This window comes from Pelecanus crispus, chromosome 3 (genome assembly GCF_030463565.1).
Source record: "Pelecanus crispus isolate bPelCri1 chromosome 3, bPelCri1.pri, whole genome shotgun sequence".
NCBI lineage: Eukaryota > Metazoa > Chordata > Aves > Pelecaniformes > Pelecanidae > Pelecanus > Pelecanus crispus.
This window is the reverse complement of record NC_134645.1, coordinates 117,959,786-118,031,874: the sequence shown is the minus strand read 5'-3', so window position 1 is coordinate 118,031,874 and position 72,089 is coordinate 117,959,786.

Sequence of the window (72,089 nt, the reverse complement as noted above, 5' to 3'; positions counted from 1 at the left end):
ATCCAATTTTTAGGAATAAAATGGCAAGATGGATGTCGTCAGATCCCAATGGATGTGATCAACAAAATAACAGCTGTGTCCCCACCAACTAGCAAAAAGGAAACACAAGCTTTCTTAGGCGTTGTGGGTTTTTGGAGAACGCATATTCCAAATTACAGCCAGATCGTAAGCCCTCTCTATCAAGTGACCCGGAAGAAGAACGCATTCAAATGGGGCCCTGAGCAACAACAAGCCTTTGAACAAATTAAATGGGAGATAGTTCATGCAGTAGCCCTTGGGCCAGTCCGGGCAGGGCAGGATATTAAAAATGTGCTCTACACTGCAGCGGGGGAGAATGGCCCTACCTGGAGCCTCTGGCAGAAAGCACCAGGGGAGACTCGAGGTCGACCCCTAGGGTTTTGGAGTCGGGGATACAGAGGATCCGAAGCCCGCTATACTCCAACTGAGAAGGAGATACTGGCAGCATATGAAGGGGTTCGAGCTGCTTCAGAAGTGGTTGGTACTGAAGCACAGCTCCTGCTGGCACCCCGACTGCCGGTGTTGGGCTGGATGTTCAAAGGCAGGGTCCCCTCTACACATCATGCAACTGATGCTACGTGGAGTAAGTGGGTTGCACTAATCACACAATGAGCTCGAATAGGAAACCCCAGTCACCCAGGAATCTTGGAAGGCAAAAGTTTTGGAGTATCACCAGAGGAGACCATGACATGTGCTGAGGAGGCCCCACTTTATAATAAACTGCCAGAAGATGAAAAGCAATATTCCTTGTTCACTGATGGGTCCTGTTGCCTTGTGGGAAAGCATCAGAGGTGGAAAGCTGCTGTATGGAGTCCTATATGACAAGTCACAGAAACTGCTGAAGGAGAAGGTGAACTGATACTTTATCTCTATACTGGCTCATGGATGGTGGCAAATGCCCTGTGGGGATGGTTGCAGCAATGGAAGCAGAGCAGCTGTCAGCACAGAGGCAAAGCCATCTGGGCTGCCACACTGGGGCAAGATATTGCTGCTCAGGTAGAGAACCTGGTTGTAAAAGCATGTCACATAGATGCTCCTGTACCCAAGAGTCGGGCCACTGAAGAATGTCAAAACAACCAGCAGGTGGATCAGGCAACTAAGATTGAAGTGGCTCAGGTGGATCTGGACGGGAAATATAAGGGTGAATTATTTATAGCTTGGTGGGCCCATGACACCTCAGGCCATCAAGGAAGAGATGCAACATATAGATTGTCTCATGATCGAGGGGTGAACTTGACCATGGACACTATTGCACAGGTTATCTGTGAATCATGAAATATGCGCTGCAATCAAGCACGCCAAGCAGTTAAAGCCTCTCTGGTATGGAGGACGATGGCTGAAACATAAATGTGGAGAGGCCTGGCAGATTGATTATATCACAGTCCCACAAATTTTATTTTTTTTCCTGATTGTGTCCCCCATCCCACTGCAGGGAGGAGTAAGTGAACAGCTGTGTGGTGCTTAGGTGCCTGCCAGTTTAAACCACAACATGCATGAAACATAAAATAAGGTAAAAATAGCTCATCTTAACAATTCTAATAATGACAAATAATAGTAAACTAGTCTGTACTGAGCTTCATTCAGATCTGTGGGAGTAGTTCCATTTTCGTGGTCAGTTTTCTTGGTAAATTTTCCTATAGGAATTCATTAATGCTGAAACAGTCCACACATAGGTCTTACAGTAATCCTTATTTAGCAAACTACTGTTTTTCAAAGTAATTGTTACTATCCTGGTAAGGCTCTCCTTTTTAGAATCTGTTTTCCCTAAAGCTTTCTGTCTGTCTCTTGCTAGCCACAGAGTGTCTTCAACCTAAATTTACAGTACTTCTGCAATAACAGTACTCCTGCTTCTTAAAGCAGGGAATTGCCTGTCTTTGTATGCCCCAACACAATGAGCTTCTGCTCATATGTTTTCCTCTCATGACCTCTACTAAGATGCAACCAAGTCACAGATTAATGAACTGTGAACTCCATCAAAGGGATAGTTTAACATCTCCAGGGCCTTGCCCATCTGCAGGCAGATTCTCTGTGAGCTGTAAGAGTATAATGTCTTTTGTCAACCCCAAGCAATCTGCTTTTCCATCTGTGGTCTCTCTTTGTCTTCTTTCTGTTCATTAGCCTTGGGGAATAACTGATCACTCTCTAAGACTATGCCTTGCATAGGAGCAATACATCTCCAGCTGCTTGCTACCACTTTAGTTCTTTAACTGGAAGGCTAAACCTTGTGTGCCTACAGTTAGCTCATCCATGGGTTATCATGGCTTTCCATCTGGCCTGCTTTCACACTGTAAGTTTCTCCAGTAACTGTTGAAGAATACCTTTTCTTTTTCTTAATCAGTGTCCTTAGAGACAGTATTGATTAGTTGGCTGTTTAATAGTGTGACTTCTATGTCCTCCAAAGTTGATCAGCCTTAAAACGTGCACACAGGAGATAGTTATTATCACACTGTGTTTAAGCCACCTGTGTTCTTATTAAAAGGTATGGTGTTCATCACTGCTCTTCAGTATCTTCTACCTCAGCATGCAACTATTCTATTTCCTTAATGAGCCATCATCCTTCCAGTTATGTTTCATTCTCTTCTTTCACTTTTTGATAACATCTTCATTAGTTGTCTGATGTTCAAATATAACTTATTTCTTCATAATTTTATCCAATTTCCTTCCACAGATAGCATCAACATTGATCTTCCTTTCACTTTTACCTCAGAAAGGTCTGTTTTTTCTGCATACTCATTCTGACTAGCAAAACAGGTGCCCTGCTTCCTTTTGGATCACTTTCAGGTGGGAGAACCTTAGTATCTGCCTGTATGCTCTTTTTATCAGAGCATACATAGGTTGGAAGGCATCTCTGGTGGTCATCTGGTCTGACCTCCCTCCCATGCCCAGCTCTGCAGGTGTGTCTATATTCCTGGTTCTTGGCATTGAGCTGCTGCTTTGCAGTCCAGCATAGCAAGCCAAAGTGCATTTCCAGCATTAAGAATCTCCAGTGGCAAGAGATATTTCTTGTTCTCCTTCTCCTTTGATGGATTATCTCCTGTTGTTTCTTTACAGGTTGTGGTATAGTTCTGTGAGATGTCATGCAGCATGCAGTACTGAAGAGCTGGAGAACTGTTTTATCCCAGCTGTTGTTGGCTAGCATGGGATAGCTCTCCAAACTGCTCAAGCTGTTGTCCAGCTTTTTTTCTGGCACTCCTGAAGTGCTGTTTTTCCAGATGGGCTGTCCCTGTTCTCAGATCTACTAATCAGGATCCAGGAATTTGGACTCCATTGCTTGGCTGGCAAGTGTAAAAAGGAGGACAGGGAGCTGTGAGGCAAGAATTGATTCTGGACATCTTGACTGACCTCCAGTTTGTTTGTTCTGCCTTACCTCCCCTTTTACCTGTTTAGCTAACTTTCCCTTTCATTTTTCACCGTCTTCCAAAGTCAGCATGTTTTTTTCTCTCAAATCATAATTCTTAAGAAAGGGTAGTTCTTTACAACATGCTACATCTTTCTGTATTATATGCAAAAGTCCTCATGTATCTGGGTCACTACTCTCCAATGTAGCAGTTAGCTTTAACAATGCTCGTTTCTCGGCCCATTGCAGGTTGCCAGGTGCAGTCCCAGACCACTTCCAATATTACAGCTGCTACACTGCACTAATACTCACTGCAAACTGAACATGGAAAGCAGCTCACTAGCTCTGGCTGTGTACCAAACAATCGCAGAGGGACAAAATATTTTATTTTTCTAAGCTTGCCTTTGCACTTCCCACTTTTTCACACTGTTTCAGAACTATCCAACACAGAAAAAAAGGAGAAAGGGGTGGGTACTTATAAGTTACTTTTCTTCTGCCCTCCTAGAACTTGAGGATCTAATTACATTGGTTTATGCAATTGTATATTTGCAAAACATGAGAGGGCAATCCAAGGTGTCTGCTGCCACTGTGCAATGCTATGCTTCTCTTCAGTCTTCCCTTAGGCTAACAGTGCCCATAAGGGGGGAACAAAAGGTAGGAGGCAAGTATCATCTCCCTTCCATCACAAAATGGAGGAAAGATATTGATCATACATACTACAGTCAGAAATCATAGAATCATAGAATGCTTTGGGTTGGAAGGGACCTTGAGAGATCATCGAGCCCAACCCCCCTGCAGTGAGCAGGGATCGAACCTGTGACATTGGCGTTATTAGCACCACACTCTAACCAACTGAGCTAACCCTGCTGGTCAATCAATAGTTTTACATTCACCACCACCGTCCTGGTTTCTTCTTCTCTGGACTTCACTCTGTACACATTTCATCTTGAAAATCCCTCCTCATTTGGATGTCTGTTTTAACAATAGAGATAATTGAGTTGAAGGGTTTTGGAGTGACATCCTCTCTGCTTAATTTTCATATTTGCTGTAATACAAAGGTCTACAGTAATTTATTTCTCTCCTTTGACTATATGGAAGAGTTGAATTGGGAATGGTTTTACCAGTTCTTCACCAGTTGCAATTTAGGCACAAATGAATTACACAAGTTAGGTGGTCTATAGTTCCCTCTTGAAATTCTGAATATACATCTTCAGCCATCAGGAGCTAACTGATCTGATTCTGGAATAAGATTTCCCTTTCTGACTATACTTATTATATGTTACTTCTTTCTCCTCTGGGAGTCTTTGTTCCAAATTAAAAACAACAAGAAAAAATCTTTCCATTTGAGTGGAACACCTGTCTCTTGTGATATGTTTTGATTCAGTTTTGGAGAGTTTTGTGCATTATAAGACTATTAACTTATTTAGGTATATTTAGAAATGAGAAGTTTCCTACATGAATATATCAAACTCCAAAACTCAACAGAGAAAATGAAAAATTTCTTTCAATTTTATTCTTATCTGAAATATTCATATTCTTCTCTTATGAATTAAACAGTAATTCACAATTCTTTTCAGGTGTATATTCAGATATGTATTCTTTGACTACATCAATCCCAAACTGTCTCCAAAAACCCCTTTAAAGCATCAGCTAAGCCCTGTGCAATCTGTTCAGGTGTAACAGGCTTTCAAGATAAAGAAAAAAGGATAGCAGGAACTTTATTTGACACCTACTAAATTGTAGAATTGCTTATAGTTTTGCAAAATCATTGTAAATTATCCTACTTCATCAGACAAGTCAGTATTTTCCATCCATGTGCATGACCACACAAAGTCATACATAAGGCAACTAATTTGACAGAAAGTTACTAACTACAGCAAGGCAAATAAATTGTGGTATTAGCATGACATACGTGGGAGTAGAAGTGACTCTACTAAATAAAACTTTTTCTTTCTTCTCCTATTTTCCTTGTTTCCTTTGTGCCATTGTCACCTGCTGGGTAGCAGTAGTAAGTTATTAACTTCTGCTGTTTCATAAGAGCACATCTCATTTTTTGTGGGGAGCCCTGTGTTGCAGCAGTTACTGACAGTTGCTGACGTATATTGTTTGCACAGTCTAATGTTACAGCATTTCAATGTGAGGTACATCAGACCAACCTAATGTAGCAGGCAAAGCAAGCTGTTACCAGTTATTTTCTGTTTATTCTGACAAAGATAAATAAAATAAATGAAAAGTTTCTTAAAGCCTAGATGACTACAAGTGCTGTTTCAGTGGGACAGTTTTATTACCATAAGCTGATTTCAGTTAACTGAGATTGCCTCCCACTGTCAGCTTTGTCTCTAGACATCTTGAAATGAACAGACTATGTTGAGAAAAGGGAAGGTCAGCTGTCTGTGCTGGATAAAAACAGCACTTGCAGGCTGATGCCGAGTTAGAGACACATGTCAGCACTATGTCAACCAATGATGCCACCTTTGCTAGAAGAAACAAAGTCAAGAGAAACAACTGTTAAATCAAAGTAATTATTTCCAAGTTTGCAAAAAGAATACAAGAAGAGTGTACTATGTTGTTTTCCTGTAACTCATCACCCACTCAGAAGCACTTGATATAAAATCCTCATAATTGTGGATGTGTGACAGTTTAGCAGTACCCACCTAACTCTCAAATAATTCTAATTTTCAAATACAAGCTAACTCTCAATGTTTTGATTAGCTGTGATAATCTTCGGGCATGGTGGTACGTTTTTGTAGGACAATGCCTTCCCTATTTTAAAATTACCAGACAATGATAAGATTGTCAGCATCACGTACCAGGGGCTAGTGAAAGAGCTCGATGGATTTTAGTGTGCAGTGACTCCTAGAGGCTGCCCAGAAAAGTGAATGTTTTGAGGTCTTGATTCAACGTTTTTCCCTAAAAGGAAATAGATGCCTAATTTTGAAAAGGATATTTAAAATTTATATTAAAGCACTGAATCCCATCACCTGCTCAGCATACAAAGCTGGGGGAAGAAGAAGGAAGGGGGGAACCTTTGGAGTGATGGCGTTTGTCTTCCCAAGTCACCATTACAGATGCTGGAGCCCTGCTTTCCTGGAGGTGGCTGAACACCTGCCTGCCGATGGGAAGCAGTGAATGAATTCCTTGTTTTGCTTTGCTTACATGTGCAGCTTTTGCTTTACCTATTAAACTGTCTTTATGCCAACTCACGAGTTTTCTCACTTTTACTCTTCTGATTCTCTCCCTCATCCCACTGTGGCGGGGAGTGAGTGAAGGACTGTGTGGTGCTTAACCCCAGTCGCTGGCTGCGTTTAAACTGTGACAGACCTTTTTGGTACCCGATGTGGGGCTTGAAGGGTTCGAGATAACGACAGGTTTGATAGGAATGTGCTAGACTGAATTAATAGCTGTTATTGCTATTGCTAACAGCAGGAATTGCCTCATCCCTACAGTAATGAAATATAACTGTCAGCATGTAAATCCATCTACTTAGTCAGATTATTTTCGCTCTAATCCAGCTGAGCTAATTCTTTCAAATAAAGTCTGCAAAAGGGGGACTGATAGTGCATAGAGCTTTTGTGGTGTTTGTCATGTTCAAAACATTAAACAAACATTAATTAATTAACAAATATACAGAGCCACAAATCTGCAAATCAGTCATTAGGGCTGTGTATAATAATTTATTAATTAAGCTTTCAAAATTTGGATTTTATCACAAGTCATAGTCTAAATGAATTCTTCATTCATTTTTTGAAGTAGAATTCCAAATGTAATCTTAAAGAAAAAGGAAATTGTTTCAGAATTTTATAAAGTCAAGTGAAATAATATAATCTAAAAATGCTGAAAGGTTCCTAACCTATCTGGTTGTTCTGTTTTCCTAGCTGATGAGTCTTTCCATGCTCCTCCATGATACAATAATACAAGGAATAAATAATGTTGCATGTACTCACATCCTCACATCCGGTTTATTTATCTCTACAAGATCTTTTTGAACTGAAGAAATATCAGTTCTTCACCTGTAAAATGGCACTGAGGAATACTGAAACGAAAAATGCAGTGTCTCAGTTTTGTACGGTTTACTCTTCTAAGAAAAATATCCATCTCTAAAGAAATATGTCAGTATCTGCTCCAATAGGCTTTCACTGTATATCTCAATTACAGTTTATACTTCATGGCCATTCCTCACAGTATGTTGATGAGCATTCCTGCCTTGCAGAGACAGGATGCTGCCTTTTCCATGGGTGTAGATAGCCTAGACCTTTGAGGTGAATGAAGAGCACTCAATGCAAATACCTATCCTAGGAGAACAAATAATTCTCAAAATATGCAATAATGTTTTTGATGGAGACTTCTGGTAACTGAATGACATATTCTGCAAGAGTGATGTTAGGAATCTTTCTTCTCCCATTTTCCTCTCTTATTTTGGCCCATCAGGTGCAGGAGAACATTTCTGCTGACTCAGGCATGATTTTCTATCTTTTTTAATGACAGAATAAGAATTTAGAACTTTCCCTGTGGCCTTGAAAATCACAGTCATGATGTTTTCTACTGTTTGTAGTAGTGTAAAAAATCCTGTGTAATTTTAAGCTATTTTAGATGTAAACTTGGGAGAAGTGGTTTGCCAGGCAACATGTCCATGTTACAGGTCAATCTCAAAAGAGCAGAGTCATCCCTCAGTGACGTGAGTATATTTCCATTTATTTGAATTTCACTGCATTATCATGAAAGTTTAACAGTAGCATAGCCATTGTTAAGCAGTTCTTCCATTACCTTCCTACTCCCTGAGCTGTTGGTTGGCATTGTTTGTAGCTTTTATTTCCAAGACACATAAAATTACCTCCTTGGTCTGGAGAATGAATTGCTACTTATATTTCCTTTTCCTCCTATTCTAGAAACCTCAAAATCATTCTTGTTGCTTATTATTATTGTAATAAGAAGTAAGTACTGCAGCAGAAATGGCAAGTTGCTTTTCTCCCCTGTGAAATGTGACTCACATTTCTAAATATACTTTAATCTGTTGTTGTCCCCTTGTGAATAAGTACTAGCTATAAATCCTATTAAAATACTGCTCCATCTAATCATGTGATGGGTAACATGATCTTGTTAACTCTGTGTTCTTCCTCAGAAGTATCAGACACCTTCATCTCCCACTCAGTGTGACAGGATTTGCAAACATGCAGGATTTCCTCAAAAAGACCCATATTGGATCCTGTTAAAAAGCCGTCTCCAAACCAACTCCATGAAACCTTAGCAATGAGCCAATGCTAAATCGCTTCAAGATTTCATTCAAACCCTTATTGAGCTTACTAGTTTAACCTGGAGGACTACAAGACAAGCTTTTCGGGAGATTTCTAGAGTTGCTTGCTTTCAGTTGAATGAGAGGAAGAGTATTATTTTTTCTAGATATGACAAAATTTGTATTTGTTGTTCTTACCAGAATCTGAATTCTATTACCAGAAAGTAAACAAAAATAAAACTGAAATTTATTGAATTTCATACTTAATCCCTACAACTAATACATTTCACAACAATTTCTCATATAAAATGGGCATTTTCTTCTGTATTTGAGAAAACCAGCCAGATTATGTACTTTTGTCATCTCAAAATCACAAGAGGTGTAATTATAAACAAATCAGGATAAGAGGTGGGTAAGGTCATGACTCCCAGAATTTCACAAATGGAATTTAGTAAAACAGAAGACATAGAAATGGACTGTATTTCCTGAAGTATTTATGTTTCACATAGGCAGAAGATTCATAAGCTTAAATGCTTTTATATCCATGAGGCAGAGAACTAGAAACTGCGCCAGATGTCAACAAGGCACATCACCATGTATGATACAGATATTTTTGAAGATGATTGCCTGGAAGAATTATTTCAGGCCCTGGTTAATAAGCAGAGAAAAAACTAGAAAATTGCATGCAAAGTGTATTACTTGTTTATTTGCATTCCTCCACCCACTCCTCCTCTTCTCAAGCACATTGTTGAAGATTTAAAACAAAAAATATAAGTTCTAAAAACAAAAGAATGTGCAGCAAGTGATCTTCTCCAAATAAACTTCTCCCCTAACTTCACTAGTTCATGGAAATTGTATTTTGATGATATATGAACACAACGTGCTCACACAAACTTCACTTTTTTGGCTTTATACCTAATTCTGCTTTGTTTAAAAGACTTCTGCAGCTTGTTAAGGTAAATAATCTGTAAAATGTGTATCAGTCCTACCCAACATTGCACTAGCTAACCAGCCCTCTAGTGGGTTCCCTGGGGTAAACATCATACTGGAGTAGTCAGTGGTCTTGGGCAAGGCACACCTGCTTATTAGACCTTGTACTTCAAGAAGCCTTAAGTACTTTTAACATGAGTAGCTGCCATATAAGTAATCCGCCAGCATGCAACACTGTAAAGGAAGGTGCTGGGATGCCTCAGGCTGGTCAGTGCTGTGCTCTGGTGGACACCATGTAAGGAGAAGATATATGGTTTTGTTTTCTACACAAGATAAAAGACACCACAGTATATGAGGGAGGTTGAACCTCTCCGCAGGTGGGATCTGTGCAGCGAGCTGTGGGAATTCACCTGAGGTCCTTCTGATGCTGCATGAAAGTAGGGTTCCCAGCATCTGAAGGGAGGTAAGATTTACTTGCTAACTGTATTTATCTTCCTATTTCTATTGTACGGTTAAAGCTATTTTATTACCTTATTTGCTGTTGTGCCTTTCTGATTGAGATGCAGAAAGAACCCTGCACGGTCCATCCCCCGGTGCAAAGCACCCTCTGAGTCTTCCCTTTGCTTTCCACGATACAGATAACTACAGCATAGATGTCAAAGTGGCAAATGTGAATCACTGCAGCTCACAAAACAGTCAGTAATTTACATGTAGCCAGGCAAGCCGAAGACAGACAGGTATACATGCCCTATTGGTACAAACTGGCAGTTTCACTCAGTTTATCCTGTCTAGGGATTCTGATTATGAATATTTAAACCTTCAGGATATCTTCAAACCTGACCTCGTAAATCTTTCCTGCTTTTCATCCCATGTTCTCCATTATTCTACTTCTTTTTCTTAAAGCTGAAATTTTGCAGTGGCCCAGCATTGGTTTTATGGCAAAAATGTTTTATGCTCAAAAGCAGAAGAAATGATTTATTTCTACAAATTATACTTCTTTCATGTATTGATGCTATAAGGAAGTGTTGTGTTCTTAAACTCTTTTTAACTATACACATTAAAAGGTTGCTATTATTTGGAGCACTGTATGAATGAAAATTATTGACCTTAATTCATTTCAGACAAGTCAGTATTATAAAAGCCAGTATCATGGTTGACAGTAATTCATACTTACTTCTGCTGTTTCCCCAGAGAGTCGACAATGAATGACTGTAGCCTACCATTTGCTATTTTATAAATTGTACTTCACTTATCTCTAAGAAGAACAATATAAGATTGTGATCATATAAGATGTGTACTCTAAAAAAAAGTAGTAAGTACAAACAAGCTGAGGTTAGCATCCTAAAAATCTTAAAATCTGTTTAAATAAACAAGCAAACTGCAAAGCGCCCCAAGGTCCATATTTTGATAGTTTGACATAAAAAGAAGTGCTCCTTCCAAAAAGTGTTCCATTCTAGAATAAGATTAAAGTAGCCTTGCACTTCAATGAACCTTTGCCTCTACCGAGAATCTCAAGTCTCCAGACCAACCACTCCAGCATCTTTCATGAAAGTCACTGAAAGCCAAAAGCAAGGAGGGGCAGAGGGTTCCTATATATTTGCAAGCCTCAGAAATTCCGTAGCTAATTAAGTTGTTCAGTTCTTCCTGCCTGCTCTCTAAAATGCACCCTTCACAGAAGAACTAACTATGCTAGTCTAACATGAACATTTCACTTTAGTCCAATTATTTCCTGCACAAAGAACTGTGATTTCATAATAGCCAGATAGTGTAGGAGAATATATTGGAAAGCCCTTATTATATACCATGTATCAAGATTAATTATTGCACTTAGCCTAAAGCACATCAGGTTAGTCTCTGTTATCATTTAATTATCTTCCTAGTTATCTTTTAATTATCCTGTTTCCCTACTACTGTTAATATATGTAGCTACTATCCTGCATCTTTTTCCTTTACACAGGAGAACACATATTGCTTTTGAACTGCAGCACAGCTTGTGCCAATGTTTTGTAAATGTTACATACATTAGAAAATCTTTTCTTTAAAACCACAGATTTCATCATGGTAGAATACCATCAGCACAGTAACTAATCAGAGTAAACAGAGCATTTAATTATTTTATGAGAATTGTTATTTCCTGAAATGTTACATTGATAATTGCTTTCCCTTTCATATATATCTTTTCATGCATTAGGCAGAATATTGGTATGTGAAGCAGTGGGGATTGACCTTTCACTATCTACTCATTCCCTCCCCAGTCAATAAAAGATCTTGTGGGATAGATTCTATAAGAGAAACCCATACATTCTTTGGGTTGTTATTGAGGAGGATATTTTGCCTTGGCGCCTTTTCATTTTTTTCAACAAGAACATTAACAGGCAACAAAACAAAAAGTCTAATCTCATAGCAAACTGCAAGAGATGGTTGCTTGGACAGCACATGTTAAATTTCACTATTCTTTGCTACAGAAGGTGATAAATTAGTAGAAATAAGGGAAAGCTGGATGATGTTACAAATGTTTAAACAGTGGTGACTATTCAGTGTGAGTTATGCTAAAATACCAATTGCAAGGAAACTGAATGTCATGCTTCATTGGACAACCTGATAATGGACACAGTGTAGTGTATTGTCTGTTTATTGTTAATTTAGCAAGAATGGTATGCTTCACATAACAAAGGGAATAAAATTAAAAAAAAAAACAAACACAACCAACCAAACAAAGGAGGTACCTCTCCCAGAAAGCTTGCATAAGGCTCAGCTAGAGATAGGAGTTTTACTGAAGGTACATGTGCATAAAATGTGCTAACCTGATAAATGGTAACTGTCAACAACCTGTCAAATATCAGCAATCAAATATCAAATATCAACAATAACCTGATTACATCTTATAACAAACCTGAAGATATTTAAGGAGAGCCGAGGCTGAAGGGACTCAAGAAGGCATTGAAGAAGGGCTGCTGTATTTCTGTTTTCCCAGATATATACTATTTGTATGTTTGGCAAGCACATCAAATATAGCACATAAAAAAGAGATATTTGTTCATTTGTCCGGAGCTTCTGGATATTCGGTACCTTGCTGAGAACAGAAGTACTATTGCCAGCAAGGTAGCTACATACATTCCCAGATGGTCACCGTGATGCCTGTCACACACATAAACACAAGCCGCTTCATTGAGTATTCACACAGCATATAGAAGAGGCAGCATGATTTCCTCCTTTTCGTGACTTAGAAAAGTGATTTGAACTCAGGTCTTCTTACCAAAAAGTGCTGGCAGCGCTAAAGAATGCCTTATCATGGGGGGTCTCTTCAGTTTGCCAGTTAAAGCAATAATGGTCTGCTTGAAAAAATTAAATGCTCGTTTTGGCTACAGACAGCCCCATGCATAGCCCTTCTTCCTCTCCCTGCCTTTCGGTATTTAATTACTTGTTCAGCACAGAACACCTTCAGAGCAGCCCCTCATCCAGGAGCTCTCAAGCACCTCTGGAAGAGGACATCTTTCCCCACTACTTGCAGAGAGAGCCTGGAGTAACCAGCCTTAGGGCCCCACGTCCTCTATTGCTTGCTCTGTGATACTAACACAATGGAGTCTATATGCTGGCATGCTGAGCTAATTCCACACTCCTGCCTGAGAAACATTTTCACTCTTTTTTCTGCACAGCCCCCAGAGCTATGCAGGGAAAGGATCTCATTTAAGCTTCTGCTTTGAAAAGGGAAAGATGCTGCTAAAGGGTATACTGCACAGTACTAAAAAGAGAAAACTCTACTTACTGGATTTTGACATGAAAACATGAGGAGAAAATTGTAGTTCAGAATGTTTTCACTTGTCCCTCTAATAATAATTTCATGTGAAATTGTGTGCTGAAGTGGCACTGCTTTTTGTCAATTAGTATAATATGAAAAAGCTTGTTGAATCCAGTTCTGCATGGATCTATGCTAATTTCATGGTATGTTTCCAGATTATATCCTTCAGTTTGACAGATTTTTTGAAATGTTATATGGCAACATCTGATTTATTTAGTTAGAGATGCTGCCTAACGAGAAAAGTAATCAGTCCCACTAGCCTTTGCTTTCAAATATCAGTTCCCATTAGAGACATTTCTGCAAACCCTTGCTGCTCTTCAGTCTATTAAGTGGAGATTTTCTGACTGAGAAAACTTTCCAAATCCACACATCATAATTTAACTGAAATATAGTTACTTTCTCCAATGTATGTATTTCCATTTCTACATTTTGCTAATAGCTTCTTTTTGCTGTTAAGATTTAAGCTAAGTTTTTCTCTCCTGCCAGCCAATTATTCTCATTTGGTTGATGCACTAGTATTATGTTCCTTATCCTATAGACACATGCTATAGTATGTTTTCTACCACTATCATTCAGTCAGCTGGAGAACTGTGTAAAAAACTAGACTCCCACTCTTAAATTTATGTTAAAGACATTATTTTTTCTCATTCTTTCACTATTTGCACAATATTTATAAATGTAAACCAACTGGTAGCTTAGTCTAATATTATGAGAACAAATTACTGTGCTGTTTTTCAAAGAAAGGGGAAGATAAAGGACTACTTTTACTACTACTACTACTGTGATTTAAATACTTGATATTGTATTTTACCAAAGGTAAGAACTTAGCTACAAAAAAGAAAACACCAAAGCTCACAATGCTTAAATCTCAGAGCAGCAGCAAATTAACAAATTTGAACATGACTGCTTTTATATGAAGAGAAAATATAACAATGCTCTAGAACAAAATTTATGATCTTGCCCAGGTGCTTCACAAAGTCCAAATTACTAATTATTACATACCTACTGATAATTGCAATGTTCTCTTTACTGTATAGCAATAAACTTTTTAGTATGGACTATTTGCAGAAGTTATACTATTATACCAAGTGCTACATACTTCTAAGAAAGTTTCTTCTCAGTTCCTTAATGGAATTTGTAATATCTCCCCAAAATAGACTATTTATTTACCTGACATCTTTTAATAAACTTTTTGTAAATAATCTGAAGTGTTGTTTTCTTCTACACAAAGCTGTGTAGCAGCTCACAAATTTCATTACCATTGCTTCATAAAATTTCAAAAGGACCAAATGCACTGAACTTGTTATAATGTACATGACATACCTAGTATTATTAATGACAACTTCCTGTAATAAAATGAGACCATTTATCTTTGTTCAAATCAGATCCACATGCCCAGACTCAAGAGATAAACTGGCTTCTTGAGTGTACTCTTGTATACTTGTATTAAATTTCATGTTAAAGATGACATTCAGAAAACAATATTGCATAAAAAGGCTGTATTAAGAGAACAATAAAAAATGACTCAGAAGGCTTAAAAGAGCTTGAATCATCTTATACTCCAATATTAAGCAGATTAATAAAAGCTATAAATTCTAATCCAAGCAACCCAAACATTCAGCACTTTCAGAATCACAATTCTTTTTTTTTCCCCCTCCTTCCTGTACTTCCTTCTCCTTTTTAAATGAGCTTTTTTTCTGTGAGAAGCTGAACACACCAAACAGTTCTTCTAGAACCCCTCCAGCATGTGAACTCTGTGGACAGGTAAACCCAATACACAGGGGCTCTGCTCTGAGGAATTCAGCCTCTTATTCTGCAGGAGGTTTGCGCTCTCTTTGCCTTTAGAAATAAAGCACAGAGGAAATTGAATTTTCAGAACCACAGGCTCTTGGCTAGCCATGAGCACCATAGACCCTCTGGACTCCTACCACGATGATTATCTAATCATCCAAGGAAAGAGTTATCTATCCTGCTGTATTTTAAGCACTTACCTGAGGTGCCTGATTTAGGAATCTCATCATTAGAAGGTATCCTATCGTCACTGAAGTGCTCTTCATGAGTGGTCTAGACCAAATTATTTAAGACACAATGTCTGTCTGAAGAGGACTTTCTTCCATTATTATAGAAAAAGTGCAAACATCTAAGTTAAGTGCTCAGTATGAGTACTACGTGTATGCTCAAGGATACACTCAGGAATGAACCCTTCCTTTTTTTACTTATAAGGCTTACACTGTAAACAGATACCTCTTCTGCAGAACTTATCATATGAATACATAGAGGAAAGGGTGTCAGTGCATCCTTATAGTCTTATTATTCATATCCTCTCTCAATTACTGGGCTTGATAGACCATCGATTTAACATACAGAACTGTTTGTATCTTCTTATATACCTAGTGGCTAATTTCTCAGTATGATAATGCAGAGTTCAAATAGGGAAACACTGGATGTGAGACTTACATGAAAATTTCAGCAATCCTGAGCAATTTGAAGTTCGCATGTTAGTAAATGCATTCCTAGGAAGTGATAGTGTCACAGCACTAAAATTCAAGACATTATGATTTGGAAGTGAAGGAAAATTCTGAATAGAATGCAATCAGAAACAACACAATTTAGTACTAGGGAAAGGAAACTTAAAGCACCTTAACAAAGGCAACACTGAAAAAATTGTTTATAAGGGACAATGCATCTTCATAACCAAGACATATTCAAAGATCTTATGGGTGGAAGAGAAGCTCATATTAAAAACCTGGTAAACAATCAGATCACAATATGACATTAACTAAAGATTTCAAAAAAGAAAAAAAAAAAGACATATTACATCTTCAAATCTCAGTGGGAACATTTACTACCAGCACAGGATACCATGGGTAAAAAGACACCCAATTACAATACTGCTTCTTTCATAAATGGAAAACCTGCTAGAAGGGCAATTAAGCAAAGGACACCTGATTACCCGATGAGAAGGCTTGAGACAATGACACTTTCTACTAACTATGTCATTAAGCTGTATGGTGTAGAGCTTACCTCTCCATCAAACAAACAAACAAACAAAATGGCGCAGAAACTATTAATGAATAAATACCCCATCTGTCTAAAATTTCTTCCTTCTCTCCTTCAGAATCTTCCACAGAGTGTAATTTCCATTTAGGTAAAGCAGACTAAGAAACTGCAGAACATGCAGGAAAATTACCTACTATTTTGGAATAAGTATTTTGCAATGACTATTCCATAACCTGTCTCTCTATGGAGAATTTAATTCTCAAAAAAACTGAAAGGTGACATTCAAAAAGGCAAGTAACCACTATGAAATTGCACTGGAATAGAAGTATTTTGGATAAGTCAAATGCCAGCAGATAAACTATTGTAGAAAAGTGATCAGTTTTCTTCTTTTAGACCAACACATTCCTCTTGTAGAACTGGTCTTGCTGCAGGATCCCAAGTGAGAAGCCCAGGTAAATGGTTAACAGTGCTATAGATGAGGACTTGAGTATTACTATTTTACAAAAATAAACCAAAAAAATCCCCAAGGAAACAAAAAAAATGGAATAAAAATTGTCTACCTACTCCTGACTGCCATTACAGTTTCTGAGAACAGTGAAAGCAGCTTCAAAAGGACTTAACCCTGTGGACAAATGAGAACCAAGTTTCAAAATCACAGAAATGTCAGAGAGTAAGACACTGTTAAGTAGACGAGACAAGAAAGAGGGTAATGGCAAATACCAAGAACAGTAGAGAAATGAAAGAGATTAAATATACAAAGATATTCCACTATTGTTAGTGGAAAACTTCCTAACAGAAAATTTTGTTGCTTTGCAGAATACTAACACTGCAAAAGTAGATGAAAGTAAAAACTGCATTGAAAAATATTAAAAAAGAAAGAATTATCAGTAAGATTTTTACATCTGTTTCCATTTTCAGTATCATATTAAATCAACAGTCAGACTTAATTCAGCTCTTGGCAATTTTCTATTTCTTTTTGCTTGCATTCAGTATTTAAGTAAGCCATAAACATAACTTCAGGTACATTTCTGGTTAACCAACTATGTCAGCAGTTTGCTATTGGAGAGTGCCATGTAACAAATTCTTTAGTTAGTTTTCCTGTAGCAACATTTGTCTAATGAATTACTCTGCATCAGCTGCAGCGATCCAGTCCCAAGATACAAGGCAGTACTCACTTATAAAGAGCATTGTGGGGATGCAAACAGATAACTACACAGTCATTAGACTAAATATATCCTTAGGATACAGGGAAAAAAACATTTCAAACACAGAGACTGCTTTAGAAAACAAGGTTTTACAGAACTAATACACAGGCAGCGTATGCTGCTCCAACAGTTACCTTTATAGCCAAGCTTAGAAATAATTCAAAAGCTGAATTTTTTAGTTTGCTTCTGAAAGCACTGAAAAGGGCAGATTATGCCTTCAGGATTTATCAGGAGTAAAATTTCAACTCACAACAATTCCACTCAACCATACTGCAATTAAGTTACTCATAAAAAGTACTCAGACTCCTATGGTAGAGTGGTGAAACCAACTCCAGAGAAGTTCCTGTTCTGCTTTTGCTCCAACTCCTTGCCCAAGAGAGGGAGGAAGCACCTCGCTGAGTCTTACATCTATATTTGGGAGTATGATGGACAGCAGCCACGTAGGCAGTCAGCACGTGAACAATACCGAATTAACTAGGCAGAGTGAAGAAATTTCTCCTCTTCTGTCAGGCCAAGAAGAAAAAAAGGAAAAGTGTAATCCAGAGTCTGTTCAGTGCTGTGCTCTTGGAAGCTCAGAGTGAAGTTGAAATAGGCCCATATATGCTCATACCAGCAATTTTCAATTACCATTGAAAGCACTTTTCTGAATAGTGTAACAAGGTGGTTATACTACATACCAGGACTTTCATTTTACCATACAGACAACCAAGGAAGAAAACCAGCTGGTGATCTGCTGAAAGGAATGTAAGCTGCCAACCCAGTCCAGGGAGAGAGAACAGATCTCATACAAGACACCGAAAGTCATTAAAAGATTTCTTCTGCTCAAACACACTTAAAAAATGCAAAGTGCTTACAAATAGTTGCTGATGGCAGCATCCTTAAATATAAATTCTATTTCAGTTTTATCTCAGCAAGTGCTGCTGCTCAAGCCTAGTTTTTAAAGATGCTTGATTATATCTTAAAAGAAGAGCTACTGTGGGGTTTAACTGATAGTTCAACATCATCATCTAGGTCATGTTAAGTATGGATTTTCCAAAAAATCAAATTCTCACTTGTCAACTTATGAAGGGTGTTTTTGGATAGAAATCATAGTGCAAACTACCTAGACCTCTGGAGCAATTAAGTCCACTGAGTTGAATTCCAGATCTGACCTGGTGTGTCTTTCTACTTCAAATACAAATTAAACTTTATCAGCTAAAGCACGACTATTGATGAGGCAACATAATGGGCATTTTTAAGAGACAAATGGACACGTACATGTACTACAGGCTTGACAAGGGTATAAAATTAAAGAATATCCTGATATGTGAAGGCCCTTCTGCAAGGCTTCTGTGTTACCATGGGTAATATTGATACTGCTACTGGGTGTAATTTGTTGATGACTTTATCTTATTTATCTATGTGACAGAATGAAGCAATTTCATTCACTTGCATAAACATTAAGATGTTATCAAGAGCTGACAAACTCGGTAAAACATAAAAAAACCCAAAGAAGAAAGAGAAGATGGTGCTTTTTTTTTTAATTTGATTAAACTACAGGACCCTCAGAAGAAAGATCTGTAGAATAAGCTCTTAATTGCTTCCACCTTTATTTCTTCGGTTTTATTTGGGTATTTTTGTTTAACACTGCAATGAACTATCCAATTGTGCTGGCTTTGGATGGGGTAGAGTTAATTTTCTTCATAGAAGCAAGTACACGGCTACATTTATGGATTTGTGCTGAAAACAAGGTTCATAATACAGGGATGTTTTTGTTATTGCTGAGCCATGCTTACACAGAGTCAAGGCCTTTTCTTCTTCTCACTCCATCCCATCAGCGAGCAGGCTGGGGGTACACAAGAGGCTGGGAGGGGACACAGCTGGGACAGCTGACCCCAACTGACCAAAGGGATATTCCATGACTTATGACATCATGCTCATCATGTAAAGCTGGGGGAAGAAGAAGGAAGGGGGGGACATTTGGAGGGATGGCATTTGTCTTCTCAAGTCACCGTTACGCATGATGGAGCCCTGCTTTCCTGGAGGTGGCTGAACACCTGCCTGCCGATGGGAAGCAGCGAATGAATTCCTTGTTTTGCTTTGCTTGCATGTGCAGTTTTTGCTTTACCTATTAAACTGTCTTTATGCCAACCCACGAGTTTTCCCACTTTTACTCCTCTGATTCTCTCCCTCATCCCACTGCGGAGGGGAGTGAGCGAGCAGCTGTGTGGTGCATAGTTTCCAGCTGGGGTTAAACCACAACACCAATGAAAAACTACTCATGTTAGATATCAACTTTCACATTTTCACTTAAAGCAACAAATTAAGACAGTCAATATAAATCAATTTATTTTTTTTGTAGTGATTCCTAGATGTAAGCTCCAATATTTCATGCATCACTAAATCTATCAAGTAACGATTGTTTTCTTGGAGCTAATAGAGTTGGAACAACTCATTTTTTTAGTGTCTTTTTCCTATGCTGATGTTAAGTTTTGGTTTAGCTGTTTCAGACAGAAATGAATGACTCCCTCAAGGCAGAAAGAATCTGTAAATTTAGCTTTGCATTTCACCCCAAATCCAATTATTATAACAACCCTGCTTCTACTGTTATAGTTAAATGCCTGTCAGTGTTTCTATTATAACCCTTTCTGTGGGAGTTTATAATTCAACCATGAAAAAAAAAAATTTGCTCCAAGCTACACCTTGGCATATATAGTTTCAGCCCAGAATACATTAAAAGAACAAATCAAAACAATTATTCTGCAAAGCCACCTCCCCTGTCCCAACTTTCTAAAACATCTCTTTGGCTGTTTTTAATTTTTTACAAGGGGAAAACCAAAAAGTTTCAAAAAATCAAAAACTGAAAAAGAACATTCAAGCCTTCATTCATCTTATTTGAAAGTCAACAGCAAAAGTTGAGCAACATCTGGATCAAAAACGTGGGGGAATCCATCTCTGTGTGAAACTGTTGATTTCAGAATCTGCCTGGATGCTGCTACAGCTGCAGACTGCAGACTGCCTGATGTTTCAGTGTCTGTTGAAGTAGGCTGATACATGGGACAGTTAATACCTACCTGTTATAGTTACCTGATCTAAATATTGATACATGCTAAAGAGTGAAGGGACAATAGAAACATAATCAAGAGACTTATTCACACATTTCAAAAAGTCCTAATATGAAGCTACAGAGAGTAGATCTGTAGAGAGAACTACAGTGGTAACACTGCCAGGGACGCATCCAGTTAGCATCCTGACCCACTGATACCTGATATTTTTAAAAATCAATAGCACCAAAACACATCAAACTATGCCTGTGCTTATTAACTATAAATTGAAGTTCATGCATCTTCCTCTCCTAGTGTTATAACCTCTGAAAAACATCACTGATCAAACAACTCAGAAGAGCAATTTTGGACACGGAGAAGGCAATACCTAGGACGGGGATAGGAACGGTCACAGATGTGGTCTTAAAATATAGCCAGAAGCAACCTGTTCTTATATATATCACTTAGTGAAACAGTGTACTAGGGAACATTGGAATAAATTACACTGCCTTAGGATGCTGGAGAAGACATTTTCAGAGAGCTTTGATTTTCAGACATTTTTTTGTGGTTAGTTGATTGTACTTGTTTCTTTGCAAAGCATTATTCAACTTTTTTACTTTTTTTTTTTTTTAACTTTTTCTAAATTACTTTAGGAAATTATCAGAGGGCTTGGAGTTACAGAGGCTCCCCCAGGTTTGTTTGAGTAGCTCAATAGCTTCTGTCCAGTTTGCCTTACTTTGAAGTTATAAGACTTCCTGTGCCATTGTTTTGTGGCTTTAGAATTCCTCATAATCTCACTACAGACCAGATTCAACTAATTAAATGTGTCATCAGCAGGCTGTCACCCCAGAATGACCCTTTACAGATCCTTAATTAATACGCTAAAATCTACTAGCCTGAGTACAATACTTGCCCTCCCCCACTTAACTTTTTGGAATCTTGAAATAGATAATTTAAATCTCTCTCTGGTTTGGGGTTGTTGTTTGTTTGTTTGTTTTCTTCTATTGTGTTCAACTTTTAACTCCATTTTTACTTCCCTTGCCAGGGCTTGTTAATTTCCTTGAGAGTATTTTACTTTTTTCTCTTATCTTTCATGAGGTCCAAGTACTTAAGTTGTTTCCTTATAGTATGTGAAATTATTATTTTATACATGTAGATGAAGTTGACTGGACTGAGTTGGCATAGATCCTTTCAGTTCTAGGAATCACATCAATTTACAGAGTGAGGATTTGACTCCATGTGTTTTATACAACACATGTATGGCACTCTGAGATGGAGATAGACTTATGTCCATGCTTCAGATTTCTATCTTTTATTGGACTTTAGTATTCTGCTTGATTGTCAGAGCCTGTATTTTACGATTTAATGTAAGCACAGTTCAGTTCTATAATGTAATCTCTCCAGCCTACTCATTATTTCCTGGGATGCTACAGGGTATATAGAATGACCTTGCTGTGAGATTTAAATGTATTAATGTGCAATATTTCAGTGATTTAATTTACAATGCTAAGTTCTTGCTCTGTGTGAATACAATCTAAATGGCATGAGGAGCTCTTAGAAATGTATAGAAACACTGTCTTTTATTTACACTGCTTTGATAGGCTGTTACACTACAGAGCCTGAATATGCTTGTAATACCCCTGGTCCATATTTGTTTGCACTTCATTTTAGGAGGAACTCACACAAACAATGGGTGTTCCCTGATATCATACTGTTGTGGTTTAACCCCAGCTGGAAACTAAGCACCACACAGCTGCTCACTCACTCCCCTCCGCAGTGGGATGGGGGAGAGAATCAGAAGAGTAAAAGTGAGAAAACTCGTGGGTTGGCATAAAGACAGTTTAATAGGTAAAGCAAAAACTGCACATGCAAGCAAAGCAAAACAAGGAATTCATTCACTGCTTCCCATTGGCAGGCAGGTGTTCAGCCACCTCCAGGAAAGCAGGGCTCCATCATGCGTAACGGTGACTTGAGAAGACAAATGCCATCCCTCCAAATGTCCCCCCCTTCCTTCTTCTTCCCCCAGCTTTACATGATGAGCATGATGTCATAAGTCATGGAATATCCTTTTGGTCAGTTGGGGTCAGCTGTCCCAGCTGTGTCCCCTCCCAACCTCTTGTGTACCCCCAGCCTGCTCGCTGATGGGATGGAGTGAGAAGAAGAAAAGGCCTTGACTCTGTGTAAGCATGGCTCAGCAATAACAAAAACATCCCTGTATTATGAACCTTGTTTTCAGCACAAATCCATAAATGTAGCCATGTACTTGCTTCTATGAAGAAAATTAACTTGATCCCAGCCAAAATCAGCACACATGTTGGCTCATTTTGCCAACCATATGAACAGAAGGATTAAAATCTTATGAAGACATTCTAAAAAGTACATAGCAGTGACCCACAATTTTAACCATTTAAATAAGCATAAAAGGTTTTAGTATTGTCTTCCATGTGGATAGAGTTTGGTTAATGTGGACGCATTTTCAAAAGTCCTAGCTGACATTCAAATTTGTTAATCTGATGCAGTGAGGTCTGGAATGCTATCTGCAGCTCCCCCATGCTGAGGACTGCTCTTGTGCACTGGTCAGACAGGTCCAGCCTTTTTCCTACATAGCCAAAAGTATGCAAAATACAATTTAAAACATCCTTAAAAATGTGAACTAATTGAGCTGGGTGACTGAGAATAAGGCTGTGGTGTAGCAGTACAGGTGGAGGGAAAAGGATGATCTTCCTAATGAGGAAATTTTCTTTCTATAAGGAATGACTCAGAGCTGTCATCAAGTACCATAGACCCTCACCACCATGAGACGCAAAATGGTGATGCCATTGCAGATACCAAAGCACACAATATATGGAAGGCTTGATACTTAAACCTAAAGTTTTCAACATATAACAGCTTCTGAGACTAGATAAAATGAAAATCTACTTATAACCCAAGAAAGTAATGTGTCCTGAAATAGATAGCTAGACTTCCTGTATAATGTATGAAACATATTAAACTTTTCATAATGGATTTATGTTTTTAACAAGAAGCTCTGTGAGGCAGCCAATACTAGTCTATACTTTCCCAGGGAAGTGTCCAAACCATAATGGTTTTGCCCTATCCCTCTCCTGGGGAAAATGTTTCACTTGCATTAAATAATGAGAACTTCTATAGCCTAAAAAGGGAGAGTAAGCCCAGATTTACAGTCTTTCAGTACAATACTTAGTGTACTGAGCAGGAAATCTGGATTCCAACAGCCATTGGCATAAAATGTACAATGTTATGTCGTTATTATGAGTATTATGGCCTGGTGGCCCAGAGGTGTCTTTTTAGTATTCTCATGTACAGAACACTAAAGAAGAATTTGGGCATTGTTGTACTGCAATTGCCAATTTACAGACAGAAGCCTGTGAAATTTCTTGCACTGTCAAGTTTAACTTTTTGAAAGACTCCTACTGAAAAGCAAGGTCAAATTGCAATTTTAGGAGGAGAATAGGTTTTGTGAACTCTGTCATCAGTTCATTTTGCCTTTATGCAAAGAAAATTGTATCTTATGTTCCAAGTCACAGTACATTTGTTCTCAGATAGTTTTGCACTGCATTCATGACCAAATATTTTCTGTCAAAATGTTTATATCGACCATGGAACTTTTACAAAAGGTAACTATGCTTCTATGGCTTGGAAGGAACAGATTTCATCTGGGGTTGGCACATCTTTTGTCTCACAGCATAACTGAAATATATTGCCAAATGTTAAATACAGTGTAGTGATCAATAAAGCAGGAGCACAGCTATTCTTATGCTGTTTAAATAAAGGTTATAACACCCCCCCACCACCAGCATTCATGATATTACTTGACTCCTGAAAACACTGAAATCTAAACAGGTTCTTCTATGGATTTGAGCATCATGAAACTGAAGCTTTTCAGACGTACTAAAGAAAATATTTTAAAAACATCATAGTAAGCTGGATAAAAATTATTACTTCCAAATTATAAACTAGGAATTAATGACGTTTAAGATTATGGGCAAAATATAGTGTCCACCGGAAAGGTTCAGACTTATTTTTGCTTTTATATATTCAAAACCTCAGGGTTTGAATATAAAATCTATACAATAAAAACCCTGTGCATGAATTCTAAAGCATGGCACATGAAAAAGCCCAAGTGTACACTCACCATCACTGTGGTCTGGCTGGGTATATCGTACACTGTCGGGGCTGGCTAGAGAAGGTAGGCAAGCTTGTTTATGGAATGGCTCTACAGTAAACCATAGCCTGAGCGGTCACCTCTCTGTGACCTAAGGTTTGATTTTGTGCATTCTAGCTGTGTTACCTTTGTTCATTCTTACAGGAAAAAATGCTGTTGAGCCGTATAAGAGTATTTAACCTGAAGCCATACAAGATAAGAAAAGTTACAACATAGAAAGACAAACTGTTGAGATGGTAATAATGACTCAGGGATTCACGAAGAAAATACTGACCTTCCTGAAAAATTTATGCACCCCTAAAAAACCCTCACAAACAAACAGAAGACGACAACTCAGCATGACTGTTTAAAGCCCCTTTAAAATAATGGATGATGACTTTGAGTGTGTGAACAGGTAAGTTGGTAACATGCTAATCCTAGGTATCTATTGTGTACTAGCTAATGGATAACTGGTGTGTACTGTTGGCTGTGCACATCCTGCTTGCAAAATCTGTCTTCACACAGTAAAATAGCACCTGAACAAAGGTGTTCATAAGGGAGGTTACACTGCCACCCCATAAGACGACACAATTTAAACTCTATAAATCAGCTGGACCATGATATGTTGTCAGTAATGTGAAACACAAACCAGGGTCAGGAAGCACAACTTTTATCCCATCTCCTTCTCCCACAGACCATACAGATCCAGCCTAGGTCACAGTCCAGGGTAAGAAAGTTTGCAACACAGGTGGAATTAATCTGACACCCCTTGATTTCTTTGTAGTGTTGTAGTATCCAGCTTCCACCTTGGGAAGTCTTTGTGATTTTTGATGTAACCATGAAGCTTCTCACTGAAAATTGAAATCTATGCCTTTCTGCCTCCTCATTTATACCTTCACAGGGTAGAAATAATATCAGTTGATGGTGTCATTCATATATGATATTCCTCAGGAGACTGATCTAAATCTTCATGAGGCTTGAAGGGTCACTTGTATGTTCTTTGCTTTTCACCTGCAGAGGGTGATTTATAAAGGACAAGTTTATGATTGAACAGCTTTTGCTTGTCCTGGTTTAAATAAGTGTCAGTGAACAACTGCTGCACTTATAAACATGACTGGAAGTTATTTTTGATCAAATTTTTATGTCCTATTCAACCTTTCTGAAGGGAGCATAGGCTATATTAGGACTCAATTATTCAATCAAAAACCAAGAATTGAACACTTCCATTATTTAGCATGTATGCAATTTTTTGTATCTTTAACAGCCTTCATCAGCATCAGTCTCACTAGCTTTTAGCATGCAAATGTATACAGTTGCTGTTATGGAAATTGTGGAATTCAGATTCAACAACCTCAAAGCCGTAGAAGTGAAGTAGAAATGCCATTAAATTCTCACTGCCCCAATTCACTAAGAGGCAAGACTGACCTGGAAAAGGGCCAATCTATACTCACCTCAATTAATTGTTAATGTATAAATGAATGTTATTAATGTTGATCCACCACATATTGGATTCAGCTCCTGCTGTTAATTCTATGAATCCCATCACATCATTTTAAAGATGACTGGATTCATCCCCCTTCTGCCTCTCTCCCACCACATGCACACATTCTTAATAATATTTTAATTTCCATCTTGTAGTATTGTTGTAGAGATAGACAGGGGTGAGATGATTTTTGCGATAGAATCAATGATCAATGTAGAGCTTGAGTGTCTGCCCAAGTACATCTATGCTGCCCACAGAAAAGGTGGTTTGACTGTAGGTGCATTTATATGGGTTTTTTTTGTTGGTATAACCCATTTATTATAATTTTACAGATTAAATGAAGCTATTTGACTTAGACAGCAGGTGGTACCCAACCTCTCAACTCTCTGGCTCAGGCCTGTAGGCTTCCCTTCTGTTTGAGGCACACTTGAGCCTTTGTCTGAACAACCATTTGTCCTATAATTATAATGTCTCATCAATAATATGCAGGGCACCTTGTTTGTTTTTCTGTAGGAATGACAATCTGACAGGGAACCTGATGGAAGTTTTGAATTTAAAATATTGTAATATGCTTTTTTGGCTTTGCTTTTTTTTTTGTTTTTGTAAAATAGGGAGATCTGTACTTGGAGCATGTTTCTGGAATTGAGCAACACCTGTTTAAGCTCCAGCACTGATCATGAGCAACATGTGTCCTAAACCAGAGTATTATATTAAAAGAAAGTCAGATCTTAAAGATCAAAAGCATTTATTTGTTCCTTAGTTGCATGCACTTCATCTAAAAGTTATGTGTTCCATTTGAAATAATCATCTAAGCTCATTGACTCTTGTCAAAAGAAAAAAGGACACCATAAAAGGGAATTGCACCCGTTGTTCTTCTAAACACATTTCCACATAGGAAAGACTTTTCTTTCAGTTAAGGAACTGCTAAGCTTGAGAAAGGATAAAATGCTTATATATATGGATACTTTTTACAGATGCCCAGAGAAATAAGGGACAGCTGTGAAGACACTTAAAAGATAAAGTGAAAGAATACAAAAACCCGTTTAAAGTAAGAAAATATCCTTAAAAAAAAATAAAGTCATGTCCACATGAGGAAAATACAAAAGAATATTAACTTTGGAAAATTAAATGTCAAAAGCCTAATAAAGACACCCCTCCCCCCCCCAAAAAAAAAAAAAAGTGAGGAACACCTTTCTGAGGGAAAGCATCCAAGAAGTCTTTGATACAAGATGTTTGCCAGGGAGTCTGTAGGGTCAATAAACCATGAAAGAGTGAAGGAAGTGCCTAAAAATTTAAGAGTAGAAGGTAAAGTAGTTTGTTCTTTCACATCTGTGTCTATTGCCGGAGATCTTAGGCATTGCTATACCAGAACCTTTCCTCACAAGGGTCATCAGAAAATGTATCTAAAATTAAAGTGTGAACAGAAGAGGTTTCAGCACAACTCAACAAAATGAACAGTAACAAATTGATACAACCAGCTGGTATTCCCCCAAGAGTTGTAAAAGAACTTGAGTATGAAATAGCTAAACTGTCAAAATTGAATGTAGTAATAACTTCTCATTTATACCTGCCCTAGTACTGTAGAATGAAAGGTAGCATATGTGTTTTTTCTGGTTTCTTTGGAGAGCAAGAGGAGGGTGATTTTCTATTTTCTTTTTCAAAACACTTTAAGGAGGATCTGCTGAAATGTTAACCAGAAAGACAAATCAAAGTAATACAAAATGAAAGAATGAGGTTTGGGGTCCTAAGGATTAATAATAATGTTATGGAAAAGTCAACATGGTTCTTATAAAAGAAAGTCTGAACATAAAACATTTTTAAAGGAGTCAAAAAGTGTGTGGACAAGAGAGACAGAGTCAAAAAGGTCTAATTATCTTTCTTAAGAGTACTTGACAACGTTCTTCAATGAAAGGTTTTTAGAGAAACAAAAGTATAAAGGGGAGAATCCATTAAACTTGTAAGTTAATTAGTGGTTAGAATATAGCAAATCAAGGATAGGAATAATTAGGCAGCTTTCATAATGTAGGGAGGTCACCAGTGGAGATCTACAGGGACCTGTTCTAAGGCTTTTGCTCTTGAAAATACTAACAAAGTCATAACAAGCGGAAAGTCATGACAAAATTTGCCAAAATAACTATCCAATTCACATTTGCAAAGATAAAATCACATTAAATTCAGTGTCAACAAATGCCAGTAACCTACATGAATAAAATACTTTGTCTCTGAATACAAAGTGAAAGTCCCAAAGTAGATATAACAAAAAAGATCTTAGCCCTCTAAGCAGTTCCATCAAAACACTGTTGCAGTGCTTGAAAGTGGTCAAATAAACATAACTGAGTATCAGCAATTACTAGGAGCTAAGTAGAGAACAAACATACATACAAAGCTTTACCACCGCAGAAATCCTCTGACACAAGAATACTGCACAGAGGTCTGGTCCCCTACTTCAGAAGATTTGCATTAGTAAGTGAAAAGAGATGAAGAAGGGCAGCAAGCATAATCAGCAGTAGCGAACGAAGAAGAGCAAAGACAACAGATTCAGATTTTGAAATGATCAAATAAGTGGAAACCTGAGCAGAAACCTAGGCCAGCTGCTAAATGACTATATGATTGGGTTGCAGATTTACAGCTGGAATCTTTTAAATGTGAGATAATAATAGTATCCTAGAATCATTTAGGTTGGAAAATATGTTTAAGGTTAAGTCCAAACATTAACCCAGCACTGCCAAGTCTACCACTAAACCATGTCCCTAAGCATCGCATCTACACATCTTTTAAATACCTCCAGGGGGATGGGGACTCAACCACTTCCCTGGGCAGCCTGTTCCAATGCTTGACAACCCTTTCCATGAAGAAATTTTTCCTAATATTCAATCTAAACCTCCCCTGGTGCAACTTGAGCCCATTTCTCTCATCCTATTTCTAACTACATGGGAGAAGAGACCAACACCCACCTCACTACAACCTCCTTTCAGGTAGTTGTAGAGAGTGATAAGGTCTCCCCTCAGCCTCCTCTTCTCTAAGCTAAACAACCCCAGTTCCCTCAGCTGCTACTCATAAGACTTGCACTCCAGACCCTTCACCAGCTTCGTTGCCCCTCTTTGGACATGCTCCAGCAACTCAATGTCTTTCTTGTAGTGAGGGGTTCAAAACTGAACACAGTATTTGTGGTGCAGCCTCACCAGTGCCAAGTACAGGGGGGACAATCACCTCCCTGCTCCTGCTGGCCACACTATTCCTGACACAAGCCAGGATGCTGTTGGCCTTCTTGGCCACCTGGGCACACTGCTGGCTCATGTTCAGCCTGCTGTCGACCATCACCCCCAAGGTCCTTTTCTGCCGGGCAGCTTCCTAGTAACTCTTCCCCAAGCCTGTAGCATTGCATGGGGTTGTTGTGACCCAAGTGCAGAACCTGGAACTTAGCCTTTGTTGAACTTCATACAGTTGGCCTTGGCCCGTCGATCCAGCCTCTCCAGATCCCTCTGTAGAGCCTTCCAACCCTCGAGCAGATCAACACTCCCACCCAACTTGGTGTCATCTGCAAACTGCAATCGATCCCCTTGTCCAGATCATTAAGAAAGATACTAAACATAACTGGCCCCAAAGCTTAGCCCTGGGGAACACCACTTGTGACTGGCTGCCACCTGGACTTAACTCCACTCACCACAACTCTTTGGGCCCAACCAACCAGCCAGTTTTCTACCCAGTAAAGAGTATGCCCATACAAGCCATGAGCAGCCAGTTTCTCCAGGAAAATGCTGTGGGAAATGGTGTCAAAGACCGTATTAAAATCTAGGTAAACCACATCCACAGTCTTTCCCTCATCCGCTAAGCGTGTCACCAGGTCATAGAAGGAGATCAGGTTAGTTCAAGCAGGACCTGCTTTTCATAAACCCATGCTGACTGGGCCTGATCACCTGGTTGTCCTGTATGTGTCGTGTGATGGCATTCAGTATGATCTGCTCCATAACCTTTCCTGGTACTGAGGTCAGGCTGACAGGCCTGTAGTTCCGCAGATCCTCCTTCTGGTCCTTCCTGTAGATGGGCATCACATTTGTTAACCTCCAGTCAACTGGGACCTCCCCAGTTAACTAGGACTGCTCATAAAGGATTGAAAGTGATTTGGTGAGCACTTCCACCAGCTTCCTCAGTACCCTTGGGTGGATCCCATTCAGACCCATAGACTTGTGCATGTCTAAGTGGTGTAGCAGTTGCTAACCATTTCCCCTTGGATTATGGGGGCTTCATTCTCCTCGTTATCCCTGTCTTCCAGCTCAGAGGGCTGGGTACCCCAAGAACAATTAGTCTGACTATTAAAGACTGAGGCAAAGAAGGCATTAAGTACCTCAGCCTTTTCCTCATTCTTTGTCACTATGTTTCCTGCCGCACGCAATAAAGGGTGGAGATTCTTCTTCGCCTTCCTTTTGTTGCTAACGTATTTATAGAAACATTTTTTTATTGTCTTTTATGGTAATAACCAGATTAAGTTCTAGTTGGGCTTTGGCCCTTCATTTTCTCCTTACTTAACCTCACAACATCCTTGTAGTCCTCCTGAGTTGCCTGCCCCTTCTTCCAAAGTTCATAAACTCTCTTTTTTTTCCTGAGTTCCAGCCAAAGGTCTCTATTCAGACAGGCTGGTCTTCTTCCCTACTGGCTTGTCTTTTGGCACATGGGGATGGCCTGCTCCTGCACATTTAAGATTTCCTTCTTGAAGAACATCCAGCCTTCCTGGACTCCTTTGACCTTCAGGCCTGCCTCCCAAGGGACCTTGTCAACTAGTCTCCTAAACAGGCCAAAGTCTGCCCTCCGGAAGTCCAAGGCAACCGTTCCACTGACCCCCCTCCTTACTTCTCCAAGAATCAGAAAATCTGTAATTTTGTGATTTCTGTGCCCAAGACAGCCTCCAGCCGCCACACCACTGCCAAGTCCTCTGTTTGCAAGCAACAGTTCCAGTGGGGTGCCTTCCCTAGTTGGCTCCCTCACCAGCTGTGTCAGGAAGTTATCTTCCACACACTCCAGGAACCTCCTAGACTGTTTCCTCTCTGTTGTGTTATATCTCCAGCAGACATCTGGTAAGTTGAAGTCCCCCACAAGAGCAAGGGCTAGTGATGGTGAGACTTCTCCCAGCTGCTTACAGAATATTTTGTCTGCCTCTTCATCCTGGTTGGGTGGTCTATAACAGACTCCCACTGTGATATCTGCCTTGTTGGCCTTCCCCCTGATTCTTACCCATAAACACTCAACCCTATCATCACCATCATCAAGCTCTAGACAATCAAAACCCTCCCTAACATACAGGGCTACCCTACCGCCTCTCCTTCCTTTCCTATCCCTTCTGAAGTGTTTATAGCCATTCATTGCAGCACTCCAGTTGTGCAAGACATCCCAACATATTTCTGTGATGGCAACTGTATCATAGTTTTCCTGCTGCACAATGGCTTCCAGCTCCTCCCGTTTGTTGCCCATGCCACGTGCATTGGTGTAGATGCACTTCAGTTGTGCTATTGATCCCCCTACGTTTTTGGGGGAGAAGTCCTAATTCCTATGTGACTATTCTCAGGTGCTTGCAAGGTTTCTAACACATCCATACCCCTTGAGTCTTTGCTGCCGCATGGATTTCCATTCCCTACCTCCACTGAGATGGCAGACCAAAGGACCTCACTTGCATACCGTCCCTCAATTATTGGCATGTTGCCCCCAGGCTTATCTCTAGTGAGCTTGGTTTTATCTCTTTCCCCCTTCAAATCTAGTTTAAAACTCTTTCAATGAGCCCTGCTAACTCCTGTGCAAAGATCTTTTTCCCAGTTTGAGACAGGTGTACCCCATCTGTTGCCAGCAGGGGTCTGGCAACTCCCAGAAGAAGATATTAAAAGATTAAGATGGACATTATATTTAAATACTATTAGTTCCAAAACTAGTAGTGGGACTGAATGTCTCAATGTCTCTCCTTTTATGTTGAAAATCAAATCCTCATTTTAAATCCATATAGAGATTGCCCACCTATGAAATTATTATGAAATCAAACTGTTTGTTAGCAGTTAGTAGTCCACTGTTGTTTACTTGAAAAAAATGTACCGAGTTTTTCAAAGGAAAGCTTTGAAAAATCTCCATTATTCTTACCCTTATGTGGTAAAACAGGTTTTTCTATATTGAAGTAGTTTATTTTCTGGAAATGTATGCAATTCATGTAATACTGATGTTTTCCAATATTATTTTAAACTTCTTTTTTCTCAGATTGGTAGCAAAATAAAGCTGATGAATGTGTCATTTTTCATTTATTATGTCTTCAGAAGTTTTGCTTTGTGATTCTTTTTAAAGAGCATTAAAAACCCCAACAAAATCCCTGAATGGATTTTGAGTCAAAAATATAGTGTTACAGTGAAAATATTAACTTGAAAAGAAAAACATGTCCGTTGTAAGAGTGTCTTGCTTTTAAGGTACCTTTGTAAAATCCATGCCTTGACAGGATTTAGGATGTAGTAAAAATTTCACCAGCTTTAATACACTATCTTGTCTTAGCAATTCTTCACAATGGTAAGACGTTTAGGTTAGAATTTCATTTAGTTTGGGTCACTTCTATTTTTCTCCCTAAAATGGAAAGTTTCAGTTGAAAAAAATTAAAGAAATGAAATATCTGTACTCTTGATTTGAGGAAACAAATGAATTATGATCATCAGTGGAAATGACCATCTAAATAATATGTGAGCAAATCTTTACTAACTGTAGCAATGAAATCTCCAGTCCAGAGGCCAGGAAGTATAGAGAGACCACATCAACTCTACATAATGCTGACCTCTGAGCACAATTTTGTGCTTCTGTGGCCCTAAACCCTAAAATTGCATCATGAATATTTTTCAGTTCAGAGTGCCTGAGACAATGTGTGGCTATACCATAAAAACCAATGTTTTATCTGCATCAGTCCAACAGTACATGCTGCCTACCCTGGATGTGACCTGAGAGTGCATAGGAGTGTCACAAGTTTTCTGAAGTAGCATTAGAGGAGTCTGGTGGTAAGGGGTGCACAAGTTATGTCTACGCTATACTTCAGTCAGAGTATGTTCAGACATCTTCGCTATTTCACTTGCCATTGAGACTGAATATTACAGACCCTTCTAATAGGCCTTCTGCCCCTAGCTAATATGCTTTGTACAAACCATAAGGCAGTCCCCAAAACACAGCTGAATTGAAAGTCATGAGATATACATACATATTTTTTTTTTTTTTTCTTCAATGGACTCAATACATATCTATCCTACAGGAGCTCATGAACCCTCAGGTGAACCACAGGCATCATCTTATTGCAGAGTGCATGAGATAGGATGAGACCAAAGCTCACTAAATGATTTTGTCATGGGTCTGTAAAACAGTTTTTGCTGTTGCAGATTGCTGGGTCCACTGAAGCTTCAAAAAGCATCATATCTCTAAATGCAAGCTGACTTTTTTGTAAGAATGTCTTTGATTCTCTTCAAGCCTCCAAAATCCATGGTACAATGAAAAACAATAGGGTAAGAAAAATAATTAGAGAAATTGTAAGCAGGAAAATATCCTAAAATTTTAATAATGTACTTGGGTTAGAGCTATTGGGGTTAGAAACTTCAGTGACTCTGGGTGAATTGAATCAATAGCACTAAAAGAAGGCAACTGACAATGTACTTACAATTCTAAGAAAATTGTGAAAATTTTGAATGCAGCTAAACAAAGTTGCATTACAAACAGTAGATTTGTTTCAGAGTTTTATGTAATTGATATATTTTGTCTGGTGAACCTTGTTCTACCCCACTTAAAATGAAATAAATAACAACTGTATTTCCTAAAATGGATTCCAAGACAAAAATGTTAGCTGAGCTGCACAAAGACAGAAAATTACTCTTTGCTGAAGTGCTTGTAGAGAATTTCTAAGTTCCCTTAAGGCACTCATCTTTAAGGCAGATAATATAAAAATGAATAAATAAACACTGGCATTAAGTGGAAGGAGGATGGGAAAGAAGTATTTGTAGTAAAAAGATTTGTATAGCCAAGGGACAAGATGGGTCAAACCAAAACTATCAGCACTACAATGAAAGAACCCTGATATATTCTCCTAATACAGCATTAACACCTTCCCATAGTGGTGATCTTTGTGACCTTAGCAAGATCTACTGCAATTTCTCATGAGAACTCTGTGTTAACTTATAACCTTGCTGATATACACAGGAACATATAGATGACACAGAAGTGCTATCAGTTAGAAACAAGCTTCTTTTGGATATTTTCAAATCCCACGGTTCATTGCTAAGGAACAGGAATAAAATAAATACATTTTGTATGACACAGAAATGACTGAGTTATATGAAGGAAAACATCAGAAAATGTCATGAGTTGAATGTAAGGGGACACTGTGGAGATGTGGACATTATTACATAAAACTTATCATGTGTATCATCAGCTGCACTTTTGAGCATTACATCTCCAAAGTCATGAAGTACTTTTTTAGAATGAAGTTGTCATAAGCCATTGCACAGACATTGGCCTTTGAATACTCAACTGCTTGGGAAAAGTTCATCTGACTTTTCAGTATAACCTGAATCATTCAGGAACCAGGCAGATTTCATTTAAAGACCCTTTACCTTTTCTGTGGTCTGTAACTGTATTTATGTTTTAGGGGTAGACAGTGTCATCCCTGCTATGAAGATAATAGTATACATATGTACACGAATTGTGTATGAGAAGGTGCATAGGAGTGTCTTATTTAGAGGGTTTAATAGATAAGCGTTAAAAAAATGCCTAGTATGTCTTAAAGCATAATGACGCCCCTAGAGTGTGACTAAAAGCTTAAGATATTAAAATTGGCTGATTAAGAAATCATTTGTGTTCCCCTCCTGTTGGCAAGATATATATAATGATTATCATTAAGCAGAGGCATGACAATCAAACATGACATGTAACTTGCTAGTAAGACACCAAGTTAAGGCAAGGAAAAAGAAAGAACAGTCAAGGTGATGAAAGTGAAAGACAAGTTCCTGCTGCTGCTTTACCAGCCAACTTTATACTACCAACTTTATTCTTTTCTTAAAGCAAGATCTCATAAGTAGAGGGCTTTTAAAAAAAAAAAAAAAAAAAATTTGTATGTAAATACAATCCATATTGTAGAACTGCAATACATATATATACATATATATAAAAATACATTTTCAAAGGCCCTTGAAGACTTTAGCTTCTAGCAATTTAAAATGGCTATTCTCCAAACTATTAACCAGCTTCTAAATTGATTGTATAATTCACATTTTTAAAGAGAAAAAAAAGGCCATAGAACTTTAGTACATATGACAGCAGTAAAAATAAGTATAAACTATATACGTTTTTATATGTAAAACCTATTCATTACAGAGTGACAATAAGATGCTTCAGGATTCTGAACTTGTGATTAATGTACTTCTTGTTTGCATCAGCTTCACTTCATGCTTCTCTACACACCCAGGGTGTCCATTAATCAGCACTGCTGCATAGTCTGTCATACCTTGGCGCTTAAATAACACAATCGTTCATGGTGGGAGGTATCTAGAACTATACTGTTTGTTTCCACTTTGATCTTTAGAACGTCTTATGTAGCTTTTGCAAGACATTTTGTCATCATTCTAGCAGTTTCACAGACACGTGAACATCTCATGTAGCAGTAGAGCAGATGAAATCTTTTTAATGTGTAGATAACCTTGTTCTCCATTTGAAGAGTTTTACTCAGCATACTATGCAGTGAGTTACAGTGGCTTCATCTGAGGCTTTCAGATGCAGTAGGATGGTACTGGAATTATATGGCTGTTGTAATTTAAAATAAAGTGTGATCTCTTTGTCACAACAAATCCTCCAAAGATGACAGTAACATCATCATGGATTTAATGAAAAGTAGAAGATATCGGAATTTTGAAGAAAAAATATAAAACATCTGAAAAGAGAAACTGAATTCTCAAATACATTTTGTCAAATATTATTTGGGGAAAAAAAATTTCATTTTTAATGACAGTCACAATTTTGTGAAAAAAAAAAAAAAATCATAGGAGCCCCAAGTTTCTTATTCCATTGATTTCTGCTTTCCCAAAGGGACCGTCTCACATGTTGGAATGTCAAAAAACCTGAAGTTTCCCCCTCCAAAAGGATTTAAAATAAAAATAACACTTTTTTTTTTACATAAGGAAAGCTGTATTTTTATCAAAACACAAAAATATATGTAAATGCAGGGGAAAAAAAAAATATTAGTTCCAGTTGGAATAAAATAGAATAGAATATCTTAGTTGGAAGGGACCTACAACAATCATCTAGTCCAAGTACCTGACCACTTCAAGGCTGACCAAGTAAAAGCGTGTTATTAAGAGCATTGTCCAAGCACCTCTTAAACACTGACAGGTTTGGGGCATTGTATTGGGTTTCCATAGCAAGGTTTTGGTAGTAGAGGGGCTAGAGTGGTGGTTTCTGTGAGAAGCTGCTAGAAGCTTCCTATGTGTCTGGTAAAGCCAATGCCAGCTGGCTCTAAGAGGGACCCACCGCTGGCCAAGGCCAAGCCAATTAGCAACAGGTGTAGTGCCTCTGTGATAACATATTTAAGAAGTCGGGGGGCGGAGGGGGGGAACAATGGGACACAAACTGCAGCTGGAGTGAGAATATGTGAGAGGAACAACTCTGCAGACACCAAGGTCAATGAAGGGCAGGGTGGAGGTGCTCCAGGTGCTGGAGCAGAGATTTTTCTGCAGCCCATGGTTAAGACCATGGTGAGGCAGGCTGCCCCCCTACAACCCATGGAGGTCACGGTGGAGCAGATATCCGCCTGCAGCCCATGGATGACCCCACACCAGAGCAAGTAGATGTGTCCAAAGGAAGCTGCAACTCTATGGGAAGCCCATGCTGAAGCAGGCTCCTGGTAGTACCTGTGGACCCATGGAGACAGGAGCCCACCCTGGAGCCGGTTTGCTGGAAGGACTTGTGACCCTGTGGGGGACCCACACTGGAGCAGGTGATTCCTGAAGGACTGCACCTTGTGGAAGGGACCCATGCTGGAGCAGCTTGTGAAGAACAGCAGCCCATGGGAAGGACCCACGTTGGAGAATTTCATGGAGGACTGTCTCCCATGGGAGGGACCCCATGCTGGAGCAGGGGAAGAGTGTGAGGAGTCCTCCTTCTGAGGAGGAAGGAGCAGCAGAGTCAACATGTGATGAACTGACTGCAACCCTTACTCCCCATTCCCTTGCACTGCTTGGGGGGAGGAGGTAGAGAAAATCAGGAGTGAATTTGAGCCCAGGAAGAAGGGAGGGGTAGGGGGAAGGTGTTTTAAGATTTAGTTTTATTTGTCTTTAACCTACACATGTTTCTCACTCCTCTCTCTTACTCAGTTTTGATTGGTAATAAATCAAACTAATTTTCCCCAAGTCGAGTCTGTTTTGCCCATGACAGTAATTGCTGAGTGATTTCCCTGTCCTTATCTTGACCCATGAGCTTTTTCATTATATTTTCTCTCCCCTGTGTAGTTGAGAAGGGGAGTGATAGAGCAGCTTTGGTGGGCACTTGGCACACAGCCAGGGTCAAACCACCACAGGCATTGACCACCTCTCTAGGAAGCCTGTTCCAGTGTTTGATCACCCTCTTGGTAAGGAAATGCTTCCTAATGTCCAGTCTAAATGTCCCCTGGTGCAGCTTTGAACCATTCCCATGTTACTGGATAGGAGGAAGAAGAGATCATCACCTCCCTCTCCACTTCCCCTCCTCAGGAAGCTGTAGAGAGCAATAAGGCCACCCTTCAGCCTCCTTTCCTCCAGGCTAGACAAGCCCAAAGTCCTCAGTCGCTCCTCATAAGACATTTCCTCTAGCCCTTGCACCAGCTTTGATGCCCTCCTCTGAATGCATTCAAGGACATTTACACCCTTCTTAAATTGTGGGGCCCAGAACTGCACACAATATTCAAGGTGAGGCTGCACCATAGCTAAACACAGCAGGAAAATCACCTCTTTTGACTGGCTAAATCTAGAATTTAATGCTTATTCTAAGTTCAAAATATGAACAGTGTTTTCTCTTTGTGAATGCTAACAGAGAGAAATACTAGTATCTTGATTTATGCTACTGGTTTAGGAAAATGACTGTTTATCTTAAGCATATAAAAGCTGAGAAAAGATGGTGCACAACTTTTAAGATGACAATTTATGTAATGATTTCTGTTTCTAGACTTTTAAAAAATATGTAACGGTGTGTCTGTGGAAATTGCAAACCTCAGTTTGAGGGGCATCATAAGATAGGAACTGTTGTTGTAATGCAAGTTTAAACATTCCCACCAAACCCTACATAAGAACAACAAAACTCTGTATTTAACACTAAATTTCACACTCTTTTCCCTCTCTCTCTTTTTTTTTTTTTTTTCCATTGCAGATTCCAGACACAAGAATTCTTAATTCTCTTGGAGTGGATCTCAAGAAGGTTTTTGTTTATAGAAAATGGGAAAGTAAGCAGAAGTCAACGTTCTTCAGAATGACCACTTCAACAAAAATCAGAACAATTAAGCAAAAGAGAAAGGAGAATAGCAATTTCCCAACCATAAACCAAAGCAGTGAAAACCAAGAGATTTTTCAAGTGGAGATTGATTAACTGCAGTTGTGCTCTACTTGGATTCAGAAGTAGCACTCCACATTCTTTACTTATTTCCCAATACTGAACTGAGATTAATAAATTGGATGTATGCCTCACACCAAGGAAGTGTAATAAATTCCTAGAGCCTGCATGTTTTTGTCCTGGGAGGTAACTTAGAAGAGAGAAATTTGCATATTGAAAGGTGGTTTACTACAGTTTTAATACAAAAACAATGTCTTTGCTATTTTGTATACCAAAACACAAAACCGCACACTTGTCAACTTCAGACAGTTGAATTCCAGATGGGCCATTACCACTTTATACTCAAAAGATCTTTCCACAAAAACAGTCTCATGGTAATGTGTTCTGTTGCTTGGCTATGTTTTATAGCTGAGGAACTGAAGCAGAAAAAAAGATATGAGCCCAAATTCTGCCTGTATTACGCTCTGTACCATCAGTTTCTTCTGACCTTGGCAAAGTAAGTAAATCAGAAAACAATTATAATGCATGATTTGCTCAAGATCCCTTGAAAATCTGGTGAGATTTGAAACAGACCTTATTACCAGCCTTCTAAATGAATTCTAAACATAAAGCAGCCAAGCAGGATTTTAGTATCTTGTTTTTTCCCAAGTTGATATAAATTCCATTGTTTAACGGTTTTAATGAAATTAATCCTATAAAAATCTGTTTCTTGAGATCAAGTTATTAAAATAAATAAAAGTTTTATGTATTAACAGATATGTTAACATGCCCAAACTTTAGATGGATATTTCTCCAGGCTTTTGTACAAGATTTATCTGACCATGAATAGATTTAAATAACTGGGAAACCTACATAAAATAAAGAACCCTGAAAAATTCTATTCTCAATTAAAATTTATTTGTTTAGTATTCAGACTCCAGAAAGCATTTGTATACCATTGTGATAGGATGAGGTTTGTGTGCACAGCATGCATATAATTTTAACACATGGACAGATAACTAGCATGTAATTTCTATAAAGATTCTTCAGAAAAAGAAAAAGAAAATACATGGGTGTAGTTTACATTATAAAGAACACAAAACAGAGTACATTTTGAGTAACTAAAAGCAACTGCTTTGTGAACGGTCAACAGCCTATTCAAAGAAATTTGTTGAATATTTATGATTAAAAAATACATTTGCAAGATGAACAATTTAAGCATAAAGTGTTCACAGATTATTCAACCAGTTTGAATAGTAAGTACCCTCTTTAAGGAACCTCCTTATCTTTAGGATATGTTTTTTTCCTCAATTAGTGGGAACTGTGAGTCATGGAGTGTTTATAGCACCTGTACTCCCATCAAATATGAAATTCTTTAGTTGGGTTGCTAAGGCAGAGAAAATAAAAGGCATGACAGTTCAGACCTGTCTTTATTGTGGGTGGATATAAACACAGCAAAATGACAAAAAAGTAGGCTATACAGTAGAGAATAACATAGGTTTATGACTAACAGAATACATTTTTACAGGATTGCTTAACAAAAGCTTTATTCCATATTCTTGGCTTGGGGTTTTTTTTCAGAGCAAAAATAAAAAGAAATTACAGATATATTTGCAGAAACAGATACAAGTCACCAGAGGGAGTGTAAAAGAGAGATTTTCTGTGGTCCACGGGTGAGGTCATCTATCTGAGATACAAACACCCAAAGTAGCAAAGGGAAGAAACACTCGTTTAAAAACCAACCAAACAAGCAAGCAAGCAAACAAACAAACAAACAAAAAAGCTTAGTTAAGGTGTGCAGGATTATAGCAAAGCTGTACAAACCAGTTTGTGTCTACCTCTTTCCTCTCAGCTCACTATAACAAGCAAAATTAATGTTTGACGTCTTTAATTACAAAAATCTATGTAGACTATAATGGCTGAAAGTAGGGAAATGCCAACATTTGATACAGCTCCCTTGCACATAAGCATTATAATACATGATGTTTATGCTCTTTTTAAACCAAAGCACTCATGACTTATTCAGCATGCTGGAAGAATGGGCTCAGGGTAAAGAAGTAAAGATGCATCATAAATGGTGTTAGTGGAAGGAAGAATACTTCATTTTCTCTAGATATTGGGAGTTACATAGAGAATAAAGCAGAACTGCAGAAGCAAAAGTTTAAACCTCCTGGTTTAAGTGAGTACCACCAAAAATAAAATAAAAAATAAAATTCAATCCAATTCCTGCCTCAGCAACAGGTTTTCTATTATATTCTTATGAGGTTACGTGACAAGCCTCTTGTCACCAGTTTTTGGCAATGATTTAATTGTCATTTTTGGTGTCTTACACAAGCCCAAAGTTTAATATACATAGTGGTAAGCACCCACACCTATAACTGATGTAAATGAAACAGTGGGTATCTAGTGAATGTAACAGCCCATATTATCATATGGCTGGATGCCAGCAGGTCTAAGATGTTCTGCATAATCAGGACCACAGAAGAAACTGTGGTTCAGACTTGTCTTTATTTGTGAAATATTGTCCTGCATCAGAGAAGGCAACCATAACTGACAAGGGAGGGCTACCACAGTTTGGAATTCCAGGAAGCAAAATAACTACCTATATTGTACAGTATTTCAAAGAATATAAGTACATACAGTGAGATACCTTGAAAAGATGTAGGAAAAGGATGCACTAGCCTCAGTTCTGGATTGCTACCTATTCATTACATTGAAGTTATCATGGGTCCTATGGGGTCCAGGAAATGATAAGCTATCATAAAACACTTTCAGAAGTCTGAGTGATGTTGCCTGAGTAACTTAAATTCTAGCATCCCCTAATTAAACTGCTTAACTTACTTTCTTAAGAGATTCTTTTTTAAGAATCTTGTTGGCATAATCATCTATCTCATTAAACTGGTTCCATGCCAGTGTGACTGAACTCTTGTCAACAGAATGAGACCAAAGCAAAACTGGTGCAGTGAGGTGAAGAATCAGGAGTAACATGAATAGAACAGTCAAGTTGAACTTTCACCTTGTCAGACTTTTTTTTTTTTTGTTAATATTTGTATAATTATGCTTAGCTAGATACACAAGTGGGAATTAAGATTTGAAAGGAATGGCCTGAGACTGCTAGGGTTTTCTTTGGAATTTTTTTTTGGGGGGGGGGCACTGGGGGGGTTTCTTTAGGGTTTTTTTCACTCTTTAAAATAACTTGCCAACTTTTGGAACTCATTATATTCAAGTAATGCATCTAAGCACCACAGTGACCAGTGAGTACTTCAAAATGGGATTTACTCCTAATAATATGATGATTAGGAAGTTGCATGAGGTATTTCCTATGCAGTGCCAGGAAAAGGCTGAGATTTTTCTCTCCTCAGGATCTCACAGCTGAATAAACTTAAGAGGGTGTCTACTACTGAGTAGTATTTATCTTCTTGAACAAATTAACTTCTGAAGTTAGGAGTGCCTATTATCCCTTTAAAAAATCAGGGAGTCAGTACTTGAAAACATAACGTATTTCCCTTTGTTTCTCCAAATAGATCAGTTAACACATTGAAAACTAAAGGACCAAACTCTGTGTTTTCACAGCTCTGTTCAAATTCACATTACCAATTTCCGCCTGCCTAAGCATCAGACCTGCAGTGCTCTGAAGCAGGCTGTCCAGTTCCCCATGTTAGAGCTCTTCTTTTTTCCTGGAAATATTTCAGTATGCTTTGGGTCAGAAAAGGAGTGAGTGTAGCTATAGATGTACTAAATGTGCTCAGGCTGTTGCTTGCACTGAGGTCAAATGGCATAGAAAAGCTTGCATATATAACCTACATCTCTCATCCTCCAAAGGGGAGCAGCTGCATGAAGACAGTCCTCTGGAAATGGTTCCTTCTCCATGGTAACTCTCATATTGTGCTCAGGAATTGTTTAGGAAAGTACTTGTTGGCCTGGACCAGGACAGCACCTGGCACATTTTGAGCAATTTAATATTATAAATAATCAGATTCCAGTACTTATCAAGTTCTTTTGATGACTTTTATTGACAAGTATAACCATAACCTCTGTATTCGTATGATACTACAGTTTATAGGTTTGGGCATATACAAGAAGGTGAAGATCCTAACACCAGTAAATATTTAAAACACCTATATTATAATATATATTATAGATACATAATCTTACATTATGACTTCCAACAGATCAGACATCTGAACACTTTATTGTAAGGAGAAAAGTCACAGTAGGAGGAAGAGAGATGCCATCTGGACATATGACCACATGCAGTATTTGTTAAGCACAACCCATAAAATGTTACTGTCTGGAGTACAGTCCTTTTTGTTGTTTTCCTCTTTTGTCTTTTGCAGAGTGATGAAATTGCCTAAGCCTCTTAGAGACTGTAATAAGGCAGCCAGGTAAATGTAGTTTTCTTATCCTCAAAGAGACTTCTCAAGGGCATTGTAGGACACAATAGTGTATATTGAATGGATGATCATCAGGATTTCAACAGTTATACACAGGCACAGAAGCAGACAGAAGTGATGCAGAGAGGTCAGGATTCCTGGGCAGGGCAAGATCATCTTTTTGTGAAACTAGCTTAGGATGACAAACCCACACGTGGACATTTATCCACAATACAGCAAAGCACCTGAATGTATGCTTGGACTTGTTTATGGCTTCCATTTGTCAAAACACTTCAAAACTAGAAAGGCAGACAGGATCCTTGCTTTGAAGAGTTTTCAGCTTATTTTGTGTACATTAAATGTATCTTAATTTAGTATAGTCCCCACATGACTAGCACAAATTCTTACTTTAGATTTTGTAATCTCAGTTGGAAAGATACCCCAGAGCTATTACGATAACCATGTCTTTTAACCTTTCTACAATTTTGCAGGTGATTCAAAGATGACAACTCTATGACACCTAAAAACACTTACTGGATTTATACAATACTTCAAACTCCTTTGCATAACAGGAGAAAATTTGGAAAATGGAAAATCCTGTAATTTTAGTGTACAAAATTTCAACCATGAAGATCTACTAAAAAGAAACAAAAGAGTGACAGACTGTCATCAGTGTGTGAAAGATTCTGGGAAGGCAAAATGCAAAGAGGGAATTAATCAGAATGTACAAAAGAAAAAGGGTACTTAAACCTTATTGTCATTCTTTTGGTAAAGTTAAAATATGTAAGATGAAACTAAACATAGAGGAAAAGAAGAAAAGAAATATACAGACTAATTGGGCTACATCAGATAACCTGAATCAGTGCAAAGTGCATTTGCATCAGTAAAAGACATGCATAATACAAATGCTATAAAAATGAAAGCTAATTTTATGATCATTTTATTCCCTTGTCCTTCAGCTGGTTCGTGTTCAAACACAAAAGAAAGAAAATTAATGCAGGCATATACAGAAGTGCTTTCATGATTCTAGCTATTATCATACCTGTATTCCTGTCAGAAGTTATTGGTAAGCAAGCTAATCCTTACATATTTTTATTGCTTTCCTTCACTGTTTTACTGTATTGCTCCCATACTGCATTACTCCCACAGTTTTTTCCTCACGCTTTCTGAAGTTCTTATGAAATAGTCATTATTAGTACCTTTCTTTTCATTGGACGGGTGGGTAGATGTTATAGTATTCCTGAGCTATTGTGTTCAACATGGTCTATTTAATTTGGACCTGTACTAGACAGAATGTCTGTAAAAGCATAGCATAGCTTTCATCAAAGCTGTCTGCAAAACTAAATCAAAAGACTGTGTTTCAAAAAACACCTGGGAGGAGGAAGGGGGGAGTGAGAGAGACACAGACCATGAAAATAAAGAGTTGTCTTAACACCCAGTTTAAGAACTTATTTCACCTGCTGAGTGTTCCAAAAAGCCTAGTCGTTGTGGGTAGTTTTTCCTTTCCCAATGACTGATATAATGCTGACAAGGTCATAAGAGATGGAAATGCAAGTGCTGTGTGCTCCCCAGCTAAAGCTTACTACAACAAGGAGTCCTTGGTATTTTGCAATCACAAGCTGCCAAGAAAACATAAAACATTCTGAGTCTCTGACTAGAGCTCACTGGTTATTACCTACATTTTAGGGAACTATCTTCATGCTATCAGCTGAACTGGGGTGTGGCAACAAGATGAGAATTCCTTTCCTCCCAACCCTGCCCCAGATGTGCTAACACATCTATTAGAGCACCAAAACCAGCACGTGATTAATTCTAGGCTGGACCAGACCAGAGTCTTATCTTGATTAAGCCACTATAAATCTAGAATAACCCTACAAAAATTACACTTCACTGCAACTAAGATGAGAATCTGGCTTCCCATATGTAATCCTTGATTCTCAGCTCATGACACCACACATTAGGAAAGTTTTTTTTTTTTTTTAATCACTGCAACATGATAGAATCACCCAGAATGTGGAGTTTGACACAGTCACTTTTTTTGTTTTAGCCTCCTGAACCACTTGACCTAGGACTTCTGGAAAATGTATTCCAGGAGATTATGAAAATTTCAAATCAATAAATTGTTGTGTGAACAACAGACTTAACAACTTGCTTTCCTATAAATTTATTTTCTAGACCTTCCTCTGAAATAAACCAAGCTTTGTTCCTTTTTCTTTCTTTCTTTTCCTTGATCGTTCTCTGGTTTGCACTAAATATCATAATTTCACCATGAAAGCCAGCTCTCTGTAATGTACTCTGAGTACTGGCAGAGTGAGAGTCAGCACATGCTCTATCAGTCTCCAAGCTCTATGTGTGTTGTTGGACAGCCAGCAGGTCAAACAGAAAATATCACTGTCAAGTCCACTTTGCAGCCTTCTCACCATGAGAGAGAATTTTTTCTCTAACTGGTGATTTTTATTAAGATGTTGGAAGTTTAGACTTTTGAAACCACTACCCTTCAGCTACACTTGTTGAAACTCAAGGCTGTTATACATTATTTGAGGTAACTGGCAGAGAACAGTCATTTCTGTCTTCCTTTAGTTTGTTTGTGGCTTAGGAAGCAGAGTTGAGGAGGTTCTTTCTGTGTGAGAATGCATACTAATTCATTAGTAATATTTTCTATTCCTGGACCTATAGGACATCTCACCAATTCATTAAAAGTGTGAGATAGTACTTCTAGGAGCCCACGTCTTCATGCTACAGCCCACATCATTTATCAGCTTCTTCCCATATCTTAAAAGTGGAAAAAGTGTATATAGTCAAATCTCCATGCTTTTCCCTGGACTTATTAACAGCTCACAAAGAATATGAAAATACATTCAACCAAAAATACAGATCTGTCCAGCAATTATAGAATCACAGAATAGTTTGGGTTGGAAGGGACATTTAGAGGTCATCTAGCCCAACCCCCCTGCAGTGAGCAGGGACAGCTTTAACCAGATCAGGGTGCTCAGAGCCCCAGCCAACCTGACCTTGAATGTTGCCAGGGATGGGGCTTCCACTACCTCTCTGGGCAACCTGTTCCAGAGCTTCACCACCCTCATTGTAAAAAATTTCTTTCTTATGTCTAGTCTAAATCTATTCTTCTTTAGTTTTAATCCATTATTCCTTGTCCTGTCACAACAGGCCTTGCTAAAAAGATTGTCCCTGTCTTTCCTGTAGGCCCCCTTTAAGTACTGAAAGGCTGCAAGAAGGTCTCCTCACAGACTTCTCTTCTCCAGGCTGAACAACCCCAAGTCTCTCAGCCTTTTCACAAAGGAGAGGTGTTCCAGCCCTCAGATCATTTTTGTGGCCCTCCTCTGGACTGACTCCAACAGGTCCATGTCCTTCTTGTGCTGAGGGCCCCAGAGCTGGATGCAGTACTCCAGGTGAGGTCTCACTAGAGTAGAGCAGAGGGGCAGAATCCCCTCCCTCAACCTGCTGGCCATGTTTCTTTTGATGCAGCCCAGGATTCGGTTGGCTTTCTGGGGTGCAAGTGCACATTGCCGGCTCCTGTCCAGCTTTTCATCCACCAGTACCCCCAAGTCCTTCTCCGCAGGGCTGCTCTCAATCCCTTCATCCCCCAGCCTGTATTGATACTGGGGGTTGCCCCATCCCAGGTGCAGGACCTTGCCCTTGGCCTTGTTGAACCTCAGGAGGTTCACACAGGCCCAACTCTCCAGCTTGCCCAGGTCCCTTCAGATGACATCTCGTCCTCCTGCCATGTCAACCACACCACTCAGCTTGGTGTCGTCTGCAAACTTGCTGAGGGTGCGCTCAATCCCACTGTCTGTGTCATTGATGAAGATATTAAAGAGTACTGGTCCCAGTACGGAGCCTTGAGGGACACCATTCGTCACCGGACTCCATTTGGACATCGAGACATTGACCACTATCCGCTGGATGTGATGATCCAGCCAATTCCTTATCCACCGAACAGTCCACCCATCAAATCTGTATCTCCCCAATTTAGAGAGAAGGATGTTGTGGGGAAATGTGTCGAACACTTTACAGAAGTCCAAATAGATGACATCCATTGCTTTTCCCTTGTCCACTGATGCAGTCACTCCTTCATAGAAAGCCACTAGCTTGGTCAAGCAGGACTTGCCCTTGGTGAAGCCATGCTGGATTTCTTGAATCACCTCCCTGTCCTCCATGTGCTTGAGCATAGCTTCTAGGAGGATATGTTCCATGATCTTCCCAGGCACAGAAGTGAGGCTGACAGGGCGGTAGTTCCCAGGGTCCTCCTTTCTTCCCTTTTTAAAAATGGGCACAATGTTTCCCTTTTGTCAGTCAGCAGGGACTTCACCTGACTGCCATGACTTTTCAAATATCATGGAGAGCAGCTTGCTAACTACATCAGCCAATTCCCTCAGGACTCTGGGATGCATCTTATCAGGTCCCATAGACTTGTGTACATTGAAGTTCCTCAGATGGTCATGAACCTGATCTTCCCTTACAGTGGGAGGGGCTTTACCCCCCTGGTCCCCATCTTGCGGTCCATCAACTCAGGAAGGGTGAGGAGAGAGGCTGCTGGTGAAGACTGAGGTAAAGAAGTTGTTGAGTACCTCAGTCTTCTCCTCATCTCTTGATACTAGCTTGCCGTTCTTGGTACTATGTTGTCGTGCCTCAAAATGAAATCAGGATAAAGGATAAAGCCAGTATATAGCACTGAATCAGTAAAGTGCTGAAGTTTTCCCCTAGCAGGCAAATTTTCAGACATTCATTTCCTCATTACTTTCTATTTCTCTCAGTTTTAGATACCTAAACTTTTTGTCCATAAAAAGGAAGGAGCCTATGAAAAATTCCTGTCATGCTCCCCCACTCCCATGCAAAGCTGTAAAACTTTCCACTTTCCTCTCTGCTTTGGAAATTTGAGGTATTTATTCTTCAGTGGCCTCCTTTCAATTTGCTGAACCACTTCTTTAAGACAACATCACATGTGCTGTGAACCGCATCCTCTTATTTACAGTTGTGGCTAGTCACTCAGCCTGGCCCAGTCAAAGGAGATTGGAGGTCTACCACTTAGTTGTTGACTACCAGAGGTTAAGGTTATAAAAAAAGTCTTCACAAGGGAGACATAAGCCCCCTTCAAAATAAAATAGTGAGCTAGGTTACTGTCTTATTTATGATCATCTCACAAATCTGAAAACTGACTGACTTCGGAAGGCATTACTCTAATTCTCACTTATTCATTTACGTAAAAGTCTAAGTGAGAATTAAGCCCTTTATGTCAGTGGACATAGGTGATTTCATTCTCTTAGGTTTTCTAAGCATTCAAGTCTGGACAGTTTAAAAATACTGAAGAAAAAAATCCTAACAAACATATACAGACATATACAGACATATACAGACAGTGAGTGCAAGGAAGCAAGCAAAATTTTTAAAATGGATTACAGATGCTTAAAGGAATGTCAGTGGATTTCTCTTTCTTCATCTCTTCACTATTCAGAAGTAATCAGCTTCCCTGAGAGAGATGCATATTTTTATATAAGAAACATAGTTACAATAGGGATCTTGTCTCATCTCATGCACAAATGTAACTTAAGGTTATCATGTTTTATATATTTCAATTCTGAACTGTGTTGTGTTTGTAAGGCTGTCAGCTGCTTTATCATAAAGAGCAAATACAATTTTTCTCATCCAAGTACCAGCATTTATGAGAACTGAAGCCTCCATCTTGCTCACTCACAACTGATCTTTCATAAAAAGTTCTCTATCCATCATTCTTAAATACAGCCAAACTTTTATTCTGTTTAAGAATACATTACTCTGCATTTACTCCTATGAATCCACACAAAACAAGACTTTTGCTGACACTTTGGTCTATACCATATATGCCCAAAATATATCCTGTGTTTTGTAGAACAGGCTGTGTACTTGTCCCCAGGAAAATGGAAGCTTGTTTATTGCTCTCTTGTTTATTTTTCATTTTTTAAATTAGTCATACAAGTCTATATACAGGATAAAAAACAAAGAATGACTTACTGTGTTCCAATGTAGTGCAAGAAAAATTATTAAAGAAGAAAAAGCAAAAGCATTTTAAAATTCCATTTAGTCAATTCCCAAATTTTCCCCCTCAGCAGTTTTAATTTGCTTATAATTGCTGTGTGTCCTGGTTTCAGCTGAGATAGAGTTAATTTTCTTCCTAGTAGCTGGAATAGTGCAATGTTTTGGATTTAGTAGGACAATAATGTTGATAACACACTGATGTTTTAGTTGTTGCTAAATAGTGTTCATAGTAGTCGAGGACTTTTTAGCTTCCTGCCTTGGTCTCAGCTGGGATAGAGTTAATTTTCTTCCTAGTAGCTGGCATGGTGCTGTGGTTTGGATTTAGAATGAGAAGAATGTTGATAACACACTGATGTTTCAGTTGTTGTTAAGTACTGCTTATGCCAGTCAAGGACTTTTCAGCTTCCCATGCTCTGCCAGGTGCACAAGAAACGGGGAGGGGGCACAGCCAGAATAGTTGATCCAAACTGACCCAAGGGCTATTCCATACCATATGATGTCATGCTCAGTATAGAAACTGTGGGGAGTTGGTTGGGGAGCAGCGATCGCTGCTCGGAGATGGGCTGGGCATTGGTTGATGGGTGGTGAGCAGTTATATCACTTGTTTTTCCTGGGTTTTGTTCCTCTTGTTGCTTTCCTTTTCACCATTTTTTCCATTTTGGTATTATTATTGTAGTTGCTGTTGTTATTTTTATTTTATTTTATTTCAATTATTACACTGTTCTTATCTCAACCCACAAGTTTTCTTGCTTTTACCCTTCTGATTCTCTCCCCCATCCCAGCAGGGGTGAGCATGAGCAAGCAGCTGTGTGGTGCTTAGTTGCCGGCTGGGGCTAAACCATGATACTGTGGAAAGTATTATTCAGTCTCTTTTATTCATTAGTGTCGTGGTTTAGCCCCAGCCAGCAACTAAGCACCACGCAGCCGCTCGCTCACTCCCCCTACCCCGATGGGATGGGGGAGAGAATCGGAGGAGTAAGAGTGAGAAACACTCCTGGGTTGAGATAAGAACAGTTTAATAATTGAAAGAAAGTAAAATAGTAATGCTAATAGTAACAGTATAATAATGATAATAATAATAATGATACACGAAGCAAGTGATGCACAATGCAATTGCTCACCACCCGCCGACCGATACCCAGACAGTTCCCGAGCAGCGATCGCTGCTCCCTGGCCACCCCCCCCCCCCCCCCCCAGTTTATATACTGAGCATGACGTCATATGGTATGGAATAGCCCTTTGGTCAGTTTGGATCAACTATTCTGGCTGTGCCCCCTCCCAGTTTCTTGTGCGCCTGGCAGAGCATGGGAAGCTGAAAAGTCCTTGACTAGCATAAGCAGTACTCAGCAATAACTAAAAACATCAGCATGTTATCAACATTCTTCTACTAAATCCAAAACACAGCACTATGCCTGCTGCTAGGAAGAAAATTAACTCTATCCCAGCCGAAACCAGGACAGTATCCACCCCTTATTCTATACCATCTACATCATGCACCCGCCCTCCCCTTTCCAATGTGTTCCAATTAATCACCACCCCTTTCCCTATCTTGATATACACACAGATATCATTCCCTTCGTCTATGGCCCATCCCTCTAAAATGTCCATTGAGTTCATTTAGCCCATGACTTTGGGTTCCATCTGTCATCACAGTCTTTCAGAGCAGGAGAGGTGGCGTGCAGTGTTGGACTGTTGCATGCTGAAGTCAGTTCTCATTCCAACATGGTTTCATCAAAGTTCATTTTCATTAAGCTGGGCAATTCTTACTGCAATACCATTGATGTGGCATATAGCAATCATAATATACAGTATTATATACTTAATATTAACCTACTATATTATTATATTAACATGCAGTTAAGAGATAACATACCGTATTATAAAGCAATTAATATCATACAATTCAGTTCATTGGCTATTTTCACCCAAAATCAAATTCCCTTGAGGTACACATTGGGCTTCCCCATCCTTTCGCATCACCCACCAAGTGCACCCAGGTCCTTGAGCAAAAGCAATCCCACGAATGGGTTTGCCTTTGCCAGAGGGGGAAGTAACCCAGACTGTCTTCCCCAGCATATTTTTCATGTGCACTACAGGAACTTTATCTCCTTCTACAGTACGTAAAAGTTTTGATTGGGCAGGGCCAGCTCGATTGGCAGATCCCCTGGTGTTGACTAACCAGGTGGCTTTTGCTAAATGCGTATCCCAATGTTTAAACGTCCCACCACCCATTGCTCTCAGGGTAGTCTTTAACAATCCATTGTATCGCTCAATTTTCCCGGAGGCTGGTGCATGGTAAGGGATGTGATATACCCACTCAATGCCGTGCTCTTTGGCCCAGGTGTCTATGAGGTTGTTTCGGAAATGAGTCCCATTGTCTGACTCAATTCTGTCTGGGGTGTCGTGTCGCCACAGGACTTGCTTTTCGAGGCCCAGGATGGTGTTCCAGGTGGTGGCATGGGGCACGGGATATGTTTCCAACCATCCAGTGGTTGCTTCCACCATGGTGAGCACATAGCGCTTGCCTTGGCGGGTCTGTGGGAGCGTGATGTAATCAATCTGCCAGGCCTCCCCATATTTATATTTCAGCCATCGTTCACTATACCCGAGGGGCTTGAACTGCTTGGCTTGCTTGATTGCAGCGCATGTTTCACACTCATGAATAACCTGTGCAATACTGTCCATAGTTAAGTCCACCCCTCGATCACGAGCCCATTTATACGTTGCATCCCTTCCTTGATGGCCTGAGGCGTCATGGGCCCACCGAGCTATAAATAATTCACCCTTATGTTGCCAGTCCAAATCCACCTGAGCCACTTCAATCTTAGCAGCCTGATCTACTTGCTGGTTGTTTTGATGTTCTTCAGTGGCCCGACTCTTAGGTACATGAGCATCTACATGACGAACTTTTACAACCAGGTTCTCTACCCGGGCAGCAATGTCTTGCCACAATGCAGCAGCCCAGATTGGTTTGCCTCTGCGCTGCCAGTTGCTCTGCTTCCATTGCTGCAGCCACCCCCACAGGGCATTTGCCACCATCCATGAGGCAGTATAGAGATAAAGGACTGGCCACTTTTCTCTTTCAGCAATATCTAAAGCCAGCTGGATGGCTTTCACCTCTGCAAACTGACTCGACTCCCCTTCTCCTTCAGCAGTTTCTGCGACTTGTCGTATAGGACTCCATACAGCAGCTTTCCACCTCCGATGCTTTCCCACAAGACGACAGGACCCATCAGTGAACAGGGCATATTGCTTTTCATTTTCTGGCAATTTATTATACAGTGGGGCCTCTTCAGCACGTGTCACCTCCTCCTCTGGTGATATTCTAAGGTTTTTCCCTTCTGGCCAGTCCATGATCACTTCCAAGATTCCTGGGCGACTGGGGTTTCCTATTTGAGCCCGTTGTGTGATCAATGCAACCCACTTACTCCATGTAGCATCAGTTGCATGATGTGTAGAGGGGACCCTGCCTTTGAACATCCAGCCCAACACCGGCAGTCGGGGTGCCAGCAGGAGCTGTGCTTCAGTACCAACCACTTCTGAAGCAGCTCGAACCCCTTCATATGCTGCCAGTATCTCCTTCTCAGTTGGAGTATAGCGGGCTTCGGATCCTCTGTATCCCCGACTCCAAAACCCTAGGGGTCGACCTCGAGTCTCCCCTGGTGCTTTCTGCCAGAGGCTCCAGGTAGGGCCATTCTCCCCCGCTGCAGTGTAGAGCACATTTTTAATATCCTGCCCTGCCCGGACTGGCCCAAGGGCTACTGCATGAACTATCTCACGTTTAATTTGTTCAAAGGCTTGTTGTTGCTCAGGGCCCCATTTGAATTCGTTCTTCTTCCGGGTCACTTGATAGAGAGGGCTTACGATCTGGCTGTAATTTGGAATATGCATTCTCCAAAAACCCACAACGCCTAAGAAAGCTTGTGTTTCCTTTTTGCTAGTTGGTGGGGACATAGCTGTTATTTTGTTGATCACATCCATTGGGATCTGACGACGTCCATCTTGCCATTTTATTCCTAAAAATTGGATCTCCTGTGCAGGCCCCTTGACCTTACTCTGTTTTATGGCAAAACCAGCCTTCAGAAGGATTTGGACTATTTTCTTTCCCTTCTCAAAAACTTCTTCTGCTGTGTTGCCCCACACAATGATGTCATCAATGTACTGCAGATGTTCAGCATGGGAAGCTGAAAAAGTCCTTGACTAGCATAAGCAGTACTCAGCAACAACTAAAAACATCAGCGTGTTATCAACATTCTTCTCCTACTAAATCCAAAACACAGCACTATGCCTGCTGCTAGGAAGAAAATTAACTCTATCCCAGCCAAAACCAGGACAATTAGATACAAACTTTGTCCAAAAATATGAGAAAATGCACTGAAAGGTTCTTATATATGCTTTGCATTTAAATCAGAAGCATGAATTTATACCACATCTGATTCTAGACTATAGGTCTGAATCACCCATGCACAGTCCTATACTTGGTGTTCGCATAAGCAAAAAATGGCTTTTAGATTTTAGAGGTAGTAGATATCTATCTTGTATGAACTACTCTGAGGGATCTCTACCTTGAATATAGTTTTGAATGAGTTTAAAAATGTGATTTAAAAATAAACAAAAAATAGGTAGTCCCAACTGTTAAACTAAGAATGTATGCTGTGCTTCTCTTCAGCCCCTCTGAAACTCAGAATGTGGCATTCTTTCCTGAAGATTATTTAGTTCATAATATTAAACATGCATAATCCAGGGTTTCTCCCAACTTTTAATCATCTCTGACATAAATTTGTCAACTTACCAGACATATAAATGACTTCACAAAGTTAAAGTTATGATTCTAACAGAGGATATAATTACTTTTATATATTTATACATATACACACAAAAAGCCTGGAAAGACTGAGGGAAAGGGGGATCGCTAGTTAGTGGCATAAAGGAGAAGTAATGTCCAGAATATAAAAAAATATGAGAGGAGTTTCAGTCAGTTGAAAGGCAATTCAAACAAAATAGAGAGAGAAATAGACATTGCTTAAATCCTGACTTTCAACCTTTTTTCTCTATTCAGTCTTTTCGTATTACTGTTGAGTACATACATTATAAAAGATGATGGGTTTGAATGCTTAGGCTTGGAGGAAGGTGAAAGAGGGTCACTTTGGAACTGCTTGATACTCAGTCTAGGACAAGCAATTTAACTAATTCTTTTTTCCTGTGGTTTGTTTTTTTGTTTTGTTTTTTTTAAATACAGCAGTATATATTTCTATTTTAAACTTTGTACTGTTAGTGTATCCTTTTAGAAAGACTATAATTTTATGCTCTTCAGTATCATTGATTCAAGCTTTAGGTTTTGATGCCCTGCAATTCTTCTGGTAATGATAGCTCATCTTGTTCAAACACAAATTTAATGTCTGGTCATATGAGATATCACAGAAGTGTTTTGTTTACAAAATCCATAGACAACAGTACTTTCTTCCCTATGTTTTGTAGGATAAAGTGAAATCTTCTTACTGTTGGTGCATTTGAGTCTTGACCTGTCTGATTCTCCTATTAAATAATATTATATTTTAGTAAAGGGGACACAAAAAACTAATCCAGGTAATTCTGAAAGTGCATTTCAAAATTCATATAAAACACTATTAACCTGTTAAATAATAACTATTCAATGATTATGAATAGTTTCAAAGACTGCATTTCATTCCTGTGTCAGTGAAACAATTCAAATGAAGAGCATAGTGTGTGTCCACTGAGTGATTTGATTATGAATTTTACACAGCTTGCAGGAATTTCTTTAAGGCCTGAGATTCTGGAATAACCCTAACTTTGGGTACCCCACTTTTCATATTAGTAGTTTTCAGTTTGTATGGATATGAAAAAAAGCTTTACTAAGTAAAAAATAACACCTGGAAAACTAGAAAAAAAATTGTAATTTGAGAGTTACCAAAGATGCTGATTTTAATGTTGGGACAGCTTTTACAGAACTGCTAGGCTCATGAGCTCATTTTCCCCTAAAGTCTCAATTTCCATTAAGCTCTTAAGTTTCACTTTTCTTGAAATGAGTATTGACACTGTTGCATACCATAGAACCATAGCCGATCTCTGTCAAGATGGCTGGATTTACATTTGAAAGCCTACCTCCTTCCAGGTTTGTGGTTGGGTTTTTTTTTTTTTCAGGGAAGAAGGGAGGCAAAGCTGTCAAGCTGTTTGACTGCTTCACTTTGGCAGTATTGCCCTTTACACAGGGATGAATTGCACCCTAAACAAACTCAATATGATCTGCAATAAATTATGTTTACTTTTTATGATGTATTCATTTACACTCTAGAATGCAGTGAGTGAGATTCTGCTGTAAACCATGCCAGAACACACAGTTGTGTGAAAGGAAGAAAAGAGCTGAAAAAGAGAAAAGGGGGGGAAAAAAGGCATAGATTAATCTATGACTTTTTAAACAAGGCAGAATACAGGGAATTCTAATCTTCTTTTAAACTTTATAGTACAAAATGACAGTATCTCCACCTCACAAAAATCAATTTGGATGTCTGAATGCACACCACCAAATTTTACTCACAGTTAGTCTTGTAAGAGAGTGGATTTTCTATTTTATGGTAGACTTTTTGGTCCATAATACCTGGCAGTCTTTCCTCTTATTGTTTTTTGGTTTGTTTTGTCAGGGTTTTTTTGGTGACTATTGTCTTACATTTAGTCTACTTTCATCACAAACCCTATTTTATTCCTCCTTTTATCTATCTATCTACCTAGGAGAGATTGGTTTAGCTTTTGGATGCCATTTGGTTAAACTCAGCTTGAAGCTGTCTGATTTTCAGATGTTTTCATCAGTATCTTGATCTAGAGGGCACACTTCATGAGCTGATATCATAATTTTGGTGGTGTTGAAGGCGTTGTGGAAGACAGAATTTAAAAGTATTTCAAATAATATAGAACATTAAAGGAAGCCTCAAAAGAACTATTTCATTAAACAGCTTCTCTATCCAGGAATGAGGATGAGGAAATGTAGTGTTGTTGTGGTTTAACCCTGTCTGACAACTAAGCACCACACAGATGCTTGCTCACACCCTTCTCCCCCAGTGGGAATGGGGTGAGAATAGCAAGGATAAAAGTGAGAAAGAAACTCATGGGTTGAGATAAAAACAGTTTAATAATTAAAATGATATAATAATAATTTTTAAAAAAATTAAGGAAAAGAGGAAAACAAACAAACAAACAAAAAAACCCAAAGAGAGAGGAAAATAAACCCCAAGGCAGACAAGTGATGCAAACTAAAACAATTGCTCACCACCAACTGACTGATGCCCAGCCATTCCCTGAGCTGTGGCCCCACCCACTAACCTCTGTCCTCCTCCCCCCCTTGTTTTATTGCTGAGCATGACATCATATGGTATGGAATATCCCTTTGGCAAGTTGGGCTCAGCTGTTCCAGCTGTTCCCCCTCCCAACTTTTTGTGCACCTCCAACCTACTTGCTGGTGAGGCAGCATGAAGAGTAGAAAAGCCCTTGATGCTATGCAAGCACTGCTCAGCAGTAACAAAAACATCAGTGTGTTATCAACACAATTTTCAGCACAAATTCAAAGCATAGCCCCATACAAGCTCCTATGAAGAAATTTAACTCTATCCCAGCCGAAACCGGTACAAGTGTCTTTACAATTACAATTTGAAGATGATTCAGCATCTCGTTGTCATACTATTGTGAGAAAAAACATCATCATATCAATGAGTTTAAATAGGAATGTCATTATTTGTAATAGGCCTTAGGTAAAGAAAAATGTAGTACAACAGGAGTTGTTTCAGAACACAATGGCAAAAATCACCAGAAGAATAGAAAACCTAACCTATGAGAAAAGGTTGAAAGAAATAGAGTTATTTAAACTAAGAAGTAAAGAGTCTTAAGGGACACATGATCCCAGTTTCCAGCAAAGTTAGAGCAAGACAGAAATTGCTCTCTCTGTCCAGTGGCAAATTCCAGGGGAAATGGGATGAGTTAATTGGTAGGAGACCTAAACATAAACACATTTTAAATACCATAAAGGCAGTGGGGAGCTCTGCAGTAGATCACCTGTAAATCTAATGGAATCTCCATCTCTGGAAGCTTTCAAGAAGATGCTGGACAAACAACAGTCAGGAACTGATCAGATACAACTGATTCTGGCTTCAATAAAAATTTTGATTTACTCACCTCTTTATGATTTTTTCTGCTTAATTTTCTATTATTCTATTAAAAAGAAAAATCCCAGTTGTTCAGAGAACAGATTTTTCAACAGATCTATTCTATCTGTTCCAACTTTTCCACAGTTATAGACAGCAATACTCAATTTGGAAATTTATATTCTTAACAAAACCAGTCAATAAATACTCTATTCTTATGTTGTAGGTTAATGCTTTGTAATGTAACCTAGTAGTGATTATCCTGAGAAATTTCAGGGTATGGCTTTACTTTCCAATACACAGTTATTCAATAACTATGGTTAAAAAGCAGTGAGAAAATAAGATCCTACTTTGTACAATGATGTCATAGGGTAAAGGTTTATTTCCCTCATTTAAACTACTGCTTTATGAAGAAGGTGAAACACAGGAGGTAAGATAATGGGGTAATTGAGTGCTGAAAGATTCTTTTTTGAACTTTATTATTAGGTAAAACTCAAGAGCATATAGTTAATGCACAGTTTATTTGCATAACTGGCCTTTAAGTTTATAAACTGTAGATTTTATTTTATGGTTTTCAGGATCTAATATTTAAAATCAATTTGTGTTCTGTTGTGAAAACAAGAATATTCATTTTTCTCATTGTAAAAGAAAGCACAATACTCCTGTGGTGGTACCTCTCCCCCCCGCCCTGTTTTTGTGTTCTGTTTTTCCCCTTTACTTCGGCTGCTGTACAATCTCAGGAATTCCAGGCCGCAGCTTTTGTGTAGCGAGTTGGTCAGTTAAGCGCCCCTTGATTGTACTAGAAACTCCTACAAGGCTGGAGCAGAGAGCGGCTCTGTTCTTATCAACATTCATATTATGACTAACGAGGTGAACGAGAACAAACAGCTACCCCGGACAGCCTTGAAACAGGGTGGGATCATCACTGCTGGAATTCCAGCAACAAGCCGACCCAAATTGTGGCTCCGGTGGAAATTTACTGGTGATTAAAGTCAATCATCTCACAATCCTATAAATGGCAGTCCTAAGTGAGGCCCTTTGAGCTCTCCTGGATCGCCGCGGGCCGCACCAGCATCTCCCTCTGATCGAAATGTCTCTCAGAGTCAGCGCAAACTAGCAGATTCCAAAAGTCTGCTGCCACCAGAACTCCATTGCTGGAGATTGACAACAGAGCCTGGGCTGGTGATATTCTTCACTCCTCAAGGCTCTGCTCTCGCCCATTGAGAAATGCCAAGGCATTAGACATGAGTATTTCACTAAACTCGAGGGGAATTTTTAACAGGTATACTATTTTCATATATGCATTTATAGTTGTAAGTGTGCATGCATGAATCAATTTAAGGAGTTTTGTAGATGTATGATTTAATTTTAAAAGGAGTTTTATATTGCTGTACTATTCTTGCAGCATTACTCTCCTAAACCGTTGACCAAGTCTGAGACTAAGACTAGACCTAGCCGCACCTCGGCTCCTCTCTGAGAAGGAGTTTAGAAAGCAAGGAGGTCCAGTCTAAACCTCGTGACTCAACAGGAGGGCCCCCCCTTCCTTGCCTCTATTCCATATATATGCAATCCTTTTATGAATCATTTTAACTCATTGTGATTTAATTCTCTTGTATGTGCTTCTATGTAGTAATAGAGTGAACCTTGCCATCTTCGAATCTGTAACTAAGTAACTGTTTTGATCAATTTTGTCTAATCACTTTATTAATCATTGATGATTGAGTGCTATTGAAAATATTGTAATCAAATTCTGCAATTCGCTACAAGTAAATTCTAACTTCTACTAAATCAAACTGTGTAAAATCACTCATTCATAGTGAATTGACGTAATCAGCAGGATTCACAGACCTGCATTCGTGACAACTCCCTTCTACAAAAAGAATGGGATGGGTTTCCATTGCATCGTAAGTTTTCCTATTGATTACCATGACATCTAATGTTGTTATGGTGTTAAATTAAAAACTTGGCCAAATTCATCTCCATGACAGCTGTGTAGTAGGCTTTAATATGCTGTGGATCATATTTATTATTGGCAAAGAGCAGAATGTGCCCTATAGTACACAAAAGACAAAGCAACTTTTTGAAACAACCTTTTTTATTCTGAAACCGAAAGTGAAAGTGAATATGCACAACTACTACAAAAGACATGAAGCTTTTAATACTGGATTTCTTGCTTTTCTGGACTTTATGCACTAAACTCTCTTTAGTACCATGCTTCAGTGATAACTGTATACATTAACTGAAAAACACTGACATAGGAAGTGCCAGTAGTATCTTCAAAATAAGCTGCACTGATTTGAAAATATTTTTTGTCTTAAACAAGTTTCGTAAGACTGAACAAACTATTTCTTGGCTTCTATCATAATACAAGAGATGCTAACTATTGTAGATAAATTTGATTTCAGATTTATTCATCTACTTTTGGGCCCACTTTGTAGATAGCTTAGTGTGGATTTAGGTAAATCTAGGCTGCTCCATCATGACTTATGAGTATCTGAAGAGGATACATGTTAAATTTCACATATTTTAGAGTTAAGAGTAGGTATAATTCATTTATTTTTCAGTGTACTGGGGAAATTATAACCTTCAGCTTTTAAATTATTCTTGTCTTTTTACTCCCTGGCAAGCATTTACACATTAAGAATGGCAAGCATTCCTTTAGTATTGAATGGAAAATTAAATAAATACAATCTACTTAATAAACATTTCTTGCTATTGACAAACTTTCCACTTTTCCTTGTCATTAGATGAAAACAACTTAAAACAGATAGGGGCCTTACGTAATCCCTAGCCATGCAAAGACAGATGCACTTACAAGGGAAATTCAGCTTTCAGATAGAAATTGTGCTCTGGATGTGTCCATCTCTGTCCGCGGTTTAAAAAAAAGGCTCATGTAGCTATCTTATGCAGATTCGTAAAGTGCCTATTTATACAATCATAGAATCATAGAATCATTTAGGTTGGAAAAGACCTTTAAGATCATCCAGTCCAACCATTAACCTAACACTACCAAGTCCACCACTAAACCAATTAAGGGTAGAGTAGCAATTTCATGTTTCCTGGCTTGGTGGCTGGATTATTTTTAATGAAAGTAAAAACTAGGAATCATTAAGATTGGAAAGGATCTCTAAGATCATCATTCCAATCATCAACCCAACACCACCATGCCCACTAAACCATGTCCCAAAGTACCATGTCTAGAGGTTTTTTGAACACTTCCAGGGATGGTGACTCCACCACCTCTCTGGGCAGCCTGTTCCAATGCTTGACCACTCTTTCTGTGAAGAAACTTTTCCTGATATAGGTAGTTTTATAGGTAGTTTAAAACCATGATCTGCCAACCATAAAGTTAAATAGGCTAGAAAAATTTCAAACAACAAAACAAATTATAAGAAATTACAGAATCTGTTCCTTGAAAACAGATAAATATGCCCTTGAGTAAATGATAAATATAGGCTTGGGAACAGTGAGAATTTTACAGTGTTTGAAAGGAGTATACCTACTGAAGAAGACAATTATTAAGCCTAAAAACCATATAATCAAGAAAAAGGACATTTAATGTTCATGTTTAATACAAAAAAGAGGGACTTCCTTGTATGAGATGTATTGGGTTGTGAAAGAGTTTCTCCAGGAAAACAGTAGAAGACTTGTAGATTGTTTTGGAGGGTTTGTGGTTTGTTTTTGTTTTTTTTTTTTGTTTTTTTTTTTTTCCTGGGGGGGGAACACAACACAAGAAAACAATCCTAAAATTCCAAAAAGCTTACACATGAGCAGGGAGAGAGAATCATCAGGTTAATTTCTAGCCTTTCTTTTCTTTTCAGAAGGCCATTAATTGTAATATTCTTTCCGTTCATTCTTCAGTTAATTTTTGGCAATATTAATGAAATTATCACCTTTTATTAATAGAAACTGTATGTTTGTGAAAAGTGAAAAATGGTTAGCAATGAATTTTGTCTTTAATCTCAAATAAGGTGTAGCTTGTGCCGTAACATTAAGTTTCTCTCCAATCAAGGGATTTAACACACACAATTTTAGTCATAAGGTTGTTTACTTTTTGCATATTTGCTAACTTCTGCTGAAACTTATAATAAGGACACTATCTATGTATTTCTTCCAGCTTCCAAATCCAATGTCAGTCTAGTTTGCAGGACTGTGTTTCAGTCAATAAAAAAATTACCATAAGCCAAATTGACTTTGAAGTGATAAGTTAAAGGAAAGAAAAAGGGTCTCCTCTTAATCACCTAAATTTTGTTGTGATTCTTTTCTTTGGAAGAACCACGTTAAATGGTAATTTTTTTTTAATTGTACATCTGCTTCTTCTCCCCATGTGTGTAGTTATTATAAAACACAGGCTTTGATTTGGTTTCATTTAAGGGAGATGCTCTGATTTTCAAGAAATAGGCAAATAACATGAAGGCAGTTTTGTGTGCTTCAAGTTATTACGTTCATGTAATATCAAACTTTGTATTCAATTAGATCTTGATGCATGAGCTTCATTTCTTATTGCAATCCATCAGACATTTTACAGGACAAACATCAGAACTGCTGAATATGATAGACATGTCATAGTCAGTGAAGGATTATGATCCGGTATGAATATTGGTGAACCAATAATATTCACTGTTAATATGCAAATAGCCAGCATTTCATAAGAAATAGGAGTGAAAGTATCCATTTCAAAAGAACAAATGTAAATGTTACATGTGTGGGTAAGGGGAGTGGGAAAGACAGATGTATCAGTTAATACATTATAAGTGGAAAGTGTAACCACTGATTATGGAAACAAAAGGAGTCAGTGAAGTAACAGTGCCAATATGAGTAAAGAAAGTAAGATGTTAGGGGTATTAGCAATAACCATAGGCTGAGAACTGATGGAGTGTTAAGAGCAAATGGGTAGATGGTGAACAATGGTGGTTGTGACTTAACACTGAAAATACACCTTTGTGCTGTATGTGGATAAATAAGAAAGATAGAGACACACTGTATGATATGTAGGGAATCAACATTATCATATGTAAAAAATCTGAATATTTTGAGGGAAGAGATGTGATCTCTAAATGTTTTAAAATTAGTTCAATTATTTAAAAATATAGTTTACTTTAGCAAGATTATTTGATCCACTAGCTTTAATTTTCACTCAGTCCCAGAAATCTGAGAAAATTCTGAAGAATTGGAAAGCATGAAAGAAAAGTGAGAGTGGGAGTTCATAGAAATATTTAAGTATAAGAGAAATTTCTCAGGAATTATAAGCAGTTACAAACTCTGTAGTATAATGATGAAATCATCATAGAATGAAGATTTTTTCAAAACATTTACATTGATAGAATTGCAAGTCTGGCTGATAAATACAACTGTGTTGATGTATACTTTGATTTCTCCAAGGCCTTTGAGTAACACACTAGATTTTGATTAAAAAATATTATACTATATGTAATCATTACAGCATTGAGTAGATGTAATTTAAAACTGGCTTGTTAACTACATTTCCATGTCAGCCAGCAGAGAAATATCATGATAAGGGATATGTTTTGAAATTATCTTTTGGGTGTTTTTTGCTAAATTTTTATCTATGCCCTATATGATGTGGTAACTTTTTAGTGTAGCTGGTAAATGACACTGCCTGATGAAGGAAGTATTGAGAAGTAAAGCTAATTTTTTTTTCCCCCCTTTGGTACAGCTAAACGCAAGTGATTGTAAATTTTGCATTTAAGACTAAAGAATACATGTAATCTACATCTATACAAATTTTATATTGCTTAAAATCAATAATTTAGAAGAAGACAGATTTCAGCATCACAGTTTGTTTCAACATAAATTCTCACTGCAGTGCTTGTGAAAAAAATGTAAAATGAAACACCAGAAAAGGACATTTTTTAGTATAGAGATCATGTAAGGAGAACTGCTGCAATTCAATATCCAATTCAAGACAACAAAAAAGACCGGAAAATGGCAGGAACATCACCTGAAGTGGGGTCACAGCACTTGTGAGTAGTATGGAAAACCTGATAGAAGCTGAGCTGCTTCCGCTCAAGTTCCTTGTAACAATTTAGACAGATGTTTGTGATCTGTTGCATTCAAGATTTCAACTGAGATCCACATCAACTATTGGTGGAAGACAAGCAATACAAGTCTTAAAGAGACTGTATTAAAAAAATGTCAATAAATGACTTGTTCATTGGGAATAGGTAATTAAGAAAAATATCTGATAGTAGAGGATTTTCATACTTTCTAGCAAAGACACAGTGAAATCCAATGACTAGAAATTTTGGCAGTCTTTGTCTTTAACAGATTTAGCCTCAGAGGCACTTTATATTGGGAAAAACTGGGAACTTAAATATTTAAGCACATAGAATTTGTGAGGACCATAACCTACAAATAAGAGAATATGGCTACTAAAGTATCAATGAATAAACACCATTGCCAGAACTAACTGTTGAAAGATGTGGGTTCATCAAAACTTGCAGTAATGTAGCTTCATGTGCGAAATGGGACCATATGACCCCCTGTCCTTGCACAGTCGTTCCTTCTGGTTATTGGATGCAGGGCCCTAGAGAGGACAGGATTTTAGAACATCACAGTTCTGGCAGCAGACCATGACCAAATTCCATTTTTCATTGCTTCAGTTTGTTGTCCTCAGAGGCAAGGAAAGAATATTGCACTTCATTTAGCATCCATAGACTCACTGTGGCCTTATGTGTCCTTTTGGTTTTCTTTGCTCACCTTCTTAAGCAGTATCAGATAAATGGCTACACCCAGGGTGGAGCGGTACTCTGGAACATGCCAGTACAATATTCCTGATAATATTACAGTTGTCCAAAATTACTTTCTCAACTTGTTACTGGCTCTGGTTGCATGATCTTTGCCCCTTTTCCTGCCACACTCTACCTGGTAAGAAAGGTTAGAAGACAAGTAACTTTACTACTTCTACAACCAGCTAATGTATCCATATAGCAAAAACATGAGTGAAGAGAGATGAAATATTCTTGATCGCTCTTTAGACAAAATAGTCAATATTCAGCTTCTCACCTTGAGGATTATTTTTTATCATGATGATGCTTAAAAGTTTGTTCTAAGAGGCTCTCCTGTAGGAGGATCGAATCAATGCTATTAGCAATGCCGTTTTCTTTACTGAGTAGAAGATTCGGTGTCTCCACAATAGTAGTTAACATCACTGAGCCATTAAAGAAAAATATTATAATGTAAAACATTTTTTCTTTTGAGGTTTATTAAGCTTTGTAACATTTTTAGTCTCCCATGCTCCATGATGTAGTCAGCCTTTCTACAAGGAACAAGCAATTCTCAAAGTGCAATCTGTAGTCACGACACTGACATAAAAGTTACTGTGAGGAAAAAGTAATGACATCTCTGGGGAAAAATTTAGATAGGTGATGGTACTGAAGAGAGACATTTCAGTCTGCTCAGAACTGCAGGTGTTTTTAATAACCAGTTGAATATGTGGGACAGGAGTTACTGACTAGGAATACATTGATTAATAAAATGGCAAAGACGCAATGATTAAAATAAATATATGCATGTAGGTCTTAAGAAGCTGTGTAGTAAGAAACATGGAATTCTAAACATTGCTTAATAGGCCATCTTTTTCAATTGCCATTGTGTAATACCATTGTTAGTCCAGGGCTGATAAAAAATGAGTCTCCTTCATTATCTGCAGTATAAAACTGATGGGAACGTGGAAGACACAGTTGCCAGGCAGTGCAAGTATGGCTGTTACCTAATGCATATTCTTGAGACTTGTTAAGCTGCATTATTTTAGTAATTAGATAAATTCTGAGTGCTATTTTGCGAATACAGGAGTATAAGAAATTTTAGCATCAAAGTATAGTCCTTAAAAGTGTATGCTGTAAGTGATCTGTCATTTCCTGTTAAAAGTTTTGTTGCTTAGAAATTTTAGTCATTCAGATAAGAGAAACTATGATGTATGAGAAACAAAGAAAACAGATGAAATTGATATCGAGCTTGTTAAAAATATTTAAATAAAAATATTTAACAAAATACAAATTTTAAATATAAATATTTATGTAACGTAAATATAAATATATACATAGACAAAAATTGGAAGACCATTGTAACTCATGTGTGGTGTCAGCAGTACCTTATAAAAAGCTCTAAGTTTGAAAACTAGTAAAGTTATAACTTAAAGCTAACGATTAATAGAATGTATCATTTGAAGCTTTTGACATTATAATAAGGATTTGATGAGCACTGGCTCTAGACTTCTAGAATTATTATTTACTTAAATTCCAGTTTGGAAATCTGCTGAGACATTCCTTTTAGGACACTCTATTGCACATTAATTATGCTTTTATCCAATACAGCTTGAACAATAACAAAAACTACATTTTTGTCTTTAGATAGTTTCCATTGTGTGTGAACAATTTTGGAAATCTTTAAATTATACATCTATTTAAAATGCTTCTAGTAGTGCACAACTACTACAGCAATCTTTAATTCTCAGTTTAGCAGCTCATCAGTGCTAAGCTTTTTACTACCACCTTACCTTAATCCACTAGTTGTCTTCCTCACTCCCAAGAGCAATTAATTCTTGCAGTATGTAAATACACACAGAGAAAGTGTTCACCATTGAGCAATGTTTGCAATATGCATTTCTAATTCAAACTTTACCTTTTTTACAGACTCCATGTGTATTAGCTCTCTTCTCAGTGCTTACATTTTCTCTCACATGGTTATACAGCTTATTTGTCAACTTTCACAATCAAGCATACAAGCTTCCTTTCCTTAATGTGCTCGCAGTAGGCTGCAGCAGTTCTTCCTGAAACTGTAGCTGGAGTTTCTAGAAATAAGGCTATGGTAGAGGATCAGGCATTTCTTGAATCCTTTTCACCATGTCTTTGAATTTGGAAGTGAAATCAATATAAAAGAACTGAACCTGAAGTCAATTCAAACTAAAGGCAAAAAAAAAAAAAAAAAAAAAAAAAAAGCAGGCAGGCAGAAAGATGACATGGAACAATCTTAAATTAACAGTTTAATTAAAGACTATGTTTTAAATCTGCACCACTTTTTAGTGCTATGTTGTTCTCTATGCTTTGTCTCAATGTGATTCTTGAGTTTTTCAAGTGTGGGTTCACAGCCAAGAAAGCTTTTGTGCATTGATTGTCATCTACATTAAAACATGAGAATAACATAAAAATATTATGTTCATCACTCTTTTATTTATAGACTGATGGATTTACAATTTTTTTAAAGCAATAAATGAACTCATTTTTTCATCTATTAAGAAGATGAAAATATTGAATGCATTTGTAGAGATATTAATATGTAATACTCATCAATATAAAATTGAATTAAAATAAGACACAAGTAATCATATTATTACAATACAGTTGAAAGGCAACACAGCAGTTCAAAGTTCTGAAAAGTTCTATAAAGCAATTCAGTGAAGGTCATTCATCAAAAATCTTCTCCAAGTAGAATGATGGAGTTATGTGCACAAATAAGAGGATTTCTGTTAAATCAGAACACTGTTTTAAATGTAATCTACACAAGTGATTCATGCCTATATGAGTTCAACTGATATATATTCAAATTGAATATGTGTCAAATTATAATCACTTACTAATGCAGATTTGCTTCAGACTTAGGAAAGAAATTAACTATTTCCATGCACATATTTCTGTTTGATTGATGAGATCCTATGATGAATTATAATTTGTGTTTGCTCTTTGTGCTTTACAATTTACTTCAGTGTAACTTCTTTACCATATATGCATGATAATGCAATTATTCAAAGAAAATTCCCTATTTGTATGTATGTTCATTTTCTATTCCAAAACTATTCATTTGTCTGTTCTTAATTCTTACTTAGATCATTCTGGGTACCTACTGTATTCTGTGTGAACAACATGACACAGGTAAGTTTTATGATCAAGTTAAGCATTTACTTTTGTACAGGTGCACACACATGCACACAGACGTATGTAAAGACAGGAATCTCTCCTCAGACCTTAAATAGCTGTGAACACTCCTGAAGTTTTGGACAGAAAACTTCAGAGAGCTTACATGTAATTCTGGATATTTACATAACATGTTTGTTGTGGTTCAGCTCCAGTTGGCAACCAAGCACCGCACAGCCACTCACTCACCCTCTCCCCTAGCCGGTGGGATGGGGGAGAGAATCAGAAAAGCAAAAGTAAGAAAACTTGTGGGTTGAGATAAGAACGGTTTAATAATTGAAATAAAATAAAATAAAATAAATAGTAGTAGTAGTAATAATAATAATAATAAATTGTAATGAAAAGAACAACACGAGAGAGAGAGAGAGACAAAACCCAGGAAAAACAAGTGATGTAACTACTTACCACCCACCAAATGATGCCCAGCCCATCTCTGAGCAGCGATCACTGCCCCCTAGCCAACTCCCCACAGTTTCTATACTGAGCATGACATCACATGGTATGGAATAGCCCTTGGGTCAGTTTGGATCAACTATTCTGGCTGTGCCCCCTCCCAGCTTCTTGTGCACCTGGCAGAGCATGGGAAGCTGAAAAGTCCTTGACTAGCACAAGCAGTACTTAGCAACAGCTGAAACATCAGTGTGTTACCATCATTATTCTCATACTAAATCCAAACCACAGCACTATTCCAGCTACTAGGAAGAAAAATTAACTCTATCCCAGCTGAAACCAGGACAATGTTAGATGTGTCTCTTTTCTAGGTCCTTTCTACATGATGTTCTTCATGAGGAGATAATGCGCCTAAAGGACATTTCCTTTAGTGTCTTAGAAAAGACAGGGAATGGAGGAAATTCTTACTACATAGAAGATTATTTTGGAAATAATGATTAATAATATCCAGTTCATAATCAGTACACTGATAAATATGTGCATGTCAAGATAATGATCAAAAGCTTTAAAACTTTCCACATGTTTAGGGCCATTTACAACAAGATTTAACAGATGCCTATAATTAGGTCTTATTCCCCATACTTCTGAATTATTAGGAGAATCTGGAGTAGCTTTTAAAAGTGGCAGAACAAAATATAACCACTGCAGCTTCTTTCAGATAATTCTTAGACTATCCCTTGGGCATAGTGTTGAACAAAACAGAACTGACTGAAATAAAATCAGAATTTAAAATTCTGAATTTTTCAGAACATGTTCCAAAGAGTTAAGGTTCTGCTGTGTGATATTTAAATGGCAGTATCATTATCTGAAAGTCCAAGTTCAAATTAAAATCCAAAACTTCCTGGTCAGCAACCATCTGGATCCTCACTCAATGTCCATTATTCATGTGTGGGTGCCAATCAAGGCTTATATGAAGAGAATGTGTCAAAAAAGCAAAATGTTCTAAAATGTAATAAGGAATTTTTTGCTGCAGTTTCTACAGGATGTCAGATGAAGACACCTTACTGTTTTAAAGTATGTGAATCAAATTTTCTGTCTTCATAAACCAGAGAAAAATAATTTATTGGGAAAAAAAAAAAAAGGATTGATTCTTCAATTTTCATAATCATGTTTATGGACCATTTTGTTCTTCACTGCAATTGTAATTTTGGAAAAAAAGTTTTTTTGAAAATAAATGCAATACTGTTCTGGACAATTCCTTTTAAGTTCTTCTAAGCAACACTATTATAGTCAACTGGTTGGAAACAACTTTGCATAAAACCACAAATTCCATCTGTCAGTGCATAATGGAAAGCTGAGAAACCTTAAGAAAGTGTAGAGATTTAAAGCCTTTCTTACATGTGGGTTTGGTTGGTTTTTTTTTTTTAACTAACTATCTGGAAATAAAAAATAGGAAGATTAGAAGGATATTAAATAAGCCTGACCCTCTTTTGCAGCCTCAAATAAACTTCTCTGAGACTTTAAGATACTTTTGTAAGGTTTTGGAATGAATGATGAAACTGAACAGTAACATTAATTGCGTATGTGAAGAATCAGATTTCGCTGTCCAGGTAAGATGTTAATGACTGCCTTCAGCAAGAAAAGATGAGTTGCTATGTAGTAACAGATGTTAAAATACAGGAACAGTGAGAGAAAGACAACTTGTTAGAACTTGAAATTCTAGAAGAGATGGACAATGAAAGAGACATCAAATTATTTTATCAGGTAAATTGCTAAACTAGCACTCAAATGTTTGATATCTGTATCACCTATCTTGAATGCAATTGTCAGTATCTAGTCACTGGAACTGTCAATTGCAATGGAAGTGGCTCTGTTTCGTGTCTGACCTCCTGGCTTTCAATTATGCTCAAACACAGTGTGGATTAGCATATTTTCCTTTCCTTCAGAGCTCAGTCATTATTCCAGAATCCTCATCCTGCCATTGTGTTATACACGTTTAATAGTTCAGGACACTTTTGAAAAGTTTTCATTGAAATGCTGTGGTTAAAAGGTTGCTTAATCTCACAACAACCACTTCTGCCACAACAAACCAAAATTTATCATGTCCCAGTTCACATGGGGAAGAGCTAGGTCCTTCAGCGGTCAGCTGCAAATGGAAATTAATTCATGTCTTATTTAGAATAATTTTCTTTATTGTCAAAAAAGAGGAATTTCCAGTGATTTCTTTGTCTCAGTGGTTCTTTATTCTATTTCTCGTTTGTGTCACAATCAATCAAAAATGAGACTTTGAGTTCCTAAAGGTAACAGGAATTCAGGTTATCCTGAAGTGGCTCCTGAAGTTGCTGATAATGTAAGCATGGGAGTCATTTGGAAGAATATTAAGATATCATGCATGATGAGCTGCATGAATATGACGATCAGGGTAATAGAAAATCAGATAAATTATAGAGGGCAAGATCATGCCCTTGGGGATTAATAAGAACTTATGCTACAAGCTTATTAATTGGAACTGACTAATCTAAAAAGATTCTGGTTTTCCATCCTCTTCTGATAGCTTATAAACTTCCAAATAATTCAGTAATGAAAAAGGTAAATGTTATCTCAGAATATATAGAGTAGCATACTAGCTATAACTTGTAGCGTAGGGTACCAGTAAAGCAGAAAATTAATTTTACCTTAAAAAGTCCTGGTGAGATCTTATCCATGCAATAAATGAATAATAATTAAAAAAACCCTGTTTGTCCTGTACATGCCTGTTGACCAAGAAACGTTTTTGTGATAGAGGAATAAAAAACATGCCTTACCAAAGAAAGCAAAAGCTTTTGTCTTACATATTCAAAGGATATGGTTATTAAAGTAGGGCAGAAGGAGAAGGAAAGGAGGAAATCTGAGCTTAAAGGATCAATTACTGGCCATTGATACATTTAAACTAGAATTTACAGGAAGATTCTAAAATAATAAAGCACTGAGGCTCTATAGCAGATTTTCAGTAGGAGCATCAAGACAAAACAATAACAAGCAAATTATTTTTAAGATTAATCTTAATCACTGTATAAAAGGGGTCTGATGACTGAACTTGAAAACACTTGAGGTCTTTTAAAGTCCCATTTGGGGGGGAAAAAAAAAAAGTTATCTTCTGTTTTGACTACAGGGCCAAATATGAAGTTCTGGAAGGAGAAAAAAGAAATATGAAGATTTAGGAAATACTGGGATTGTTAGTTTTAAAACAAAGAGAAAGCCACCTAATAAACAGCATGAATAGCAATTCTGCCATCCTGGGACATTCCTGTGTTATTCACATGTAACTCCTGTCTTTCACAATTGACACAATGACAGGGTCTCATCATCCTAGAGTCATCCTGCTTTCTTCAGCCTGGGTTTGGATAAATCCTCACCTATAAATCATCGGCTCCAGTTGACTCTTACTTCTGTATGTCTCTTTTTATCTCTTGTTTTTTGTCAGGTAAGTTTGAGTGACCTAATCAAGAAAGTCTTTCAGTAACAGAAAACAGTAATTGACCAAACATTTTCAGAAGCATCTGATGCACCTCACTACCACAAGATTATTACAATTTTTATCTGATTACAAGACCAGAGGCTGCCCTATGGTTCTCCAGCAATGAGATCATCCAACCTAAAAAATAAAAAGCTTGCAAATCTTTGTTATTCTTACTCCTTTGATTGCACAAATTTGCTGTTGAACCTTCTGTGCTGTTTTAAAAAGCATCTGTTTCTCCTTGCATGAGAAAAAGTAGGCAACAGCTCTTATCTTCAAGAAGATCATGATGAACTCCTTTTTTTTTTTGTAAAAAATTATATAGCTGAAGGAGATGAGAACTGTGACTCTTGGAATGTGCAGTATTAGCAATTTTGTTTTTCTAAGTGTTTTAACTTCCTCATTACTTATTGTATTTTTACAACCAAATTAAATGGGATTGTCACAATAACATCACCAGTAATAGGATATGAAACCCCAAACCACATTAGTTCTTAGCCTTTGTTGGGCCCAGAAGACTCTTCAGAACATGGATTTTCTCAGCAAAGCATATCAACATTGTTTATTAATTATGTAGGCTCTAGGGTAAATTATCAAAGAACTTTCAGTAGTAGTTCTGTTTTCATTTGCACAAATCAGTTGGATATTTACACTTTAGGAATACCTGTTGACATGCCCAAATACTGCTATGTACAGACAGATGTACATAATAACAATACGGGCACAGGTTTATACAAGGGACAGCTTTTCAGGTGGAAATGAGCTAAGACTGCTGTCTATATAAACAGACAAGAGCAAAATGTCCTAAATATCACTTAAAACCTCACCCTGTAAAAAAAAAAAAAAAAAAAAAAATTCTATTTTCACTTACTTGTATAGGCCTACAAATGGCATAGGGTATGAAGACATTACCAGAATCGCAGGTAAGAAAGCAATAACATTAGTGTGTCAGGGCCCTGAGCACATTGCACCATCTAGGAGTCCAACT